This window comes from Eurypyga helias, unplaced genomic scaffold (genome assembly GCF_000690775.1).
Source record: "Eurypyga helias isolate BGI_N326 unplaced genomic scaffold, ASM69077v1 scaffold11951, whole genome shotgun sequence".
In the NCBI taxonomy this organism is placed as follows: domain Eukaryota; kingdom Metazoa; phylum Chordata; class Aves; order Eurypygiformes; family Eurypygidae; genus Eurypyga; species Eurypyga helias.
The window spans coordinates 1-52,600 of NW_010232911.1; the positions used below are offsets into that span (position 1 = coordinate 1).

Here is a 52,600-nt window from a genome sequence, read left to right on the forward strand (position 1 = left end):
CTTTAAGGTCCCTTTCAGTCTACACCATCCTATTAATCTTTTGGCTTTATCATGGAGAGCGTAAGAAAATAACCAGGAGCTGACTTGAGACAGGTATGCTCAGGTTTATTACATTCAAGCTGAATTTACCATGTGTCTGTTGCCAACACTCATATTTGTTTCTTATCTGGGAGTATGTAACTGAAACTACTAAAGGCAAATAAAACATTAAAAGAAAAAAAAAAATAATCATTCTGACAAGGCTTTGCAAAGTCTGGTTTCACCCCCAGGACACTGTGGGCTATTGGAACATTACTATTCCACACACTGTGAGAATGTTCCCAAAGCAATCTGCGGTGCGAGTATTGTCCTTGGTTGATCAAAAAGTACCAAATATGTGAAAGTTACCAGGTAACCTGTCCCAGTTATTAGCTACCCTTCTAATTATTAAATTAGTTTTTTCAGTTTATTGTTTTTGCTAAATTCCTTGTGAAAGAGCTCGTCTTTTTTTTTTTTTTTTATGAATTACCAAGTCCTTTATATCTAGAAATTTTGCCCACAAAAATACTCACATACCAGACATTTTCCTGATACTACTTTAGATGGAAAACTGTCTTTCAGGATTCCACTGTAAAGTAGGTATTTGGTTTGAATGAGTCTTGTAATGCTCTTCTAAGGTCCAAACTTTTTAACCACTTTTTGGTGTGGAACCTTGGTGGGTATGTTTTGAGGTTTTGGTACCAAAAGCTAATGCCATGAAAGGAAACAAACCTCAGTTTTCTCATCTTGTTTGCTGTTTTCCTTATCGGACAGTAAACCATAAGCCTGCACGGGTACACTCAAGCAATTGAGCCTGAGCTGTGTAATCAGGTGTTGAAAATTTTCACCTGAAAGTTGGATCTCAAGAGTAGCAAGTCTGTGGGTAGTTTCTGGTATTAGCAATTCATACCCAATCCTTGTCTCCACAGCAAGTTACAGGTGAACCTTTTGGCTTGTCTTGTAAAAGTAAGAAATACAGATGAAGTATTTGAAATGGTTAGTTGAGGTGAAAAATGGTTTATGACTTCAGTGGAGAACTTGACTTGAGATTATATTGTTTGCATATCCTTTGCAGTTATTTGCATTTGCCTGTGCTTAGTTCTGGAAGCTGATGGTACCAGGAGGGAAAAGGGAGAGGAAAGGTGGGCAAATGTGACTGATTTTGAGGCAGAGTGTGGGGAAGCTTTTGCCACGAGTGGTTCTGCCTGCCTGCTCCTTGCTGCTCACTTTTTGCTTGAATCAGTGTAGGTCTTTGCAGGGGTAGCCGATCAAGGTTAAACTTGCCTATTTACTTGTGGCTACATTAGTTTTAAGGTTGATCAGTTAGTTGCCTGCTCTGGATTTTTTGAGCAGGCATGTATTAATGGAGGAGAGGGTGTGAATGAGGACAGCATACTTAGTGTTTTAGCAAGCTTCAGAGGAAAAAGCAGAATGGCAGCTGCTAATGTTGGTCACATGGGTGGGGTGGGAAATATCATCAAGGAGCATGCATTCCTAAGGCTCATGTTCCAACTATTCTGGATGTCCACTTAAGTTTTATATGAAATGGCAGGCCTGTAACCTTCTACACAGACTTACATTTACAGTTTATGGTGGTTATTGATGGTAGCAGACACATTTACTGTGCTCTGTAAGACTTGAGTCTGAAAGTAGGTTAGGCCACTGTATTCCAGTTTGTCACCACTGCATTATCACGAGTCTTTCTTCTCTGGACTATGTGGTGTCCTAAATTCTTTGAAGTTCACGGTTTTCCATAGTGTGTTTCTCCTTTTCTTCTTTACTTGTCATTTGCCTTCCTGCCCAGAGTGTTCAGACATCACTAGTCTGCTGCAGCCTCTGAAGCCTAAATCTCTTAAAGCGCTTCAGTAGTCTGGCTGTCTTAAGTGTCTGAAACTGGGCCTCTCAAAACTGCCAGCTGGATCGGAAATTAAAAATCCAATTCTCAGTTAACTCATGTAAGCACTAACATAACGAATACTGTAACTGTACTTAGGAAAGATACTAGAATTTTTTTCCTGGTTATTTGTGAAAGATAAGGGGAATGGTTCAGTTCAAAAATGTTACGGTATTTCTTTTGTGGGAATACTGAGAACTGAGGCATGTTTTATCAGGTCTCAGGTAGAAACTGTTTTGGTTTTTTTTGTAAAAAGAAACTGCATTGTACTGCATACAACAGTAAATACTAAAAAAAAAAAAGCATTTATAACATTTTTCTCTTTAAAACTGTTAATTAAAATTTCTGCAAATTCATCTCATCTTTAAAATTTGTAATACAGCTGTTTTCTAGTTACCATGGCTTCAGTAAGGGATCATAACTGACAAAAATTTGCCCTGTAAAAACTGACACTATTTTTGTGTTTTAGTCAAAGAGAAATGCAGAATAATGAACAGTACGAGTAGAAGAAAATACTTTTTACTTAAAAATATGTAATAATCAGGATCATTTTTCTACCATTAAAAATAAATAAACTATCACTAATACGAAGCAGCTGCTCAGAATTTAGCAGTTATTCTACATGTACATATATGACTAATATGGTAGTGTGTCTTGAAAGGTTAGATCCTTACATAAGTATATTGTACAACAAGAAAATGCTGGAAGTGGTAATATCAGGCTGCTGTTTGATATCTCAGTTAATAACACTACTATTTGAATATGATATAAGATCTTTTAAATTGAATTTGTAGTTTAAGAATTTCCTCCAGATAACCTCTTTTAAGCAATGTCACTGTTATCTTTTGTGATGTAGAAGATTTTTTTTTTTAAAAGCTGAATTTTTGCATGTTTTGATTAGGGTATCTTTATTTCTATAGGTACCTGAACACACAGTTTATCAAGAAGAACAAGTTGACTGAAGCTGATCTTCAGTATGGTTATGGAGGGGTGGACATGAATGAACCATTGATGGAAATAGGAGAGGTAGGTATCTCTGAAAGTGGGTGTGGATATAAGTTCAAAAATGCGACAAGTTCAGCTTTGTCCTTTTAAATTTTGAATTTTCTGTGTCACAGAAAATATGCTAGTAGTTAAAAAAACATAGAAGACAAAAGCACTGAACCTTTGTAAAAAGAGTCTGCAGTTTTGATGTAGAAAAACATAATGCCCCTGAGGGAAAAAAAATAAGCAAATATGAAAACTACTTGAGAGCTTCAGTTTAAAATCTGAAAGTAAAAGATTTGCAAAAATCCTTTTGGCTTATTAAGTGACGCTACTACCTAGAAACTATTTTGAAGAAGCAGTACTGTGGTTTTTTAACTCTTGAAATACTATTTCTAGGTGAAATCTTAATCTGAGGCAATATGGAATTACGTTTACGCCATTTTGAAGACACCACAAACAGTGCAGCAATATGCACTTTAGAGCTCTGATAAGGCTTTACAGATACCACTGATTAGCAAGCCACACAGTGTAACGGCTTTTTTGAGATTAGTCTTCTGTGATACTATACATCTGATTTTCCAGTGCAAGCTGTGTTGTACTTCTGTTGCAGCAACTTGGTTAGGTAGAGATTTTGGAAAAAACACAGACATTCCGTGCACAAATTTATCATGTAGGGAGGGTTTATCTGTAATAAATAAGTAATTTGGGACAAACACAAAGGTGTTAACACAGTTACTCATGTAAATTGGGGAGGCTGAGACTCATTTTTAAATGCCTGAAAAACAAATACAAAATTGCAGGAGCAGGACTGTGTTCTGAGATAACCACCCTGTGCACTTCAGCTATGCGGAAGTGAAATATACATTGTTTCTGTCTCACTTCATGGCTATTGTTACCATGAAATATAACAAAGTGAAAGATAATTTTACAGTAAAAGCTTTCAAATTTTTCAAAACCATGTGTTTCATTGTGTCTTTTAAGAGGATTTGAAAACACCTTTTCAGGCTGAGTCAGAACAAAAACACCATCCTGAATACAGTTGAATAGAAACTTTTCATTTTAATGCTTGCCTGTGTCTGTTTGCTTCATGTCTGTATGTAGACACGCTGCTAGCTGGAGAATTCGTTTTATTCTGTCATGTGTTGTGATGTATTCTTTTTTCCTTTCCTCTCTACATTTGTCTTTTACTTGAAGAGGGGAGCAGACACTTCTCTTTTCCTTAATATGAGAACTGGACCTGTCAGTGGTTACTGTTCTAGCTCTTGGATTTCATTGTTTTAAGTAGGGGATCTCTGCTGCCTTTAGTTAAGAGTTCGATTGTGATGTAGGAAGAAGCATATTCTCCCCCTCTGCTCTCGTGAGACCCCACGTAGAATACTGCGTCCAGCTGTGGAGCCCTCAATATAAGAAGGATGCAGACCGGTTGGAGCGAGTCCAGAGGAGATCACGAAGATGATCAGAGGGCTGGAGCACCTCTCCTGTGATGAAAGGCTGAGAGAATTGGGTTTGTTCGGTCTGGAGAAGAGAAGGCTCCGGGGAGACCTTATAGCACCTTCCAGTACCTGCAGGAGGCCTACAAGGAAGCTGGGGGGGAGATTTTTACAAGGGCCTGTAGTGATAGGACATGGGGTAATGGGTTTAAATTGAAAGTGGGTAGATTTAGGTTAGATATCAGGAAGAAATTCTTCATGGAGAGGGTGGTGAAGCACTGGAACAGGTTGTCCAGAGAAGCTGTGGATGCCCCATCCCTGGAAGTGTTCACGGCCAGGCTGGATGAGGCTTTGAGCAACCTGGTCTAGTGCAAGGTGTCCCTGCCACCCTGGTCTAGTGCAAGGTGCCCCTGCCCATGGCAGGGGGGGTGGAACTGGATGATGTTTGAGGTCCCTTCCAACCCAAACCATTCTATGCTTCTGATCCAGCTACCCAACTGATGGAAACAGCACTGCCATTTGAAATTGCTGATCCTCTGACAGGTTGGAGGTGGGCTGAAAAAAACACCAGAAACATGATATACTTTAAGTCAAGGCAATTCAGAGAAGAAAATTTTTCTCTTCTGTGCTTTCTGCAAGGCTTGTTGATGAGTGGCATATATAAAGGCTTATCAGAGCTTGGAAGTGCATATTGCTGCAGTGCTTGTGGTGTTTTCAAAAGGGCATAAATGTTGTTCCTTACTTCCTCAGACTGAAATTTAGCTAAGCATATTCCCCTGATTGTCAGAGATCATCCTTAGCTCTCTGCAAATTGACTGTTAGTTCAATTGGTTTGGGGGCTGGAAATAGTTTGAGGCTTTTTTCTGGGGCTGGGTGATGCTGATGTATTAATGAATTCATCCTTCGTTTCAGTGTGTTACTCTGTTCTGAGGTACCACCCGAAGGATGGTAGTGGCAACTTTTATCCATACCTTTCTGTCCTAGGATATGCTTACCAAAGAAAAACACCAGACCTGTTAATTCAGCTTTTTTTGATTCCGTTTTTCTTGTATTTATGGGATAATAGATGGGGTGAAGGACAATGACACACACTTTTCAAGCTTCCCAGCAGTTGTTCATAGGATGGTGCATCCATAGCTCGTTATTTGGGCAGGTTATGGGGAGGGTCAAGATTCTTAAACTGTAGCTGGCAGCCCTTGGATTTTGACAAAGATGTTCTGGATGATGATGTCTGGATTTCTACTAATGAGTTTTTTATTATCTCAATCCCCAGGAATTCTTTTGTGACTTTGTAGTCTGTGGTAGTGGGAGGTAAATTTTGGATCTTGAAGCAACAAAATTAATCTCTTTTCATTACTGGCGTAGGATAAGGCTTATGGCAGTTACTTCCTTGCCCTGAAAAGGAATGAAGACTTGAGTCCTACACTCAAGTAGTTTAAGTGCCTTAAGTTGTAGCACTGATTCTGGTGAATGTGTTGCCCCAGAAATAAAATAAGTTCACATTCGTGACCTGAAAGGCATTCACCAAATTTATCAAGTTTTTGTTTTGAAAGCATTTACTTTCATTATGGTTCCTGTTTAGGATTCTGTCTTTTATTCATTGGATTGCACTAGGGGCTGTGACAGAAGTTTTTATCTCATCTGTTCATCACTTCAGAATGGAAGAAATTATCATTTATCCCTTTTGGATGACAGAGATGGCCTGTGCTTTATGTACCCAAGAGCAAACACACATACTTTATATGTAGTTCTCTGCAGTCTCAGCAGAAAGTTACAGAAATCTTGCCCAGTATTTAGAATTTGTAGAAGCAGAACTATACTCTCTATGTAGTGAAGTTTCTGTCTCGGTGGCACTTCTGTGCGCTAATGGATGGAACTTTGGGAGCTTTTCAGTTACCTTGAACGAGTACATGCTTGCTTAGTTCTTCTGGGGTGTGTAATAGGAGGTGCGTACACGAGATGAGAAGTGTGTATGTGATGTGTATGGGCGTGGCTTCCAACAGTTTAACATCCTGATAAGCATCCCAGACGTTCGGTAATTGTTGTAATAGGAAAAATACAGGATAAGATCAGTAGATGAAAGTAGACTGCCAGTGCTTGCAGTAGAATTTTTTTTTTTCCCCGTGTCTGTATGTTATGAACGCATGGTGAAAGATACTGCTTTTCTGAGCCGGGCTCCTAACACTGATTTCAGACTTCTGAGTTTGCAATGACTGTGGAAGCCCTGAGCTAGGAGGTAGTTAAGACGTGCCTTCAAAACATTCTCTGTCCTATGATTTATAAGCAAACCTTTACCTCTTCTTTCCCCCTGCATGTGGTGCAGTTGGGTCACCTTTACCTCACAGACTTCTGTACCCTGCATTACAGCATGGGGGCTGGATGGCTTTGGCGGGCAGAGCAAGTTCATTTCTTTGCTCTTTAAAAGAAAGATTGATTTCACAAAGTGGATCAGATTGGATACATAGTCGATAGCTGGATTCCTGCTTTCAGTTAAGACATACCTGATCAATATTTGAATTTTTATAGCTATTCATTTTTAAAACCTGTTAGTTGTGTCAGAGTTTTCTTAGCAGCAATATTCCATCTGTCCTCACTGATTTTGGGCGTTTCATTTTTTCCTAGTCCACTGCTCACTGGTAGGTGTTTTTAGATGTCTCAAATGTGTGGGTGTTCCCGCCATATGAGCGATCCTATTATCCCCTCTGGGTTTTAAATCTGATTTTGATTTATGTGTAAATGTTCCTTTGAACAACTGCAGTTGTGTTTTTGAAAATGTCGTGTTTTGGGAGTGATTACTTCATCCACAAGAGTTTGAGATTTTTTTTTTTTATTAGAGGGATCAGTCCATTTGACTGATCCCTGTAATGATGAATTAGGGGCAGGGTGACTTATCCCTAATATGCTGGTGATTTAAATTCTGCCTAAGTAAAATATTAGCTTGTCACTGACTTAAGATATATGCACCTTAGTTTGGAGATGCTTTCTGTGTTGGATACAAGGGTTCTGTATCTTTGGCTCTAATTGCTGACAAATTGGCCGAGAGACAATTCTCTTGTCAGCTGAGGCTTATTTTGTAGTCCTTTTTAGAAGTACTGGTGTCTGTGTGAATTCAAACACTTCAGGTAGAAAGGCATGTTACTTATCTATTATTATGCAGATGTTTTGTTTATATGTGCCCTTGTAACCAACTTGCTCTTAGGATACTTGTGTGCATTTGATAATTCTTGACGGAGAGGAACCAAGGAATAAATCAGTCCTGGTAGATGTGTGGGAAGCACGCCTTCACACACTGCCTGACTAGAAATTCTGTGTCTGACACTGCTAGTGTACAGATCTGTGTAATCTTCATCCAAATACAGTCAGATGTTCTAGAATGAAAATTATAAAATAATGTTAATATAGGGGGAGGCAAACCAAATAATTTAAAAAGGAGAAAGAAGAGGATGTCTAACAATTTAATTTTTAAAATCTTAAATGGGGATTTGTGTCATCTTTGGGTTTTTTTTAGGGGTGTTTTTTGTTTTGTGGGGGTTTTATATTGATATAATCTTGTGTTGTGTCCTGACAGCTAGCTCTTGATATGTGGAGAAAACTAATGATTGAGCCACTGCAGGCCGTCCTTATTCGGATGCTCCTCCGAGAAATAAAAAAGTGAGTGCTTGATTGTTTTTTACTTTTACACATTGTGGGGGTATTGTACTTCTGTCCTTTGAAATGTCTGGGGACTGACCACATTCTTTCATGGTATTTTTCATCTTACCTGGTGCTGATGTTCTATCTACTTTTCTCACTGTAGCTACGTATTTGTGGTTTGTATAGTTACTCACCATAACCTGAGGGTGATCTCTTCTGTTTCAGCAGCCCTTCTTACCAATGGGATTGGACACTAGTTAGGATAATTCTCCAGGTCTCATAGGATGCTTTTTGCCTTTCTCTCCACCTGATGCTGACTGGTTATGGCTGCTGTACTGTCAGTAGACATAAGGACCTGGGCTTACGTAAGGGTTTGCCAAAGCCAAAAAAGCTGTGTTGCTTTGCATGGGACCGGAACCAGTTCTTGCTTATCTGTCTGGAAGACTAAGCTTCTGGGTTTCTGTTGTTCAGATGAGTGACTTTACTTAACATTCTTGGTGCTTTATTGTAATGAAATGGATATAATTTCTGGTTTACGCTTTGAAGGAATTTATTATTTTATTTCTGAACATATTTCTTTCTTTTAAACAAAGACCCTGGTAGACCCTGGGGATTTTGACGTTTTGATTTTAAACCTTTATGCTATTTGATTCCTAAAGGATCTTTTTATTTACAAATAAACAGAAATTTTGATATATACTACAGACCTTATGTGTAGTTGTAAGTTCCATCGGTTTCTACACTTCTACTATTCTAGGGTAGCTCTGGAGTTGCCTAATGACTGGGATTTTTTTAAGTGATGGTAAGCCTGACTCAAGTGGCCAGGCTATTTTAGGTAAACTGAAAGAGAGAGGTGATTTGGCTGATGGAGGTGCCTTGGACATGGATTTCGTTAGACAAAAAGCTATATTTATCAGGCGTTAAAGAACTAATTTTAATATTTTAATTTTATTTTTCCTTCTTGAATTAGATTTTTGACAACTAAGTAACTGATGTGTTGTCCCTCTCAGATGGTATTTCTGAAGCGAGGAAGTGTTTGTTTATTTTCAGCTGATGAACCATATTTCCTCTGTAATGAGTGTTCATACTGCTTTATCCATATGTTTACTCTAACAATTTATGGTTTGTTTTTTTACTAAATGAAGATTCCCTAATTCATGATGAAGAAAACACTGCTATGTTACATCAAGCACAGTGACACTGAACTCTTACTTTAGTCAATCTGTTTATTTCACTGGAGGGTGGGAGGAGGAATCTCTGTTAAAACTTTTTCAATGGACACCTCGTGCCTCTTAAAGTAATGGTATTTATTTACCTTGAGGCAGACTCCAGACCTCAGAAAGGTATTTAGATCAAGACTGTCACTGGCTCCAATCTGTGGGGCGTTAGATATTGAGACTGTAACAAGTTGACATTATTTGTTACTAAAGCTTTTGAGAAGTTTCATTTAAAAGTTGAGTCATTGTCTCTAATGGTTGAGTCTGGATTTACCCCCCTCGGTTAAGGATTCTTTTGTGTGATTTCAAAGAAGTTAATTAAACTCAAAATATATATCTAAACTTGCTTGTTCTGGCCACCTTTTGATCTGTATATCATGTAGTGAACTGTAGAAGAGAGAACTTATTATAGCTGTTCTTCCTGGTATCGTGAAATGCAGGGCATGCTGTGAGTATCCTGGGAATGGCCTTGGCATGTAACTATAGGCTTGTTGATTCCAGTGGTCAATACAGTTTGGAAGAGGCAATTTTAAAGATGTTGCTGCAGGCAGCTGTTAAATGTCTTTTAGCACTAAGTTCAGCAATTCAGAGATTGAACAATGTCTTTGAAGAAATGGATATCAATAATTTACATCTATCAGAGGTGCAAGAATATACATGGGAAGATTATTACCTAAAAATTTTAATGCAATTACTAATACATGTATATAATTAGAAACTTTTCAATTAGATAACTTTAATGTAATATTTAAGTGTGTGTGGTTCAATTTATTAAAATGTTTCCAAAAAAAAGTCAGTGGATGCAACAATTAAACTTCTTACAACCAGAAGATTTTGCATAATATACGATGATATGCAGAGTTGATAACCAACACTGTAGTCAACTCATTGTGTGTGTGTTTATTACTGTACTGGAAGAGGTAAGGGGAACAGAGCCACGGATTTTGCTTTTGGGTTTTATTTTATCAATGTATTCAACTGGAATTTTAAAGAGACTTCTGACTGAAATCTTGAGCACATCTACTTTTTAGAAGCTATTAACTTGTGCAATACATTAAAACTAACAAACTTTTTCGGCACGTGAAAATAAAGAAATACAAGTAGTGTCTTGTGGTTCAGCTGAACAAGATGGCTAAACTGATCTAAGAGTCTGCTGATGCCCAAAAGGAACAGGCTGTGTTGTATTACCTTTCTTGTGCTGAATTTGGTGCTCATCTAGTCCATTAGTGAACCAACTCAGCTGCTGACATGACAGAAAACTGTCTTGGCCAGTATTTCTCCAGATGGGCAGGATGAGTCAGTTCAGCTGTGAATTAGCTAAGTGCCAAAGAGAGATAGAGGCCTGTGACTGAGCAAAAGGGAGCAGGATTAGCCCCCTTGAACAGCAGAATACTGTTAAATCACTTAAGCCTGTCTTGTCTGACTGCACTCCTCTTAATGCAGAGTTCTGAATATAACACACTTTCTTCCCCCTCCCTCTAGCCCAAGCACTCCTCCTACAAGGCAAGCTGAATATCAACTTACGCATTTTTGTTTCAACACAACAGGAAGCCGACAAGATCTCAAATTGTGAGAAAATTCATCTATGAAATTCTTAAACAGAAATAATTTGGAAATTATTCAGGTGCTATCTCAAATGGCAGTGTGATTAGTACAGACTAACCAGGAGAGGCTTCTCTGCTAAAGACAACTAACACTTTCCAACTAACCGAACCTGTTCCTGTCTAAGCTGATGTCTTATTTATACCACTTGTTTGAAAGGAAAGCTGTTGGAAGTTGTTAGCTTTTTCAAAAGTGTTCAAAACAGGCTCTTCTAGCTCATAGTGAGTTCTGTTAGTTAATTGGTCTCAATAGGCCATTGGTCTGACACAGCAGAGCACTTCTTTGCAAAGATGGAATCTTCATTTAACAAACACAGTACTTATTGAACCTTAAACTTCAACGGTGTTCTGTGGGGCTATAGTGGTAGTACGCTGTACGATACATGCTAAACTTCCACTGTTAGCTTTAGGCCTGGGATAGAAACAAGATGGAGTTAATGTTGAACAGCACAATTTCATTGAGCTTGTGTTTTGCAGTTTTTGCCATTTCTTTTGAAAATAAAAACCCTCATCATCTGAATTAGGGGAACTTACCTTTCTAGCACTTTCTCGTTTTGTCAAGATTCCCCACCAAACATCCATCTCTTCTACCGTCCGAAGATGTCCTATGACATCCCTGCTTTGAACCATGCGGCAGCTGCTCTGTAGCTGTCTGCATCCATGATCCTTGCTGACCGTTGCCAAGAAGGAAAATACACACTTTAATATAGGCTTCCACCTTGGTGGGGTCACCAAGTTTTCTGTTTGGTGGATGCTCTTACTACTACCACTTTCATGAAAATTATCCTCGAAACTTCTGTCAAATTTTGTTGAAACTAGCCGTTTATGTTAAAAATTCCTGGGAGCTGAGTGCCATTGGTGGAAATAAAACCTGAAGATGCTTCTGAATACAGGGGGAGAGAATGATAGTTTGTGGCATATACTATTTATCTTGGAAGTAGTGTAGTTCTTCAGGTGGGTTCATGATGCAGTTCATAACACATAGTTCTAACAATAAATTTTGTGACAGCTTTGCTGTGAATGTGTAGTACTCAACTGGTGAGGAAACCTGTGTTAAGCTACTAAAAATCATGGGAGTATGGGGAGGGGAAAGGGGAGTGTGGGCATCTGTTTAAAAAAAAAAAACAAAACCAAAAAAAACCACCAAAAAAACCAACTTACATCATGACCCTGGCAGTTGTTCCAAACTTGTCATTTGATTGGCAAGCACACCCTCACTACCTCCGTGTTCAGAAGTGGGTTTAAACTCTTTCTCTTTGCATTGTACTACCAGCTGCCCGAAAGGCAGGCAAGCCTGGTTCCATGTTGTGTTCCTTTTGGTCTGTTGCCTTCTTGCTGCCTGGTCTCTGTGTTGGGAGGCCCATCTCCTCCCTTGTAGCTCTTCCGTGGAGCATCTGCCTCTTGTACACAGATTATGATCTGTTGACCTTCAACGCCCCTGGGCCTGACCTTTGCTGCCCCTTCTCCTCCAGCATCTGTGTGGACTCAGGCCTCTGAAATGGCCTGTGAACTGAGCAGAGGAGCTGGGGCTTTGTCTGTTGTTACAGTAATGCTGCTTGTGTTTGTCTCACCAGTATCTTTCCAGGTCCAGAACCCCACATGCTAGAGGCAGACTGTACTGTCCCTTGACACATGCCTGCTCTGTAATATGCTTGACTTTCAGTTACGTAGCTTCCTGTGCTCAGTGGTGTTGTGCGGTGTTCGTAGGCTGTATGCATCCTGCAGCTCACTGTGCTTCTGGGCTCTAGTCTGGTGTCACACTTCTTCCCTTCTGACATGCTGCTACCTCTGCCGTTATACACAACCAGCAAGAGTGCAGGGTGTGGTTACGTGTGCCCATACCCAGATTTATTCCATTGGTTCAGCTACCAGAGCCAGAGGAAACCTTCCTTTCCCCCGGAGAGGGGGGAATATAAATCAGAGCATCACTGCTGGAGCCAGTTATCCATTAGGTCAGCTCATTTGTACCAGGTGACTAAGCTGCATAAACCACACAGTGACTGCTTGTAATGGGTTAGGGAGCTAGGTCTTTTCTAGGTCAGCCCATTTGTAACACGTGACCAAACTGCATAAACTGAAGTGAATGCTCGTAATCATGTTAGAGCTAGTTCTTTCCACCCATCATGAGCTTAAGTTTTCAGATGTTAGGATACCATAGCATTTAAAATCAATACATACAAGTAACAGTGTTGTGAACACATCAATGTGGTCTGGCGTATGGGATACGATATGTGCTGGTGTGACTGTCCTGGTAAACCTCCCTAGCTCATGGGTACCCTCTGGGTTTTTTATCAGTTCCAAACAAAAAAGAATTAAATTAGCAAAATTATTTCTGCACCATTCCCCCTTAGCCTAGATGGGTATGTGGTAATGTTTGGGTTTGAGATATTTTTGCTGGATTTACTTTTTTTTTTTCCTTTTAATTATTTTTAAATCTATTCATGTAAATGACTCTTATATCAGCATGAATTTTTAACAGAGAACTTGTTTTTTCAGTGTAGTCTGGGTAAAGTAAAAGTTCTTATTCCATGTTTGTTTATATATGTATGTATGTATTTTAAAAAGGAAAACATTTGAAATTACAACTGCTGGTGCTTAACTGTAAATATATAAATCGTAGTTTAGTCCTAGTTAATACCTTAGGAGATAAGGAATATTTTTTTACTGCTTTGTAAAGTGTAAAATGGTTCATGTTTTTTACAATGGTTCATGTTTTAACGTCTCTGCTGCTCTGAGTGTGGGTCTGTTATTTCCAGTCTTTGCAAAGGACTGAACACTAACATTTCAGGATGCGAAAGACTTGTTTTAATTTTGTTTTTATCTGAATGGGACTAAAGATTATATTTTCTTCATTTGAACTCACTCATTTGAAGCTAAGAACTTGACTGGAAAACGTAAGGTTTTCCTTTTCCAATATATGATTAAAATTAGTGATGCTGTGCCAAGTACGTTATTTGTTCTACTTGACATCTACACATTGAATAGTAGATATTCATAAAAGAAAACAGCATACCTCTTGGTGTGATGTTGGCAAAAAGATTTTTTTGTTTTTGGTAGGGCCAGGAGTGTTAAGGTAGTCTATTTAATAGAGACTATAGGTACAAGATGGCACTTACTGTAATATTTAAGGTACTGGCTTTAGAGTATATAATTGGGAATACTTATATCCTTAGCAAACACTTGGAAATTTCATGACCTGCAAATGCATTGGAATGATTTATGAGTTGCTATCTCAACAATTTAAATGCGTAGGAGAAAAAGAAGAGTGCATTTTTTTTATTTTAAGATTAATCTTCTTCGGTTTTACCAATTTAAGCAGAGGAACTTACTGGAAAATGTTTTCATCCAGTTTTATTTCATTCGGCTATCACTATTACACCACTCAATACCTACATTCTCATGAATGTTTGCTTTGCCTGTTTCAGTGATCGCTGTGGAGAAGACCCAAACCAGAAAGTAATCCATGGGGTTATTAACTCCTTTGTTCATGTTGAACAGTATAAGAAAAAATTCCCCCTAAAGGTAGATACACGTTTCTGATTTATGATTTTAATTTTGAATGTTCATCTAGTATATACATTACTTATCTTTTTAAAAAATAAAATCTCTCTTTCAGTTTTATCAGGAAATTTTTGAGTGTCCTTTTCTGAATGAAACAGGGGAGTATTATAAACAGGAAGCTTCAAATTTATTGCAAGAGTCAAATTGTTCACAATACATGGAGAAGGTAAGAGATTCTTCTCTACACATGCAATAACTAAAATCTGTTATCAGTTTACTGATGATGCATGTTTTCCTGTACTGTTCCCATAGTAGTTCTTTGTTGCACACTTTTCTGCAGTTTAAACTATGCATTTTGATGGTATGGTTAATCTGAATATAGACTACAAACCTTGCCTATGGATGGACTGTGACCTTCAAAATAATGAATGATAAATCAGTCACATGAAAAGTAAAAAAACAAAAGACAAAACACAATATACATCAGGTTGATTATTATTGCTGCTTTACTTCCTTCTTTTCCTTCTATTTGGAGTAGCGTAGGATGAGAGTTTTAGCAGTATAATGGTTAGTGAAGACTATATGGTAGAGTTGTTACAAAACATTAATAAAAATTACATACTCTGATGCGTGTTTTCTTTCGTTTTGCTTTGTGGTGTATGAAGTAAGGTTGTGGCTAAACTACTTGTAATTCTTCCACCTTGCTTGAGAAAGCAAAGATTAGTACAGACCAGGAGTGAGTCCTTAGTGCCATACTGACCACACTAGCAAGATACAAGAGTTGAGAAGGTTGTGAGATGGCTTTTAACTGTAAGGAGCATAAGCTAATGGTAGCACACCTGAGGTGAAATTCAGGAACAGGCCAAGACTTTGACTGAACCAAAAGAAACGCAGTCATTTTTTGTATTATTAGCAGTCTGCAGCTGCACTGCTGTCCACGGGCTCCCCTCATATTCACTGGCTACAAGTACTTTCATGTCCGTATTTATATAGCTTAGAATCATAGAATGGTTTGGGTTGGAAGGAACTTTTAAAGGTCATCCAGTCCACCCCCTCTGCAGTAAGCAGGGACATCGTCCACTAGATCAGGTTGCTCAGACCCCCGTCCAAGCTGGCCTTGAATGTTTCCAGGGATGGGGGCATCTACCACCTCTCTGGGCAAACTCTTCCTGTGCCTCACCACCCTCACTGTAAAAAATTTCTTCCTTATATAGCTGGGCTAAATCTACCCTCTTTTAGTTTAAAACTTAAACCCCTTCGTTCTATCACAACAGGCCTTACTAAAAGGCCTTTCTTATAAGCCCTCTTTAAGTACTGAAAGACCACACTAAGGTCGCCCCAGAGCTTTCTTTTCTCCAGGCTGAACAATCCCAGCGCTCTCAGCCTTTCTTCGTAGAGAGGTGCTCCAGCGCTCTGATCGTCTTTGTGGCCTCCTCTGGACACACTCCAACTGATCTATATACTCCTTATGTTGGGGACCCACAGCTGGACGCAGCACTCCAGGTGGGGTCTCATGAGAGCAGAGCAGAGAGGGAGAATTGCCTCCCTCAATCTGCTGGTCATTCTTGTTTTGATAGAGCCCAGGGTACGATTGCCTTTCTGGGCTGTCAGTGCACACTGCTGGCTCATGTCCATGATGTCTTTTATGATAATTCCAATTTCCTTCATTGAAGTTATAAAGAGAGTTTTTATTAATAGCTCAGATGAGTATCTTTTGAGCAGATGTATACTTACACCTTTTGAGCAGATGTTTGCTTACAAGAAGATGGGCTTAGAATAGAAAAGTGATTCTTACAGTCATATAAATAGGTATTGTGGTAAAACTTTCTCAAAAGGACTTAAGAGGTGTAGTAGGAGAAATTGGAGAAGGCTGGCTACAAAGTTGAAGGGAAGAAGAGATTTTGAGAAGAGAAATACTGAGTGCTATTAGACATCTGGTAGTGACTGAGCCTAGTCAGTACAAGGAGAAGATGATTATATTAATTTAGTAATAGCCTGATTTAAAAGACTAAATCTAATTTTTCAACATCCCATACAAGTTAAAAAAATAACTTACTTGTTCATGTCTCTCATTCTACATACATGTATTGTTGTATATCCATGGTTCTATATTGGTTGTTAGTATTTTATCAGCTCTCAGTTTAAAAACTTGTCTGTAGGTTTTAGGTAGATTAAAAGATGAAGAAATGCGGTGTCGGAAATACTTGCATCCCAGCTCATATGGCAAAGTGATTCACGAATGCCAACAGAGAATGGTAGCTGATCACTTGCAGTTTCTACATGCAGAATGTCACAATATTATCAGGCAAGAGAAGAGAAGTGGTAAGTCTCAGTGGTCACAAAAAGCATGAAGTGGGTTTTGTTTTATTCATTTAGTATGGCAGTTTACTATTTTTACTCAATGATGTGTGCACTTAAGTAATACATATTAGTTGAAAACGCTTATCTAGAAAGCACAATTAAACCTGAATGTCATTCTTCTTTTACCATGTAATTCATTATCATTTTTCCAAATATATAGTCAAAACCTTCTTTTTTACTGTTAACAACCCTTATTTCAGCCAATACTCTTTTTCTTTCCTTGTCCTAGTCGGCTTAAAAACACACTGAAGTCCTGTGTCCTGTAGAATTGATCATATTTTATGCTTGTGTTTTCATTTGTAAACCAGTGGCTCTGTCTTTACAGATTTCTTCATCATCATTTGACAGGTCAGGATTATAAAATACTTTGGCTTCTCATAGCCACCTTTTGTTGTCCTGAATCTTTTGTGACCTCTCTTCCCAAATCCTTTTTACAGAAGCAGATGCTCTTATAGTTACATTCCCTGCCTGACTAAAAAAATATGCTTCCTGATGACTACATTGCCTTTTAGCCTTGAAAGAAGGCTTATTCTTGCATGGAAGGTGGTATATATTACGTAAAAGAAACTATTTTTCACAGTCAATCTCAACTTGCATCTAATAATAGTGTTTTGTTTCCAGAGAGTTTTGCGAAATTGATCAGAGCTTGGATCCTTTTTTTGCCAAAAAATATCATGAAAATAGTAGTTGCTTATTTACAGCTTTTCTGTAGAGAAAAATTTCAAGCCAACTCAGGAGGAAAATAAAAGAAATTAAGAAGATGTCTAAACTGATTTTAGTCCGTTGCTGTTAAGGGAGATTTAGGGAGGCCAAGTTTTAAAATCACCTGCCACAATACTTTACCTACCAGCCCACCTCTTCTCTTGGAGTCTCTCTTCAATAAGTAGTATTGGAAGAGTAAGGTAGTCAGAATGGCAGCACTGAGTTAACACTGATATTAGCCCTACTCTTTCAAGTATGTTAATTTTTTTTTCCCAAACAGTTGGTCTGGTTTCAGTTTTGGAAAAGCTTTGCGTGAAATTATGATACTATATTAAGTGTTGATTTTTAGTGTTTCTAAGCATATTGGATAAAAATGTATCTCTGTTACAGACATGGCAAATATGTATACTCTACTTCGTGCTGTGTCGAGTGGTTTACCTCATATGATTCAGGAACTACAAAACCATATCCATGATGAGGGCCTTAGAGCAACCAGCAATCTTTCTCAGGAAAATGTGAGTTTTCTTAGGCAGCTGAAATCACCTATTTGATTAACATTCCTGATGACATGTTTACCCTTTTCTTTTTAGTCTATTCTGGGTTTTTTTAATTTTGTCGATACGAAATCGGTTTAGAACATTATGGATAAATTGTAACTTCTGATCAGCACACTTAGCTGTGCAACACATACCTATCCTGAGAGTTGATTGTTGTGATCTAACCAGAAACAACTACAGCTGGATGTTTCTCGTTGTTTGTTTAATGCTGTCACGGCAAGTAGGTCCTTTTGTTCCGTGTATGAATTTTTTTCCTGAATTTCTCTGAAGTCAGTGGCATTTGCTGTTGTGGTACGTTAGGAACCAGTTATTCCATTTAGTCTAATTACATGTTATTTGTAAAGACTTGACATCCTGTCCTGATTTCAGTGTGGTATTTTTCACTAATGGCTTTGTGGTCTCATATTTTCATGTAATTTCTGAAAATACTGCAACTTAATTATTTTACTAAAACGTGTTAAACTTTTTTCAGTGCATATGTATTTAAATTACTCAATTCCATTTTTGTTCCTCCAGCATTGCTGTTCAGACACCAAAAACCAAGCTTTCATTTGGCATTTTATTTGTACATGTGTACATCCTGCTGTCTAGATCTGTGCTCACTTTAGAATGGTGACTTTAGCCGTCCGGTGTGTCTGACTGTAATAACATAGATAAAAACTGTTGTAAATTCACTCTTTTATTGACTGCACAGGAATATTACTCTTTAACTCCTGTGTCCATACTGAAAATGGGCTGAAGTCTTTAGTACAGTTTGCTCTCAAATTATTTGTAGGTTTACTGAACTTATTCTTTCAAAAGGATAGTGTCTACACAGGGAAATGAATGCAGAGCCATGAGAATGATGAACATTGTAGATAAATGCAAAATGTGAAATATTTATTCCACTGTGTGATTATGTAATTGTTCATCAAAATATTTTTAATGTGTGAGGTGAGAATGCACTTGGGGAGTCATGTGATGCAGCCAGTGCATTGCACACTCTTGCATTGCTACCTGCCAGCTTGTCTGCGTGGGGATTCCTCCAATTCACGTTAGTCATTTTGGTACAAAATGTGATGCTGAAATGTCGTGCACTAAATTTGATTGGTAACTGTCCTGTGTAGGAAAATTCAAAGTGTTAGTCTGGATTTTCTGTCTCTGAAGTCAGTGTGAAGGAGAAGCAGCAGTTTGCTTATTTCAGTAGCTTTGTGGCTTGATTGCTGTGTTTACATGTTAGCATTAATGATTTTTGAAAGGGCTGATGAAGGATTTTAGGGTATGATGGAAAAGATTAGACAGCATGAGAACAGTGTAGACTAAAATTGTGTTTGCTAGCGGGACAGTAAATGTAGCCAGTGACTTTTTATTTCCAAAACATGCTGAAGCATAGTAGTGTAAAAGTACAACAATGCAAAATCAATGCTCTCAAAGACTTAATCACTATGATTTTAAATTCTATTCCTAAGAATAATTAGGAATAAATGTACAACTAATTATGATATGTTTGTAGATAATACTACTGTTCTCTGTAACTTGCTCTCTGGTTTATCTACCTTTTTTAGATGCCAACTCAGTTTGTGGAGTCAGTTTTGGAAGTACATAGTAAATTTGTTCAACTCATCAACACTGTTTTGAATGGTGATCAACACTTTATGAGTGCCCTTGACAAGGTAACTTTTACTTACGAAGTAACAAAAATCATTGGAAAACAAAATCCGGGATCCTGCTTCAGGCTTACCGGAGTTCTTCAGGGCATCAACACATGTTCAGAGATAGTGTTCTTACACAGTTTGTCTAGTTTAAAAATGCAACTAAACGAAAGACAGTCCAGTGTTAGGGGAAAAGGGATGTACAAAGGAAACCACTTTAATATTTAAATGTTTTCTGAAAGAAACTTTGCTTTTTATCATAATTCAAAACACAAAAATGGAGCTGACCTGTGTAATGTAAATTTAAGTGCAGATAATAAATAGACAAATTGTGGGTTTTGGGAAGTTTGGCAACAGTTAATGCATTTGAACTTAAATTTGCTTGCTGCCCTAGTGTTTAAACTCTGAATGCTGATAGTATTACTTACATAGAAGCTTTGTTTAGATTTTTCAAGTTGACTACAAAGGATACCTGGAAGCTTACCTTACTTCAGTCACTGTCACAATAGCTGATATTTTCCGGGAGATAACTGCACTTGAAGTTAAGCCTGTTTAGGGATTTTCTTTGAAAAGCATAGCCATGAAGGTATTTAATATGACAGTTCTAATTGTTATAAATTTTAAGAATCAGAATAACTGCAAAACATGCGTGGGTTCTTGAGGGATTAAGTGGTTCCTTCTCTAAAGAAGAACATTCAATGTAATTTCTCACTCTTTCTGATATATCCTTGTATCTTTTTCCTATAGAGTACACTTAATATTTTCCTGTCCATAATTTCCTGTCATAGCATGCATGCATACATGTCATTGCTTATTTGTGTTTACAGGAATTGCAGTTTGTGGTTAGGGTCATAGTCTAATCTTTGATAAATTTCAGACAGGGTTAATCTGGAAAGACATAATGATGGCGATGCCAGTAATAATTTCAATAGTAGTTACCCATCTGTATTTGTGATACTGAGAAAATAATTAGTTAATATTTTAAAACAGATTATTATTTTGGTATTTTAATACGTTTCTGTCTCAGTTGCAATTAATGTCATGTGCCAGAAGGTGGAGTAATATGTGACTTCCAACTACATTGCTGGCCCGTAGTCAACGTACTTTTTCCTTAAATACATCCATTCTTCATTTCAGTGATCTTTATTACAATAAATAGTCAAAATACAAACTGATCTTTCCTTTCTTACTGTTGTGAGCACCCCGTGTATGTTTTCCAGGTTACGTGCTGTTGGTGTAAGCTGCTGATGTGCTGCTTCTCAAATCTGCTTTATCTACAATTATTCCTCAGTGTCTTTCCATCCGTACTTTGGGACTACAGATATTGCTGTATCCAAAAATCTTCATACTTCTACATTTAAGTTTCTAATCAAAACTTAATTTATTCTCCTTGCTGCAATTAACATCTGTTCCTCTACTCTTTGCAATTTCACTGAAATCTCAACTTAAAAATGTTCAACACACAAATTCCCACGGAGCAGCAATTCCAACCCTTTTATTAATCGTTTCTTTTTTGGCCCCCCCTTTATGTAGTTCAGTTTTATAGCATCTCAGATGGTTTTTGCCCTCAACATTTTTTGATTTCTTCAAATCTCATGAAAGAAAGTTTTAAGTCATTTACATTTTTCTCTTTGCTCTGTGTTCCTATGTAGGCTTTGACATCGGTAGTTAACTATAGGGAGCCCAAGTCGATCTGCAAAGCACCTGAGTTGGTAAGTGAGAAATACTGTTGTAGATGATGATGACAATTCTTGTAACAGTCAAATGAATTGGCATGAATATCCATTTCTCTCACTAAGTCAGCCTCAGGTATGTATTCCAGGAGTATTATGTAACATCCTGCACACAAATTTTGTGTGTATTCAGGATTGGTGCAGTTGTAGTTTTGTATACAGAATTTGTATTTTCTGTGGGTGTGGTATGCATCATCTGCCTATGAGGACAGCCCTTGTAATAGAACAGGACACTATAGACTGACTTATTTAATGCTTTAACTTTTTGTGTAGAAGTTTGGAATACCTTGGCATACATTTGTTCTCAAGCTTGACGAGTAGGTTTGGGTTTGTTTTTTTTTTAACTTGAGCTGGCCAAGTACTGTGACAACTTGTTGAAGAAATCAGCAAAAGGAATGACAGAGAATGAAGTAGAAGACAAGCTTACAAGTTTCATTACTGTTTTCAAATACATTGATGACAAAGATGTATTCCAAAAGGTAACTTTTGATATTAAATAAACTTTAAAATGTTCGCATTAAAAGTATACTTGGAGAATGTGGCTATGCTTCTAAAAATCCTCATATCTGATTTTTTTTTATGCAGTTCTATGCCAGAATGTTGGCAAAAAGATTAATTCATGGTTTGTCTATGTCTATGGATTCTGAAGAAGCCATGATTAATAAACTAAAGGTAATGTAATGTTCTTCTAATGCAGAAGAAAACAACACAGGTGTATGTAATGGTGAGAGGGAGCAGCAGAGGGTGCTAGAGATAACGATCGGTGGAACCTTTTTCCAGTAGCTGAAAGGGGAAACCCAATTTCTTGGTAGTCTGTGAAAGATGTATGGCCCGGTATCACTTGCATTTGAGATTTTTATGAAGTTTTGGGTAGTTTTATTAATTTTGTTCAATAATTGTTTACATTATGAAAGTATCAAGAACTTCCATAAACTAGCACTATCTTTCAATTTTATACAATAACACTGTTCATATAAATCAATGTATAGAAAGTGAAACTAAGGTAAATCTGATAGTTATCTGATTGTTTGTTTTCTGTTGTGACTAGTGGTCTCAGTAAACATAACACTTCTGCTGACCAGATTTTCATATTTTAGTAGTGAATGTGGATAGTTATACCACATGTACTCTTTTCACTGTGAAACCTGTTACAATATTTCTTTGCAGCAAGCCTGTGGTTATGAATTTACCAGCAAGCTCCATCGAATGTATACAGACATGAGTGTTAGTGCTGATCTCAACAATAAATTCAACAACTTTATCAAAAACCAGGACACCATTATAGATTTGGGAATTAGTTTTCAGATATATGTTCTACAGGTACTAATGTATGTTTATTACTGTTGAGTTATTTGTACTTAATTTTTGTGTTTTGATAACAAGTGAACAGTTTTTCTAACTTCTCATATGGAAACTGGCACCTTGTGATCACTGGAATAATTTATTTTCCTAGTTTTTCTTCCTTAAATTAACTCACTCACATACTAAACAATAGTGATGTAAAACACCTTGTGTTGCTGCCATGAGTTAATACCTCAGTGGGGCATGCATATACTGAGTAGTAGAAAATAAGGAATAAAACTTCTGGTCTAAATTGAATGTCTTATTTTACATATAGACATACAAGACGTATTATGTCTTATGACATAGTATGCATCAAAGATCTGTTTCATAGTGTTATTTTTCTTGATGTATATATTGTATGAAAATGTTAATGCTTTTATTTTTCCTGCTGCCTTTAGGCTGGTGCATGGCCTCTAACTCAGGCTCCTTCTTCTACATTTGCAATTCCTCAGGAACTGGAAAAAAGTGTACAGATGGTAGGTTAGTAGGAGGCTTCTTGTAAACATGTGGAAAATGTAAAATAACTCCAAATAAAAAATGGTCACTCTAACAGAGAGAAACCTGAGCTGCTTTATTTTGTTTGTAAATCATGGCTGTCCTTTTATCCAGTCCATGTGAAATTTGGAAAGGTCATATTCCTGTTCTGCTATATATTTGTGTATGTATAATTTAAATATCAGGACAAAATATTTTCCAGAATGACCAATGTAGCACTTCTCATAATGACAAGCAAGAAAAGAAGGGAAGAAGTTAGCATTACTACTGATGCTAGTTTTGCATATAAGATTTTTAAAATATTGATTTTGAAGGGGTGCTTCAATTTTTGTGTGTCAGCACAACTTTGAAATGTTACTTCCTAAATCATAAATGTGTGCTTTGTGAAAATAGATTTTGGAAGTCTTCACCATAAATTCCAGGAGCTGTAGTGACTTTGTGATTCTGAGATGTTTGCAAACTGTGTAGTTGTATCTAGCCTCAAACCCAGATTGGAAGGTGGCAAGAACTGTCCCCACTTTCAGGCTTGTTCTTCTGAAATTTCCCTGAAGATGGGTTCAGGAATGTAAGATGAGATTCCTCATGGAAGTCAATGTGTAGCTGACTGGGAAATGCCTGTTAACTAGAAGTTCATGGTTTTTGAAGGATGTTGTTAAAAAAAAACCCTTAGTACAGTGAATTTCCTGAATTGATTTTAAATAAGAAATCAAAGCCATAGAATACAGAATGATTTTACCAAGGTGAAAAAATGTAAATACACTTGTTTTTATATAAAATTGGAAGGAACAGAATAATAAAACCTACTCAGATTTATTGCTAAAACCTCGCAGAAATTCTTTTACATTTAGTAGAGTTGATACTTTTGGGAACACTGTTAACTACAGTATTTTATGCTTTTGAGAGTATGAATGTCAACAATAATTTTGATTTAGTCATCAAGTAATATGTTAATATTTTCAAGTAGTTCAGTAGATGACTGGTGATCAGTCCATCGCCCATCTTCTAAAGGAAAATGCTGTCATGAATTGATCCACAATGTTTGCATCCAGTGTGGTGAACATAAAACCAGTATTCCTTCACTGGGGTGGTAGTGTGATAATAAACTACTGTAAGTAGTTATTCGTGTGACTAATTGAAGTTCATTTTCTTTTGCAGTTTGAATTATTTTACAGTCAGCATTTTAGTGGAAGGAAGCTTACTTGGTTACACTATCTCTGTACAGGTAAAAATAATTACTTTGATAAACTTATGCTCTATACAACTGACAATTATTTGTTAAAAGTCCTTCTCAAATGGCAACAGACTTTGGAGTCAGAACATGTGGCATATAAACTCAACTGACTTATTTTGCAATATAAATTTAAATTTGCTGTTTAGTATTTCAAAAATTTGTTTTGTAAACATGCATATGTTACCTGTGATTTATTAAATCCAAGTAGAACTGAAGTTGGGCATTCTTAACTACAAAACAGCACTGCAGAGCTCCTGAGTTGTTAACAATTGTCTTGGAATTGTTTCTGTCGTATCAAATGTCCCTTAGCCGAATATTAAATAATTTTAATAATGTCTATTATACTCTTTCACTCAGATATGTAAATGTCTAAGTAAATACATATTTTTTCTTATGGTTGTTTGCTATGTAGAAATATATGTTAAAACATCTTAGATGTGTAAAACTGTAGCTTAGTTAAGTAAGTATCACTCAATCATAGTATTTAATTTCAAGTGCTTTCAGTATCAGGCTTTAACGGCTGAGCACCACAACGTGTTATGTGGAGGGGAAAACCAGACTAGAGTACAATATAATGTAATGAAAATTTAGTTGTGATAATAGAATGTTAGTGTTAACTCATACCTGCCTTCACACAGAAAAACCTGAATCTGCTTTCGGGCAGATTTCTTCAGTGCATTTTTCTTTTTTTTTTTTACTTTTTATTTCAGGTTAATTTAAAGAAAGTAAGAATATTGTGAAAAATTTTACTGGACAAGTGTTTTATTTTGTTCTTAAATCTTTCCTTGGAACAACTTTCATGTAATTGCAGTTCTGTGGTTGGTTGTAAGCTGTTACTAATTGAAGTTTCTGCATTGCGATGTGTGGAGGCTATTTGGTATTTCCTTTTTTTTATTAATATAAATTATATTACATTAGTCAAATTCAACACTGTGTGTTTCTGTTCTTTTTTTCTTGAAATCACCACTGTTAGAGCATTCATAATCAGTGTTATTTATGCTGCAGACCACATTCTATGTGCATAAATTCACAATGTCAGTTTTCATCTTCTTATTCAGTGGTTAAGTGCATACTTGGGTCTGAATTGAATATCTGGGAATGTACGAGGAGCTTAGTAGTTAGGCTTCAGATGACTTCTCAGCACATTCTATCAGTTTATAAAATCCTGGTTTTATCGTTACAGGTGAAGTAAAAATGAATTATTTGTGCAAACCTTATGTAGCCATGGTGACAACATACCAAATGGCAGTGCTGCTTGCCTTCAACAACAGTGAAACGGTCAGCTACAAGGAGCTTGAGGATAGCACACAAATGAATGAGAAGGAACTGACAAAAACCATCAAATCCTTGCTTGATGTCAAAATGATCAACCATGACTCTGACAAGGTATGCAGTAAGGATACAAAAAAAGTTTCATGTTTTCAGTCTTGTGATTCTACTAATTCTTGAGGGTTTCTTCAATGTAAAAAACATCTGTTTGCTTTTTTCCTAAACTCTTACTATTGACCCTTGTGAACAACTACATATTTGAAAATTATAAATAATATATGATTATATGTAATTGTAAATTTGTTGTTGGGTTTTTTTAAGGGGGGAAAAAAAGTACCAGCAAAGATTTTGCCAAAAGCATTGGAATTATGCTTGAGTTCCTGCACAACACACAATTTATTTTGGTTTATACTCAACAATGTAAACGCAGTAGTCCTAAAATTTAATGTTAGCTTACATTTCTTAAAGCCATTGATCTTTGCCCTTTCATGTTAATTTTTCTATAGTATGCCTGGATATTATAAAATATTATAATAAAGAATATTTGTTGCAGAATATAAAATTAGTATTAATATTGTTTTGAGTGCATATTTAGATAAATATTGGCTGTGTTTACTGAAGCACTTGTGCTTAAGGCAGCCATGGTTTGGCAAGATTCCAAAGTCTAAGAAGCCCTGTTACTTTATTCTGCTGGAAATTGGTAATACGTGTACAGACTTATGCCTGGAAACTGCAAAGATCAGTTAGGCCATCCTCGTAGTTGATTGTAAAGATGTTTGGACTGCTGGTATAGTTAGCATTTATTCACAGAGATGGTGGTGAGGCACTGGCACAGGTTGCCCAGAGAAGGTGTGGATGCCCCATCCCTGGCTGTCTTCAAGGCCAGGCTGGGTGAGGGTTTGAGCAACCTGGTCTGTTGGGGGGTGTCCCTGCCCATGGCAGGGGGGTTGGAACAGGATGATCTTTAAGGTCCCTTCCAACCCAAACCATTCTATGATTCTGTGATTTATTGAAAGAAGTGGACTCTTATGTGTAAGGAGAAGAATTGAGATTCTGACAAGAAAAAAAAAATAGAAAAATATACAGATAGATGTGAAACTCTGTAGAAGTTGCAGCTGGTCAACTGTTTCTGCTACAAGATAATGAAGTGCTTAGATGGTTTTTCCTTCTCTTCTGGAAGGCAACGTTAGTAACAGTTGTGAAAGCAACAGCTCGCTGTCCCCAGCATCTACTGTAAATAAATGTAAATCCTACTTTCTTTGAAGGGAGAAATTGAGTTTAAATGGAGAGTGTTTGCAACTTAAGATAAGCTGTCGAAGTATTAAATCAGAAATTGCTTTAATCATGTTGACTTGTTAACAATATCCATGTGTGTCAGAGTTCATAGTATTTCCTGAAATAGACTTGATTTCTAGGTTAGTTAAACTTCAGCTCAAAAAATTGACCTGGTTCACATGGCATTTTAGAATTTCCACCTACAAATCTTCTGATATTGTTTGTATGTAAGCAAGCCCCTTCTCAAAGTAAATTTTTATTGTTTTCTCCTCCCATTTCTGATTTTTTAAAAAGATTCTTTATTGCAGGAAGATATAGAGACAGAGTCTACGTTTTCATTAAATATGAACTTCAGCAGTAAACGAACAAAATTTAAAATTACTACATCCATGCAGAAAGACACGCCACAGGCAAGTGTTCTTTGGTGTTTCTCTCTTGAGCGGCTTAGGAAGCTTATTTTTCTGAAACTGAATTAACTGTGGTAGGTTGGTGTAAGCAGATGTAAAGAGTCCCTGTGTAAGAGTTACATCATTGTAAAGAAATTGTTCAGGTTGAAAGCTTAAGCACTGCAATTTTTTTGTGCTTAAAATATAAGCAGGAAAAGATGGAATAACGAATAAGAAAGAGGAAGAGAAAGAGGAACAAGAGTTATTCCTCTTGTACCAAATGGGATTGACATTTAGCTTGTCTTATCTAATGAGACTGTTTTGTCGGTGATGTTTATAAAAGCAACTTATTCCAAGAACAGCAGAACCGATTTGTTTTCCTGTGGTTAAGTGTCCTTTGTCAACTAAAATTAACTCCAGGGGGAACACAGATTGTCAACACTCTGTCTCCTAAGGCATAAGATTTTTTACAAGAGACATATGTGCTTGCAAGCTCATTACATTACAGTAAATTCTGCCTGCCTTTCTCCATAGCAGAAACGCTGGTTTGGATGTCTGTCTCCTACCATCCTGCTGACTTCCATGAAACTTGGTATTCTTGATTTATGGAAGTATTTTGCCTGGAATTGAACTTCACCTAGATTTTTGTATTAATTGACCACTTTTAATGAAGTAAAAACTATAGATTCAAGATAATTCTTATGAAGCATTTATTGATCTTATTATATTTTAAGTGTTCCTGTTCTTCCTATATCACAGGAGATGGAGCAGACCAGAAGTGCTGTAGATGAAGACAGAAAAATGTATCTTCAAGCTGCTATTGTCCGTATCATGAAAGCACGTAAAGTGTTGCGACATAATGCTCTTATTCAGGAGGTAAGATGAAATCCTCTTCTTAAACATGTCTTGATGAAAATCTTCAGGATACTTGAGTAAAACATCTGACCACAAGACTCTCCTGTGTCAAAACTAAAACTTCAGTGGTATTAGTGAGAATTTCATTGGAGTCCACTTTGAGCTGCAGTACTGGAGCATTAGCTGTGATCCCTCAATCCTGTCAATGTGTCTTGGCACAATTCAGTGCTTCTGTGCTTGCTCTTTCCTGTTGGCTGGTCCGATGCCGACAGATGTCATATCCTGCAACAATCAGAGCTATAGATTCAGTTGAAATCCTGAATGTGGATATTCTAGGAATGGAATTTCCACCGAAGGTCTTAGCCAATTTTGAGCTTAATTCATGGCTTAAACTTTAAAAGTTGCTTGTGGATATAGACATGCTCTTCCTAATCTCCCTTGTTTGTTTAGCTGTACAGTTATCTTGATTTTTTTAGTTTCTAGATGAACAATCTGCAAACTGTCACAGACTGGCTGGGAAGGGAGTGCTATTTTACTTTGGTTTTCTCCCACTTTCCCATCTGTGGTAATTGCCTGACTAATTGTATTTCTTATTCTAACCTAACCTTTGCTCCTACCAACCAGTTCCCAGTTTTAGTTTTCTCAGCCTTCCAAGGCATTCATTGTTCAGTCTAATTCATTCATGTGGCTCCTTTGCCTTGCTGGATAGCCTCAGAGCGCATGGTGGGAGAGGGAATCAAGATTCCTGATTTACTGGACCATTTTGGGCATGGAGATGGAGAGGCATTCAGTCATTTTGAGATCAGCTGTATGCCTTCTGTCTTCTGAAGGGGGAAACAGTTTACCATACCCACCACTTTATTTTTATTTCCTAACAAAAAAAAGCAGCCACTGAGAGCTTGTAAGCCCAGAACTTGCAATGTGAGACATCTTAAAGGTTTTGGACATTGAAAAAGTACTCGATATTGAAGTGTATTGCTTGTACACACCTAGTCCGAAAGCAAGCTTAATTTAAGAAATCTGATTTTGAATATCTAAAAGATGAGGCAGTGTAGGTCCTGACTACTTCTCAAAATCTTTGGTTATTTGCCTTCCTGTTACTTAAATCATCCTTGCACTTATGGTTAAATCCTGCAAGAATATACAGCTAAAACTGGAAGGTGGTAGACAAGCTCTGCTTTGTCTTTGAAAATACTTTTTTCTCCGTACTCTAAAATACTTAGAAAAGGTTTTCAACGTGTACTTTGCTTGAGGACCAGTTTATGAGGGTGGAATAGATCACAGATTTTTATATTTTGGAAATCAAACAGTCTTTCTGGTTGCTTTTTCCTTTGTTTAACTCAGGAGGCACTATCTGACGTGCTTCTGCTGCGTTTTGCTCTTGGAATAGTCTTGCAGAGTAGTATGGACTATTAGCAACAAGAGCTTTTTCATTCTTTGCAAGCAAGTTGGATATTTTGATTGTTACTGGGACCTGAGCTTGATTCTTTAAGGTGTTAGGTGTCTTCTCTATGGGCTGTGATACAGATGTTCTTGTAGCCACTTCAGAAATTATTGCCATTTTTTAGAGCAGACTGTGGGGAAACATACTTTCGTGTAGTTAATGCTTAAACACAAAGATGAAAATCTGGTGTTTAGTGGGAGTTTTACCTAGGTATGTCTGCACTGAGCTCAGTAGCTTTGCTTTGTGTTGCAAGAATAAAGCCAAACTTCCAGGTGGTTCTGAGCTGAACATGCACAGCTTTCTCACTAGACTGACCTTTATTAAAAAATTAATAACCATCACTTCTGTTAAACTTTTAGTGTATGTATAACTGACTACTTCACTGTCCAACTTCCTTTTTTTTCCCTGTTAACCTTGTAGTAAGATTTGCTTTACTGTTAAGAGCCTTTTTATTTCTTGCAATACTGATTAATTTTTTAATATTGTTACTAATTACAGTGACATTGTAATTTTTATCATGATGCTTATGTACTTATATATAACTACTTAAAATTTCGTGACTTCTTGAGGTGTAAGTACATCTTTTGAAAGAAAGTATGTTTACTATGAATGGTTAATATTTTCTTGACTCATAAGTATTTTTTTCTGAGATACAAGGGCAGGATTATACTGTTGTTAGAGATATGATTGAAAGACTCTTAGCCTTCACGTAGTTAGCTCTGATTCTAACAGCTAGACTACTGCACCACACGTTTCATGTAGGGTGATGTGTCCATGGAAATACTCAGGGCATATGCAGGTAGACCTGTACATGTCAGTGTGTGCTCTCTGCTGAATTGTTAATTGTGTTAGGTGTGCCCTGATAGTTTTACTTCTAACTCCATGCTGCTGTCACTTGCAGGATGCGGTCGCTTTTCCCTTAGAATGAATTAAGGTCAGTGGGACTAGTGGAAGGGAAAGGTCAATGCAGTCCTTCCAGGAATATTTTTTTACTCTGACCATCTGGTATTTCTGTCCATCCTTCTCATTTGTATTATCTTTGATAAAACAAAACCAAAACAAAAAAAACCCCTTACCAATACAAAATTCTATCTTTCATTCTCTCTGCTCTAAGTAAATAAATACATGGAGTATGATGATCACAGTCAGTTGAGTGTAGGGCCAAAGTTAGGTGAAATCTGAGCAGATCTATTAGCTTGTTAGCACCAACTTTTTCTCCTCATTTGTACTGCTGTGGAACATACCAGACCCTTGGCTGCTGGCCCAACAAAACTCATTCTTCTTGAGTGTTTGCTTTGCTGGGTGAGTTCTACCTGGTGAGTGCTGTTGGCTGACAGAGGCCTCCAGCAAGCTCTAGAGCTGGGACAAAGCCAGCCACGAGAAGTTGTAAAGAAAACAGGAAATCCAGCTGAAATAAAAATCACTTTATTTACAGAACAAATGAGAAACTACAGGCAAAATACATTGTGACACTTTAGCAGTAAGGCGCTTTTTGTTTGAAAAACTTTCCAAGCTAATAGGTATGATGTTCTGTTACTATGCACCATTTTCTCCTATTCTCTACAAGAGAATGGGCAAATCTGAGAACTATTGAGAGACATGTGAAGTTTTGCCTGCAGTGGTAGTTTCTTCCACAAAGCATATATAGATTTGGTTTTACCATAAATAATTGTCTACTGTTTGTATTACAAAGTTCCAGCATAGCCAGATGGAACTTGACAAATTGTAAGGCTGTCTGCAGTGACTGAAGAAAGAGATGTTCATCCTGGTTGTCTCAAATCGTACAGGAAAGGAAGTCAGTGGTAGGAGGGCTCTGTTTACACCTTCCAGGCAGTTGAGCAGTTCGAGTGCCTTCCAGGACCAGGTATACAGCATTACATGGGCTAGAAGTTAGATGAAACAGAACTTATTTGCTATGCACATGTTTACATGTCTGTAAACGTGCCTTTTAATGCTATAAAGAAAACACAGGTTTCACAAATCCTTATCAAATGAAAATGTCTTCTGTATCTTTTTATGGTAACAGAAGTCATGATGTACGAGAAGAAAATTGTGTTCCGACTTTAGAGGTAGTTCTGAAAAATACAATCAGGAGAAATTTAACCATTCAGAGTTGTATAAACTTCCTGTGATAACTAAGTTTAACACATTCTTCAGGCATCTAATCTCCAAGGCAGACTGACCTATCGCAAACAAAATTTGGGAGCCTGTAAAGTAAATGTTCCAGGGCAATGAAAATACATAAACAGAAGGAAAAGGGACCTATTCTAGGAAGAGAAGTCAGTAGAGCCAGCATGGAAAGTCACATGGCTTTACCAAGTTTTCACTTTGCTTTAAGTGTGATAATAATAAAGTGATGTGTTAACATCAGATGACTTATTAACCTGAATATTTATCTTCATTTGCGCCGTGACAAATAAAGCAAGAGGACTGAAAAGATCTGGTTAACCTGCACACAAAGTAACCTGTGTGCTGAGCAGTCAGTTAAGGTGTCCTGACAGTAATGTATAAAGAAGCTTTCTTGATTGTTATAAATGAACTATTCCAGGTTTATTTAATCCTGTCTTTAAAAGAAAAGTGCACTGAATTTGCCTTAAAGCCCTTAGCGAATATTTCTGTAGCATTTATAATTGTTGTAAATAAAAATAACACAAATTCCATGTCTGTCTTTTGCAGGTAATTAGCCAATCAAGAGCTAGGTTTAACCCGAGTATCAGCATGATTAAGAAGTGTATTGAAGTTCTGATAGACAAACAGTACATAGAGCGAAGCCAGGCCTCTGCAGATGAGTACAGTTACGTAGCATGATGTTGCTATCCTGCAGGTATGATTGTAAGGAGATCATTGCTGTCGCTGTTTGGTGTGTTCCTGTGGGAAGAGGCAGGCCTGTGCCTCCATAATTGGTCACTTGGCAGCCCCTGTTTTTCTGCTGTTTACAACATCACCAGTGCCATGTCATGAGCGTCGATGAAAATGCCTATAGATATTTCAAGCTCATGTCATTATGACATTTCTTAAAACTTTACTAAAAGAATGAGTGAAGTATTGCTGAAATGTGGAAAATTGGTTGGGTACCATGCTTTTTTTTTTCTTTCCTCCCCTTTCACGTTTGCAGTTGATGTTTTTTAATGTATCTTAAGACAAAGTAAAAAGAAAAAAAAAACAACTGAAACACATAAATATTGTAATATGACAGATAACCTAATAATTGTATCTACATTAAAATGTAAAAAAAGACAAACATGATACTGCTGCTTGTCAAATAAAAAAAATAAAGTTATATAATGTGTCTTGAATGATTGTAGAGATGGATATAACATAAATGTCTGTAAACATTATTCAGATCTGGAAGAGGAAAAATAATGTTATGTATTTGGGTTTTGGATAACCTCAGAAGTAGATCTGACGTCAGAACTGATTTATATAAAACTGAATACCAGGTACATTAAGTTTGATATGATTATAAAAAAATATTTATGGTGAAGTACACACCTTGTTTTCTTGAGATTAGGCTAACTTACGTTCTTTAGTGCTTGAAGGCCTACCCTGTGTCTGTTAATCTTGCACTGTAGGGATACGTTACAAGAGAAAATTAACAGACATCTGAAGGGATTTAAGTAGTGTAGTTCATAAAGACTTAGGCATAATAGTTGTCATGAACATCAGAGAATACAGTTCAGAGGCTTGTGAAACCACCCTTTTAATGGGAAAGAGTATAGCAGACTGGTAGTTGAAAAAATGTTGTTTCACTAATGCATGACGTTGAAACACTACATGGATAGCTACCTGTGTTTGTTTCCACATAAGACCATACTGGGGGGGGGGTTTCTTGTTTTCCCTCTTAACTCATATGGTTATATATTTTTTTTTTTTTTTTTCCCCTCTGCTCCAATTAGATTTCTGGCTATTTGGGCAGGACAAGAAATCCATGGGCTATTTAGTGTCCTGCGTTGTTCTTCAGGGATGGCATGGTGGCTGTTCATTCTCACATAAGAAAAGTATAACTTTAAAACATACTAACTCTACCACTGGAAGTAATTGGAGTTTAATAGCATTAAGAATATGAACACACTGAATGCCTGCTGCGGAAAGAGCTTCCTCTTGGCTACGCCTACAATTACGATTGACAGGATAAATATTAGGTTAACTTTAAATGTTCTATTTTTGCCAAATTTTATGTGTGTGCATATAAAAATATATATGTAGATATATATTACTTGCAATATTTTTTTCATTACCTACTAAAACTCTAGAGATAATTTTATAGGAAAAAACCCTTTGGGGGGAAGCTTTTTCATTCTTTTTTCCTTTTTCTAGTTCTTCACTGTATGAAAGGTGAACTCAGATTGTTGTTGACTCTTATTTCTTAAGTGGCATCACATTCATGTGTCATCTGGAGGCTATAGTGAACTTTTTATAGTTAACTAGGAAATGCATCAAGAAGTGGTAATTTTTCCTTATGTGGATTTTGCTGAGGGTGAATGAAGGGCAATAAACAATGACGGGCACTAAAAACTCCTTCCATGTTTATGTTATTTTATCCTGCTCCACTAGGATCTAGGTTTTTTTTTTAATGGATTTATGTTTTTAAAGTAGTGTGCTTTTCAGCTGATGGTAACATGGTACAGTAGGTGATTTGACGTGCTAATTCGGAGTTGTCTATATGTGTTGAGACAGCAAAGGTGCTTACAGTGTCACTAAGTCGTGGTTTAATTCCAGCCAGCAATCAAGAACCACGCAGCTGCTTGCTCATGTTCCCCTTCTCTGGTGGAGGAGGAGAACTGGGGGAAGACACAAGGAAACTCATGTGTTGAGATAAGAGCAGTTTAATAGTTGAACGTAAATTAATGAAATTGTGATACCAATAATCCTAACAATGAAAAAATACTAATAATATGTAATGAAAATACTACCAATAATATGTGATGAAAATAATGAAAAATAAGACAAGAGATACAGCTGCTCACCACCCGTCAACTGATGCCCAGCCAGGTCCTGAGTAGCAAGAGTCAGAGCCAGAGAGAGTGAGTGTGAACGAGAAAGCCAAAGTGGCCCCCGGCCCACCCCCAACCTACATACTGAGCATGATGTTTCAGGGTATGAAATGTCCCTTTGGTCAGTTGGGGTCAGCTGTCCTGGTCATGTCCCCTCCTAGCTTCTTGTAGTGAAGAAGTTGGGAACACAGGTGCAGTATCAGTAACTGAGGAAGTCCATGACTTGGTACAAACGCTCCGTATCAAAAACTGAAAACAATCGTGTTCTAGCAGTATTCTCAGCGCAAATCCAGAGCACAGCCTCATAGTAGCTACTGTGAAGAAAATTAACTCTGTCCCAGCTGAAACCAGCACAACAGGAGACACAGCATAGATTTTGACAGGAGTGACTTGTAATCCATTTCAGTGTGAAATGTTTCTGTGATGAAAATAATGAAAAATAAGACAAGAGATACAGCTGCTCACCACCCGTCAACTGATGCCCAGCCAGGTCCTGAGTAGCAAGAGTCAGAGCCAGAGAGAGTGAGTGTGAACGAGAAAGCCAAAGTGGCCCCCGGCCCACCCCCAACCTACATACTGAGCATGATGTTTCAGGGTATGAAATGTCCCTTTGGTCAGTTGGGGTCAGCTGTCCTGGTCATGTCCCCTCCTAGCTTCTTGTAGTGAAGAAGTTGGGAACACAGGTGCAGTATCAGTAACTGAGGAAGTCCATGACTTGGTACAAACGCTCCGTATCAAAAACTGAAAACAATCATGTTCTAGCAGTATTCTCAGCGCAAATCCAGAGCACAGCCTCATAGTAGCTACTGTGAAGAAAATTAACTCTGTCCCAGCTGAAACCAGCACAACAGGAGACACAGCATAGATTTTGACAGGAGTGACTTGTAATCCATTTCAGTGTGAAATGTTTCTGTGCTTTATGAAAAGTAACTAATTACTACTTAAGACAGAAAATAGAATAGAGGGAATATTCTATGGCGCAATAAAAAAAATATTGCCTGGACATTGCACTGAATTATCAGATACTTTCTCCATAAAACAAACTAACAGTGACAGCAAAGCATCTGGAATCAAATGTGGTTTATCTTGTAACTTTTGTATGAGTCAACAGATTTTAAGCCTGTTTCTTTATAAAAGGGCTAATAAAAGCTTTATTTAAATATAGATTACAGTAGTAACGCTTTAAGACTGAGGTTGAAAAAGCCTTAAATTTATTTTCAGAGTCACTTCGTAGGCAAAACACAAAACTTTACTGCTCTAGCCCAAACGTGTAAGGTTTTAGCATTACCTTATCTCTGAATTTCTACATAGCTAAAACATCAGAAGTTGGTTGTTAGATAAGCATGCTGCTGAGTTGAGACATGTTTAGTGAGTTAACAGCATTCATAGATTTGAGCACCTTGGCATCCCCAGACAGTGTCTTTCATACACAAATTCAGTCGTTTCAGTGCCTCTTGGGAAAGGTGGCTCTAGCTGGGAAACATTTTGGCTTCCACTGTAAAACTCATAACTTCTCCCTAAGGAAAATAGCGGTGTCAAGATTCAGCCTCTGGAGCTGGGTCAGGTCACTGCAGCCATTGCTGGTATGTGGTACTACAGTCTGCCAGCTTGATGCATCTGGCAGGTGTCATTTCAAAATACAAAGTCCTAAGGGGTAATAAGAGGAGGGAAGAAATATAAGAGAAGACATCCCAAAGGCCGTGCATATTTAATTTTTTGTTAGAAGAAACTGGTGTAATGGTACAGATTATTTTGTTTTTTATTTGTTACAAGCCTGTTGACGTGTATGACCTGCTAGCCTATGGGCGGCCGTACAGCTGAGGCTGGAAACGATGATTTCATTCGTACCTACATTTCTAATATCAAAATGCATTTTACCTCTAGTATCGAGTGTTACTGATAATTCCTATGCTACTTGAAAATACATTTCTGTGATGTTTTAATTTGTCTTCAGATTGATTATCTTATTCTGAAAAAAACCCCATGTGTACCTGCATTTCAGTGTGTTCATACATACAGGGTTGCTGGAGCTGGGAAAGGTGCTTAAATTGCCGTAGCCTGAGAAACGGTTTTCAAAACAGAGTATCATTACTTTTTAAGAAACCTTTCAATAGTACATCACCTTTCCAGACAAGGAGCAGAGTACAGAAATTGGTAAAAGGAGAAATACATTTTATTAGCTGATACCTTTCAGCTATGCTTAGAAAGCCATCTCTTGTCCTCAAAAATAGTTAATTTTAAAAGCAACTCTTACAACGTAGTATTGATTCTTGAGCAGAAAAAATTCTTTGTACCCTAGGGCAAATATGTTTGGTCTGTCCATGCTTCCCAAATATGGTAAGTACCTGGAGTTAATTAAGTATTACAATCTATGAAAACATATTCTCTAGAAGAAATTTTTCTTGCACTAAATATTTTCTCTTATTACAAATCTGAAGTTATACTCGCTTGCTTACGTAAGTTGTAATGTGCTTCCTAGCTGATAACAAACAGAATTTTTGCAAGTTGTCAGTCCAAATAAAAGGAAGGATCAAAACATCGTTTGGGTTCACAGACCAGTAGCAAGCAGCGTTCCTCAGGGGTCGGTATTGGGACCGGTGCTGGTTAACATCTCTGTCAGTGACATGGATGGTGGGATTGAGTGCACGCTCAGCAAGTTTGCTGACAACACCAAGCTGTGTGATGTGGTCGACACACTGGAGGGAAGGGATGCCATCCAGAGGGACCTGGAGAGGTGGGCCACTGCCAACCTCATGGAGTGCAACAAGGCCAAGTGCAAGGTCCTGCCCCTGGGTTGGGGCAATCCCAAGCACAAGTACAGGCTGGGTGGAGAGTGGATAGAGAGCAGCCCTGAGGAGAAGGACTTGGGGGTACTGGTGGATGAAAAACTGAACATGAGCCGGCAGTGTGTGCTGGCAGCCCAGAAAGCCAACCATATCCTGGGCTGTATCCAGAGAAGTGTGGCCAGCAGGTCGAGGGAGGGGATTTTCCCCCTGTACTCTGCACTGGTGAGACCCCACCTGGAGTGCTGCGTCCAGCTGTGGGGCCCCCAACATAAAGACCTGGACTTGTTGCACCAAGTCCAGAGGAGGCCATGAAGATGCTCAGAGGGCTGGAGCACCTCTGCTATGGGGACAGGCTGAGAGAGTTGGGCTTGTTCAGCCTGGAGAAGAGAAGTCTCTGGGGAGACCTTATAGCACCTTCCAGTACCTGAAGGGGCTACAGGGAGGCTGGGGAGAACTTTTTACAAGGGCCTGTGGTGACAGGACAAGAGGTAAAGGGTTTAAATTGAAAGTGGGGAGGTTTAGATCGGATATCAGGAAGAAGTTCTTCACAGAGAGGGTGGTGAGGCACAGGAACAGGTTGCCCAGAGAAGCTGTGGATGCCCCATCCCTGGAAGTGTTCAAGGCCAGGCTGGATGAGGCTTTGAGCAACCTGGTCTAGTGGAAGGTGTCCCTGGGTGGAACTGGATGATCTTTAAGGTCCCTTCCAACCCAAACCATTCTATGATTCTATGATGATAATTTTTTTAAAAATGCAAGACTTGGCTAAACACAAGTATGTGTGTGTGGTTTTATAGAGGGAGGGTGAACAAATACAACAGTAAAAGTAACCCAACACATGTAACTTGACTGTGCATTTCTTATTGTCCATTCTGTGCAGTTCAAAATTGCTTCAACAAAGGACGAAAGAACAGCCAGCAAAAGGAAAGAGGTAGATGAGAAGGCTGGCCGGTTGTATTTTTGTGTTCTTTATCTTTGAATAGTTCAAATGTGTACGTTAATTAACAAGATTATTAATTAGTTCATTATTGAGTATTGCTTGTTAGGCGTGTGAGGAAGAAATGTGCTGGGTGTTCAAAGCAGCAGTGCGTGTGACACAGCCGCGTGTTGGTGCTGCTCCTGTCCGCCCTGCCGGGAGCGTGCCGCACAGGACTCAGAAGCTCCCTTAGTCTGCCCAGGAAGTCCCGCCTTGCATGTGCATCTGAGAAGGATTCCTGGAGAAGTAGCGCAAAGCAAGTGCAAAGCTATTGTTAGTCACTTTTGGAACAGGTCTAGCAGTCTAGGGAATTCCTTCCACCTGTCTTCCCTACAACCTCATTGTGGGCCATGTGATGGAAATGCTCCCGTTTGGGTGCTTTGGTGGGGGGAATGAACAGCTTGCGTTAACACCGTGGTGGGTTCCTCCTGCTCAGCTGGGGCAAGGAATGGGGCTGTGCGTTACTGACCTGTTCCAGTCTCAGCTGAAAACTTCACACTTGAGCCACTGGTGAGCTTGCTGTGTATGTGTCCTTCTTGGAGCTTCTGGACTGGCCAGAAATCTCGGCTGGTATTTTGTGCTGAGGAGGGCTGTACTAGCCTGTGTGTCCTTCCTTCCGCTATTCCACTGCGACAAATGAAATCATACACTGTTTCTTCTATGAATGTTGCCGTCCTAATCCTCCCTGACGTAGCGTTATGTACCAGGAACAGAAAACGTGTGGGATCATCATGGGACTACAGAAAGTAAAGTAGGATAGATGAAATGCTTCCCAATGTCTGCACAGCCAAGGCATCAATCCATTCAGTCCAACTCTCATCCAGCCAAACGTTTGACGTGTTCGTGTTTACAGGAGCAGTGGATACGCAAGGAGCTTGTTAGGCGTGTTCTCGTCTGAAAGGTGCCTTGTTCTCAGCGTAATCCTTGTATGGGAAACACTGTAGTTGTCAGATTTTGGTGGAAGCTGGCAGTTCCGATGTATCTCAAACTATTTTTTTCCTGCAGCTGTCAACAGTAGCACTGTAGCTGCCAACAGTTATTAAAGAGGAATGGTTTGAGGGCAGTTTTGAAACTTGGCAGGTTGCTGTTGCCTGTCTTTTGGTGTTGGCTGTATCACCTATAACTTACTAGTGTATATGATAAAACGTGTAAGACTTCCCGACTTCTCGGGTAGTTTTTCACGTGAAGTTGAACAGTTTCGGTTCAGTTTCAGAAGATGGGTGCTGTTTTCTTAAAACGTGTACATGTAGGTCTGTTTCCCTGTCTTCTTTCCAGCCACCGGCTTAATAGAATTCATGGCTGTCAAAGCTTGAGTTTGAGAGAATAAAACAAATGTGTCTGAAACTCATGACATTACATAGTCATCTGTATATTTGAAGCCAGTTCAGAATGTGTTACGGGGTTTTTTTTAAGCAAAGCCAGGCATTTGGCTCCTTCGGAGTGGTGAGACACATGGAGTGAGGTGCTGCCTAAAACTAATGAAGAGGAAAGTGTCAATGGAAGGGTATGAACTGTCTGCTGACTCTGACTCTTCGGAATTTGCTCTGGTGTGTCTGTGTGCACATGATCTAGCACCTCACACGCTCTCTTCAGCGTTTGTTCTGTTTAAAGGGAGGGCATAAGCACTGAGGCCAGTGGGCATTCAAGAAAGAGGAGGCTTGGCCTTTTGGGGGAGTCTTTCTTCATTCTTTTATTGACCAGGAGAGTGCCCCAGTCTTACCCAGTAAGGCAGGCAAGGTCGATTGCCTCCCATGGATGTGTGCAGACATAAAGTGGCTTGAAGGTAATTCAGCCCAGAGGGATGAACTCCTACCTGCTTCCCAAGGCTCTTTGTGTATTTTTCACTGCAATATTCAAGGGACTAAAAAACAGTAATTGGGATGAGGGATCTGTAACTTACTCATGAAGGTATTCCTGTGGGAGCTAGGGCTGTGGCTGTGGCTTCCAGTCAGTGGGTTGGTACAAGAAGGATGAGCCATCTGCTTCTCGGTGTGGAAGGAGAGTAGCAGTGGCCAGAATTCCGTATGCAGACTTCATCCTCTGTGTTTGTTGATGTCTGTAATAGCCATAAGAGATAGCTAGTAATCTAGTTACCGGTAATGAATGAGTATGTGCACATGTAAGCTTAGGGGCCACCTCACCATCTGGGGACTGGGGAAGCCTTGGCAATTAGGCTTTCAGAACTACCTCTTTGGTTTTGACTGCCATCTGAAGCCGTGAAAATGAGTCATGTGAATCTCACCTGTAGCCTCATCTCAGCGATTCCAGGTGAAATTCATTCCCTTGCCCCAAGTCGGTGTCTGCTGCCACATGTTTTAGGGTACTGGTAATGAGATATCTGAGCCCTGCTGTAGCCACAAATGGAAGGCAAAAGCTATACTCCCACAAAGCATACGCCGCTTAAAATCTGAGTCACGGCTGTGAATCACAGATGTGCCCGTTGCAGCTGGTGAAAGAGATTTGGGAAGATGTAAAATTCCTGTTGAGAACAGCAGTACGCTCATTCTGGGCTAAGGAAATCTTCCATCTGTGTGCAAGTAGACTCTAGCTTTAAGAAATCTCTGTCCACTGAGAAGGCCCCGCACATTAATAACCTGTCATCCATTTTTGAGTTAGTAATCAAGAAGTTACACTAGCTTCTCCTCAGACCTCCTTCCTCAAGGCAGTAGCCTTGCCTGTTTTGGATGCTCTCCCTCTTTCAGAGCACTGGGAAGTTAATTTTTTAAAATGTGTATTTCAGAATACATGTATCTAGTTTGACAGACCGGGTGGAAGAGGAATGGAGCTTGTGGCACTGAGACTGGTACACGCTTAGCGGGAAGCGGCAAGCAGGGACATGTACCCTGGTTCTGAGCGACAGCCTGGCAGCTGGGGCAGAAGCTGTGGCGTTTTGCATGTGGACTGACAGACCCTCTTTATTCTTTCCCACACCCAGGCACAACCTTTGAAATGCAGACTTGACAGGCAGAGCTGGAATCCCTGCTCCTTCCCTTCCTGGTGCAGCTCCTGTGAGCGTGAGGGCTACGTGCTTGGACAAGCCTTGCTTTGCCAACCTGTTCGGAAGGAAAGGCAGTGCCGTCGCCCCGCTCGCGGGGAGGAGGCGTCAGGAGTGAGGCGGGTGGAAGGTGCTGCTGGAGGCGGCGTGCCGCGGAGGTGGGCATCTGCGGGTGGCGCGGGAGGGTGTGATCTAGGTGGAATTCATTCAAATATAGGGACAAAGGTCACAAACTCTACGTATGGAAATGCCAAGGAGGTGGGATAAAGCTCCTGATTATCTGAGGTGGCTCAGGAAACTGTAGGTAGTATGGGTGACGTGCAGTGACGAAGAGGGAAGTATGGCACCTGATATTGCTGCTTCGCTTTGCCCTTTTTTGGTTGGTTTAGAAGTCATTTTGTGAAATAAAATACAGCCTCAGGGAAAAGCGCGTTTTAAGAAGTTCATTTTGGAGGGGGCTTTGTGGGATGTTTAATTCACGCTTCCTGCAGATGCAGACTCTGGGCTTTGCATCTTCCAGAATTTCCTTCCACGCTCTCCACAATGTGCTGTTCCATGTTGTGACAGTGGTTGGCTGGCTGGGCTCCAGGCACGGCAAAGTTGTTCCTCTTTGCAGGGGCCCTTCATGCCCTGTACACCTTCTTGCTGCATGGAGCTCTGCCTTCTTGCCATTCCCTTTTGGCTTTGTTGCTTATCTGGTACAGTTTGTGTGCGGCAATTGTACGTAGTGCCCTAAAACTTGGGTTTGGTTCTAAATCTGTGTTCATGAAGGAATGTCACAGGTCTCCGCTTCTCTAAGTGTCCTAGCCTTCCTCTGAATGCAATGTTGTTACTGTCATACTCGTGAGAGCTCTGGGATACTTCAGCCAGGATTTCTTCAGGAGTTCGTCACTGGTCTTTTCTAATGAATGGCTGGTTTTAACACCAATTATAAAACCAAAGATCACGTTAAATCCTGTCTGTGCAGACTCGAGTTTTGATGCCACCCCTACAGAGAGCTGCAGACACATAGGATTAGTACTTTGTGTGCTAGAGTAACATTTTGAAACAACATTTTGTTGTCCTTAGGAATCCTCTCTTCTCATCTTTCCTGAAGCCAGCAGTACAATGTGATTCCCCTGCAGCTCTGCAGCAGCGTTACTCTCTGATTTAATTGCAGCTGTGCAGATGCTGTCCTTAAAATGGATTGTTATAGCAGAATCTTTGCTGTTCCTAGAGCAGCCCTAGTGACTGGGGACAGCAGTGTGGGAATACATTCCTCTGAAAAGGTCCAATAATTGGGAAGGCAAATAAGAAGAAATGAAAATGCCTGCAGAGGCAGCTGGACTGGGCAGCACTGGCTGTTCCCTCCTGCCCTCACCGTGTCCCCTGCTCGCTTGCTCCTGGCTGCTGGGATGCAGCTGGCCCCAGGGCCAGTTTCCCGCAGCAACAGCCACCTCTTCTTCTTAGCAATATGCTTTAGGAGAGGAAATACTCTTCACTACGGAGACGGTCTTTAGGAGATGCTTTAGCAAGGCGAGCTGTCCGTGGGGTCCCACCAGGAGAGCGTAGAGGGCACAGGACATGAGAAACAGAATGAAACTTGTGCACACACATGTGAGAACTGGGAAGAGAGGATCCAGCTGGTGCCATGCTCTTATGATTTTGGGGGTGGGATTGAAAGTTGGGACCCTGCTGGGATGCATTGCTGCTGAGACAGCTGCAACCTTTTAGCAAATTTGGGCGGGAGGGTAAAAAGGGCAAGGTGCTTTGCTTCCCCATTAAATTTCATTTCTGAGCAGGGGTTCTGCAGGATGGAGAAAAACCTACTTCATTTTTCTGCTGGAATCCTTCTGGGAGGAAGTGATTATCCTTCTCGCAGGAAGAGGAGGTGTGGGGAGCACTGCAGGGTTTGAATGGTACGATCATCCTCTTGCCAAGGCAAAGAGGGAGAGAAGGGTTGAGAAACAGGATGGGTGTGAAGCTGTTCGCAGCCAGGTTACTGTTACACTAGAAGGGCTCTAAGAAGGAGGGGAAAGATAGAGTGTGGGGATTTCGGAGTGCATAAAACAGAGGAATAGGCTGATGCAGAGCTAGCAGTACTGAAATACTTGCTGTGGTTTGAAGGTTTGAGTGTGGTGCATCAGCTGTGTCTAGGGTGGGTGAAAACCCTAACCTACCGTTCTTCAGCTGGGCAGTTTGTAGGCACGTGTACAGGTAACAAATTAGAAACTTCATGTTTGTTTTCCCATAACTTACTCCTCTGCTAGTATCCTTTCTCCCTGCGTGCTTGTCAGCTTCTTCCTCAATCCCAAACCCTCTTTGTGTTTTCTGTGAGGTATTTGAAGGTGTGAGCTTTTAAAGCCTTGTTGAAAATAAAGGGCTCCTCGGCTGAGGATGGTGTATTAGAGTGAAATATGGGATCTAAACGTGATTAGGGCATGATGGAGCTAGAAATAGTTAAAGCAATGGGGTTACAGGTGCAGATATCAAGCTTTCTTTCCAAACCTCTTGAAATGGTTCAGCATTCGTGAGCCAGTAGGAGAGAATGGGAGAAGCCCCGAAGTAGAGGAACAGACTGGGAATGGAGCCAGGGAACGTGTAACTGTCTTACCGTTTGAAACAGGCTACAATGAATTGTCCTGGGGGGAGGAAGATGTGACAGCAGAAAATAGGGATAATAAATCCTGTCATTAGGGGGCTAGTGCTGTGCTGCTTCATGCCTCCTTACTGCTTTGAGGTTCCTGTCTGAAGTCTGTTTGGTTTTGCTTTGTGTCTTTACGTGTTTGGGGTTTTTTCCTATTTTTGTGGTGGAAGCAAATGTTAAGAAATAATTCTAAGTTGTCTGGATCCTAGTAATCTTGGAATACATAGGACCACCTTGTGGTAGGAAAATAGAAAGACTTTAACCATCTATTACAGAATACTTGTTTTCATAGACTGTTCTGCGTCTTCAGCATTTTGAATGTCAGCGTGGTAAAGCATTTACCAATACCTGCACAAAATCAGCTTAGCTACAGGGTTCCTGCTTATGTGATGAAGAGGTTGAATCAGGTGTGGTTGGGCAATGTGCCTCTTTGGTGACATTGTGAGCCTGTTTTTTGTGTAAAGTAGAGGCCTAATCCTTCTGCTTTCAGGTAGAACATCAGCTATGTCGTTTTGCAAACTTCTTGTTGTTTTTGCTAAGGAGAGGAAATAAGATCTCAATGCTGTCTGAGTTCACAGAACATTAATCCTTGAGATCTGAAGTAGAAGATAAGAGTTACAACTCTTAATTAAATATAAAATCCATTTAGTCAAGGTCCCTGTTCTTCAAACTTAATGGAAAACCCTATCTCTGATTTGTAAAAACATTAAAGACGGCAGTCTAACTAGAGTGAAGTCCAGATAATTGCTGAGGAGTTCTGGAATTGCCTGTGGCCAGTTAATTATCCAGGGGTTTTTCGGTAACAGTAATTATTGCATCAGAACAATTATTAGTTACAATTTTTGACTGTGGATTGCCCTTTTATTTAAGCTTTACTTATTTTTACTTGGATTTTGTGCCTTTTCAGTATTACTGTGCAAAATTGAGATGCACAGTCTGGAGTCTGTGTTCTGATCATGTAAGGTGAAAACCACACGTGTTTATTTGCTTTCCCTGAAAAGTAGTTTTAAAAGAGAGATTGCATGTGGATGCTAAGTACTTTCCTGTAAAATACCATCAGCACAATGCAGTAAACTTAGTAAGAAATACTTTATACCTGTTCTGTGGAGGCTGGTGTACTGTGCTGATGGGAGCTTAAGATACATGACGACAGAAGGAGAACCAAGAAGGAATCCTGGTTTGGTGGGCTGGTCACTCATGTAGAAGTGGGGAGGCCTGAATGCATGTTTTGGCTCCCAAATGATGCCTTTTGCTCCATTTGAAACAATCCTTGAAGAAATCCAGGAACGTGTTTTGGAACTAAGCAATTCTGAGTAGTGCTGTGGGTCTGGGGAAATGTGCAGATGCACCTGGGAGCAGGACCCAAGAAACGGGAGCTACTTTCTGTGCGACCTGCTGGGGTCCTGGATTCCTTTGTGCTCAGCAGCCTGGCTTTGGTAACAGGAGTGGAGTGGGCTCGATCCCAGATTTACCTTTAGTGTGGTCCCCCTCAGAGGCTGCTTTGAATTGCCTCCGGATCAGGGTAGGGAATTGAGCCTGGGTCTTCTTCCTGGGTGTACGTTCTAACCAACATGCTAAGAAGTAGAAGGGGTAGGTGAGAAGGCTGTTGGCTTCCTGTGGCAGATAATTCCTTCTAAAATGGAGCCATTGGTGCACTTTGTAGGGTGCCTAGGCTTTTTGTGTGCTCTGAAAAGGTCTTTAAGACTGAGCCCCTTAGGGGGCTTGAGCAGATTGTGGAGCCTGCTCAGTCTGCAGTGCTGAGCTGCTCAGCCCTGCTGAGACTGAGGCAGTTCTGGGCATGCACAGAGGTGAGACACCATCTACCCAGAATGTCTGAAAATCCAAAAACATCAGGTGCCTCTGTGTATGAACTTCCAGGATCACTATTTTTGTCACTATTGGATTTAGCTTAATGATATGGCACGATAGTTTAATTTTGAGTATACCTTGGCCTAATGAAGTCAATCCCCATCTCTGTTAGAAGCAGGGATTTATTTATTTTTCTTGATAACATGGGAAAGGTCTTGAACAAATGTTCATGGGCAACCTCCGGAGTTGGAATAGTGCCCTCATTCAGTCAGTGTGCAAAATACAAACCCTGGGCAGAGCTAAACTACAAAGCGGAGGAGACTTTGTCAATGCTAAATAGAGTGAAAGCACCAGGGGAAAAGTATCTGAAATCCTCTTACGTGATTATTAAAACAAAAACACGCACAGATATGAAACCAGCGACATCTTAGACTGGGTTGGCACAGGGAACTGGCAGGAGAACAGCCTGTTCTAGCTGGATGCTTTGTTTGATGTTAGTTGGAAGCTGTAACAAAGCAAATATTTCAGGACTCCTGGTAGGTCTCTGTGTGCGAGTGGACCGCGAGTACGTTGCCTGCTTTTTCTGTCCACAGCACCACTGATTCTGGCTACCTGGTAGCTCCTTGCCTCCCACACCCCCTCCTTACTTTTCTCCCTTCAGGTTCGTAGGAAACTTCATGTTTGGCTCTTCTTCCCAACCCTTGTCCACCGAACGTCTCAGCCTTTCCTTCCAAATACGCTTTTTCATCTACCGTTGCACCCACGTCTGTGCTATGGCTTTCCTTGAACTAGTGCACCCTCTCACCCACTTTGGGGCTTGCACCGGCCCCCTGTGCACGCGTGTTCAGCGCTACCACGAGACAACGGTACGTGTGTTGTCGCTGGAGCCTGCTCTGTGCTAGTGTGAACACAGACTTGTAGAAATAGACTAAAAAAAAATCTGAAGGAGTGCTACCTCACCTTTTGTCTGCTTTCTTTAGCAGCTCTTCAATGGCACCTGCGTCCCTTTTCATCAGAAATGGTAACGTTAACAACGGTAGGTTCCCCCGTAGGGGACTGGATTGCTGAAGTTACATGAAGCTGTCTGAGAATACGTGATGGGACAGCACAGCTGACGTTTCAGGTTGTTCCAACTAATGTTAATCTCCTGTCCACTGCCATGTGTAGAGGCTTACAGGTGAGGGATGACTTTAATGATGGGAACATTGCATCTAGCTCATGTGTCTGAGGCCAGTGATTATACTCAGAAATAATGAAATAAACACGCACAAAATTGCCTGAGAAAGCGAAAACCCGTGTGAGAGGAGCTAAAGGGGAAATGGAGAGAATGCAGCTGAATGGCAGAATGAATACCATTAGATTTACCAGGTCAGGTTCATATGCATTCCCTTTCCCAAAAGGAAACACATAAGTATGAAGAAAGGCTGAGAGAGTTGGGCTGGTTCAGCCTGGAGAAGAGAAGGCTCCGTGGAGACCTTATAGCACCTTCCAGTACCTGAAGGGGCTACAAGGATGCTGGGGGGGGACTTTTTACAAGGGCCTGTAGTGACAGGACAAGGGGGAATGGGTTTAAACTGAAAGTGGGGAGGGTTAGATTAGATATCAGGAAGAAATTCTTCATGGAGAGGGTGGTGAGGCACTGGAACAGGTTGCCCAGAGAAGCTGTGGATGCCCCATCCCTGGATGTCTTCAAGGCCAGGCTGGATGTGGCTTTGAGCAACCTGGTCTAGTGGAAGGTGTCCCTGCCTATGGCAGGGGGGGTGGAACTAGATGATCTTTAAGGTCCCTTCCAACCCTAACCATTCTGTGATTCTAAGTAGATGAGTGAATTAGGTTTGGATTAAAGCCTGCAGGCCAATTAGGTGAATAACAAGGATTTGATAACAAAAATCTACCAGATGCTGCAGTACGAATGACTTGTCTCTGACCTGCTGGTGGCTCAGAGCATGGTGGCACCTCTGTCTTTACTCCTCAGAAAAGAAGCTGTGGTGGCTTTCCTAGCCGCTGGAGAAGGTGACAATCAGTTGAGCTTGGCCTCTAGCACAGGCTGTCAGCATGTGGGGGGGTGTGGGAGAACAATAAATATGTTAGTTCTTGCTGCAGATGAAGAATCCATGATGGTACCTGAGTCCATCCTGGTTTAGTTCCGTAACACCAATGTGAGCTGAGGCGCTCTTCCCTGGATCAGTTGTTGGCTGGGTTTATTCCCTTTCCCTTTGGTCCAGTGTTGCCTGTGAAAGGCTCCTCCCTTGGCACGGAGTGTGGCTCTGCCGTGATGACTGTCAGCTGCCATGACCTAAGAGCTTGGCACCCGAGCCCAAAGCAACTCGATAGAGGAGCTGTGGGACTGCAGATGATGTCTTTGGGTGTGTGCTGGTTTCAAGGGTTGTGCTTCGGTTTAGAAATCTTTGGAGGATGAATATAAGCAAGTGGGGAGGCAAATCTGGGGCCCTACAAAAATCTACACTAAGGCATAGTTGGTGAACCTAAAGAAATTTCAAGCTGAATGTGAGGAAAGCCTTCCCTAGCGTGATTTCCAACAAGCTACGCAACAGCAGTGCAGTGTTTTGAGGTACTTAAAACTAGAGTGTAACAAACAGTAAGAAATACAACTTGGAGGCATTTGGCAAGTGCAGAATTCAGTGAAGTAAAAGACCTCTACCATTTCTAATTTTTTTTGATGGACATGCTGGGGAAGAACAACCACAGAGCTCTGAGGAGCTTTGTTCTTTGTACTTTACAGATATTAAATGCAACAAGATCAAAAAGAAATCAGATTATTTGTCTTAAATAAAATTACACTCGTTTGTGTCTGTCTCTGTGAGCTGCAGAATAGTTGCACTTTTTCTATAGCACTCAATTATTTTCTAAATCTCTACTGAAAGCAAAGGCCTTCTGGTGTAATGGTTTAGATTTGGTTTACGGAGCAGGCAGTTGATCATCATAAATGGTTTTGCATTTAATACCAAACTTGGAAATCTAATGTGTAGGAATTGTTAAAATTCTTATTTGTTGAATTAATATATCCTTTCATCTCGATAAAATTCCCATTATTTTAACAGCATATATGATCATTTTTTGAGATGTCTGATTTAGAAGTCTGCAGTGTAAATGTTTGCACCTGAGCTACTCCTCTTCTTGTAGATTCAGTTGGAAAAAGTAGGTATTTTGTGGTTTCCTCTGAGCTGTTCTGGCTCCTTTCAGAGAAGAAATGCTTCAGAGATGCTGTTGGCTCTATTGACTGGATTTCTACCAACTGTGAGAGGAATTCTGAGTTATCAGGTTACACACGGGTACCTCCATTGATATAGATGAATGCTGTGCTAGGAGCTTGGCCATCAGGAATCCTACAAGGGGTAAACACAGCTGGGCCCAAAACTTGTCAGGAAAAGACCTTGCAATGTTTCTGTCCTGAACTGGGGAATGTTCAGGGTTTGAAAAAGACCTGGGAGCAGCTGTGGGAAGCCAATTACTTAGGATGCTGTAAGAAGGAGGGGGCTTATTGTGATTGACTTTGGTCATGGAGGTTGGATGTCTAGGAAGAGTACGCCAGGCTGACAGACACAAACAGTTCCTCGCAGGGCTGAAGTTGGTAATCCTTAGTGAAGCTCCGGCTGCTGGTGCCTTGATTACTGCAAGATAAAGCTCTGTTCTTTGAGCTAATGGATTTATTCAATTAGGACAGGGCAGTACTGATAAACTCATCCTTTAAAGGGCTGGTGTTAAAGAAAAGTGACACTCGCCACGCCAGACGCAGCGTAGCCACCCTTTGAGAACCTGCCTGACGAAGCTTTGCTGTGGCAGTGGAGTGGGAAAGACAGTTTTGCAAACAGCAATTAAGAAGTGGGAACAGGGGAGGACGTGATGAAGGGCATAGCTGTGAACGGTGTGAAAATGATGAGCAGGGATTATGTTCGCTATCTATCTGCATTAAAAAAACCCCTACAGGGCATCAAATGAAGCTAGCAGGAATCGGGCTAAAAAACCAAAAAATGAAGTGAGATGGAATTTCATAGACTGGTACTTGAGTGGATAGACTCTTTACCTGAAGGATGTTGTGACTGCTAAAAATTCCTGTGGCTCAGATTCAGAAGCTTTCAAAGTTCATGCAAATCTGTTAAGGACTGCTAATACCCAAGAGGCCATGTCCAGCCCAAGAACTCCATGAAAATGTCTGGAGATGGGGAGAATATTGGCAGAAGTACAACATTCTTGCACTGTTCTTATACTTTGATCTGGGCTAATGCTGAAGGAGACAAGACACTGGGTTAGATGCACCTTAGTGCTGGCTTTTCCAACCCCTTTTAAGTGGGTTTTTTTGCCTCCAGAAATCTATTTAATCCTCCTGAAGTCAGTAGGTTTTCTTCCAGAGCAACCTTGCATGTTCCTCATAGCATAGAACCATGTTTGCTTTTCCTGTCACGTTACAATAGCAATTTGTTTTGTTGGATTTAGTCATATTTATTTTTAAAATGAGATATTCATCTCGGGGGAACAGAACTCATGAAAAAAAAAAACCAACCCTATTCATGCCAAAGCACTTCTGGGAGATCTGTTTTTGTACTTTAGAAGATGCAAAAGTAAACTTAACTTGCTGAGGTCAGACTTTCATCCTGCTTTCCAGAATAAGCTACAAAGAGCTATTCCTCTTTATTTTTAAATTATTGAAAATGATCTCAGAAAACTTTTGGTGTTTAATAATTATGTGTGTGTCCTAAAAGCTGATGAGCCAAGAGTTCACTGGCATTGCTTATCATGCCTTGGATGAATGGCACGGAACATGCAAGGAATGACAATGGGGATAAGAAATTCAAGAAATATTTTTAGTTGTTAATTTAAAACAATAGAGAAATACTTGAAAATGTAAATTTAATGTTGCTGAATTTTCTGAGGGTATTCTTTTTTTTTTTTTTTTACCCCTCGGTTGATAGGAGCCCTGCCATTAATCAAAAAAGCACAGATAGCTTAACATAAAGGTTCTTTGCTTTTATGATCCGCAGCAATAGATACAGGGGCTGATGCAAATCTGCCATGGGCATAGGATCTAATTAGGGAAGCTGTTACCTAGAGGCACTTCTTATTTTTCTATTCCCCATCCAAAGGGACGTTCACTTGTACGGTGTGTTTTACTTTTACCTGCTCTGACAGGAGGAACTCCACCTCTCTCCCTTTTATGCCAACCTGGATTAATGACCATGAGGCAAGTGAGAGCAAACCTGATGCCCAGCTGACCAGCTGTGTGTTTGCCAAAAGCAATGTGTGCATCGACAGCCTCCTGTGCTGCTCGGGTGTGGGGAGGTAGAGAAATGGGGAGCAAAGCTGAACCTGGAAGAAAGGAAGGGTGAGGGGGAAGGTGTTTTAAAATTTGGTTTTAATTCTCCTTTTACTCTGATTTTGATGATGATTTTTTTTTCCCCCAAACTGAATCTGTTTTGCCCATGACATTAATAGGTGAGTGATCTCTCCCTGTCCATATCCTGAGCGTGAGCTTTTACTCCTATTTTCTCTTCCCTGCCCAGCTGAGGAGGGGAGTGATACAGCTGCTTGGTGGGCATCTGGCCTCCAGCCAGGGTCAATCCACAACAAAAGCACTACAGTCCCTGGCATGGATATTTTGGACATGCAAATGCTCTATAAATGGCAGAGTTCACTGACAAGCTGAGATGCTCAGAATCTTTGGTCAGGAATCTTAAAAATTAGCATACTTTCAGCAGTTTTGGCCTTCATCTTCCTCTACTTCACATACTCTCATTCCATTTCACAGTGAATATCTGCTCAACTCAGTTATCGAGAAGAAAAGTACTTGGTTGCTCTAGTAAAATGTTCATAAAATTTTCAGAAATAAATGGCTAATATTGCTCCTGGTGCAGTCTGGGTAGTGCACTATAAATACGGCTTGGGACTCTGCAGTGAACATCTGTTTAGTGAGTCGATAAGCATGCAGTGCAGGAGGAAACCTGTGACAAGATCACCACGTGGTTGTGCAATCTCAGCTCTACCCATGGTTAACTTTTTTTTTTCTTGTGATGTTACAGCTACATCTTTTTAACTGTCACCTTGATGGTCTGAAGATTGTATGGGTGTCTGGAAAAGGCACCATCTTTCCCATGGGCATGTATACGCAGAGGGTGTTGCTCAGTGAAGCCTTTGGGGATTTTATATACCTCTTTAATGCTGAATGATGGTGTTAACACTGTTGCAATGGTAATGCGTTGCTTTTAGCAGCAAGGGGAGCTGTATAAATGCTTAGGCATTAAGTACAGTCCAAATCAGGAAGAAATAAACCACAAAAAGCCAACCCAAACTTATTTTTGTTATGAATTTAAAGTTATCTTTGAAGAGTGCAATGAGCCTGTGTCCTTGCTGGCAGCAAGTAATAACTTATCCCTGATAACTGATACCTTAAGAAATGACCCACTATGTAAGGAAGGGTTCAGAAGAGGCTATGCTAACAGTTGTGTTACTACCTGCTAGCACTTCTCTATGCTTAATCCTGCAGGTGAAGTTCTCTTACTTAGTCTGGAATTCTGGGAAGGAGAAGCAAAAACATCTGTAAAAGCAAACTGCTGTCCTGGAAAGCAAGTGTTTATTTCTCTCATTCCTGTTAGACAACAATTTATTCCTGGTCAGAACTAGATGCCAAAATTAGCAATGAATGTGTAGCGTGAGCCGATTAATCTTCAGAGTAAAAGGCTTTCAGTGTGCCAGCAGAAAGCCAAGGTGGAAGTTGAGGCGAGCGCCACGATGCTGGGCTGGCACGTGTTGCAGGAGCACCAGCCTGCACCCACAGATCCCTCTGTCGAGGGACAGCAGCTGCTTCCAGTACCATTGCTTCTCCAGTGTCCTCCAAGCA

General features: G+C 39.8%; 1 protein-coding gene across 1 annotated transcript; it reads left to right on the forward strand.

The window, feature by feature from the left end:
• Nucleotides 1-2,813: 2,813 nt before the first annotated feature.
• CUL2 (cullin 2) lies at nucleotides 2,814-32,849 on the forward strand (the record flags this gene model as incomplete). The annotated part of the gene is made up of 17 exons (XM_010161559.1): nucleotides 2,814-2,938; nucleotides 7,898-7,980; nucleotides 14,206-14,302; nucleotides 14,397-14,507; nucleotides 16,441-16,603; nucleotides 17,735-17,859; nucleotides 19,446-19,553; nucleotides 21,185-21,244; nucleotides 21,616-21,744; nucleotides 21,851-21,937; nucleotides 22,433-22,585; nucleotides 23,008-23,085; nucleotides 24,260-24,326; nucleotides 25,519-25,721; nucleotides 27,188-27,289; nucleotides 28,025-28,141; nucleotides 32,241-32,849. Coding segments are annotated over 17 exons (1,940 nt in total), but the record flags the coding sequence as incomplete, so codon positions are not given.
• Between the last annotated feature and the right edge of the window lie 19,751 nt (nucleotides 32,850-52,600).